Genomic DNA, 72089 nt, shown 5'->3' on the forward strand with positions numbered 1-72089 from the left:
CAGGTCAAATCTATTATTTTTATACATATAAATCAGCCACAATACTTTATTGACATTGAAATTTAATGTAGTGAGGATAGAGATTCACTATATGTAAAGATGAGACTATCATCTTTAAAAACTTTAGTTAATTTAGTGAGGTTGATATACACTTATTTCTGTTGAGTTTAGATAAATTTTTGCTTAAATATTAAATTGGTGAAACTGATGTGAATGCTCTTATGAATGGAACTTTAAAACATCAACTCTCTGAACATGGAACTTCAATTATTTTGTTCTTAATCAATTTGATAGAATTTGGACCATTAGGGTTATTTTAAATTTTCAGCAACATTATGGGGTTAATTGCTCAGTACCTTTAAACTCAAGCGTATCTCAATTCTCAACATTTAGTTGATAGTTTATTTTGAATTATTGGTAAGAAGATTGAAAAAAAAAAAAAAAAACTTCGTTGTTTAATATTGTTGATTGATGGCATCTTTCCATATTTTAACATATTTTGCATAATTTACGGTCACTTTAGTGATATACATGTTATATAAAGTTAAAATCGAGATTCACATGACTCTGTTAAAGCCTATCTAAATTGCAATCATGCTTGTAATGAAATTTCTTCATCTCATATATATATATATATATATATATATATATATATATATATATATATAGGTTTAGTTTACCTTCAGTACTTTTTTAATTAAAATCTCATTTTGTTTTAATGAGAAACTGTCACATTATCAACTAACTAAATAAAATGTAGAGATTAAAATTCATTACCATTGTCATTGTATATTTAAAATAAAAGAATATATTCAATTAAAAAAGTATTGGAGGTAAACCAAAAAGATATCCAAGATAAAAGTAACCTCAATATTAACTCAAAATAAAAATAGACACCAAAAAAAAAAAAAAAAAGCAACCAAGAATATATGTGATTCGCTAAATTTGGTGTAGAGGTGCTTCTACAAAACCCAAATCCCAAATACAACAAATAGCTCACTTTTAGAGCATTCACAGCAGTGGAGCTAAATAGCTATATTGCTATTTTAGCTCCACTCAAACCATAAAATCCCCTACACAGCAGTGGAGGCAAAGCTAAATTTTTTTAGCTTTGCGCTACAGTGCTCATGTATCAATACATGAGCACTGTAGCTGAAAGTTATAAAAAAAAATAATATTTTACTCACGTCTGGATTAAAAAACAATACACGCTCCCCTCTCTCTTTCTCTCCCACAGTCACCGAACAAGCAACTCTCTCTCTCTTTCACAGTTCACTCTCTTTCTCTCTCAACCCTCTCAAAGCAACTCTCTCTCTCTCACAGTTCACTCTCTTTCTCTCTCAACCCTCTCGAAGCTCACCGCCGATCATCCATTTCGAAGCTCACCGCCGATCATCCATTTCGAAGCTCACCGCCGATCAAGCATCTCGAAGCTCACCGCCGATCAAGCATCTCGAAGCTCTCCGCCGATCAAGCATCTCGAAGCTCACCGCCGATCAAGCATCTCGAAGCTCTCCGCCGATCAAGCACCTCAAGCTCACCGCCGATCAAGCCTCAGCCCACGCCGATCCAAGCTCTCAACTCTCTCAAAACTCTCTCAAGCTCACCGCCGCCGGCCCTCTCAGCTCAGACCCACGCCGACCCACGCCGATCAACCCTCTCGGCCTCAGACCCACGCCGACGCCGTCTTCTCTTCACAGTCGCTCTCTGAAGCTCGCCGCCGATCAACCTCAGCCCACGCCGTCGAAGCTCTCAACTCTCTCAAGCTCGCCGCCTCCGACCCATCTCGCCCAGTCCTCCATCTCACCGTCGATCTCCATCGGCACCGCCTTCATCGGATTCAAGAACGCCGCGGATTTCGTGGCGTGGCTATGGCTGGATTTGTGATTTGTGTGGGTTTGTTGGTGTGATTTGTGATTTGTGTGATTTGTGCTGATGGTTTTTTTCTGTGATCTTGGTTGGTTGGCAGTGGTGGTGGATCGGTTTGGGGAGTTTTTTTGTTTTGTGTTTGTATTATTTTATTGTAATAGAAATATTATTTTATTGTAATGTTTATATTATTTTATTGCGTTGAAAGCTAAAATAGATGCACTGCTGCAGCATGTTTTGTAAAGTGTATAGGTAAAATAGATAAAGTAACTTTTTGTATAGCTAAATTGCTAAAATTTTAGATCCACTGCTGTGGATGCTCTTACAATTACAAAGATTAGAGCTAGACTTTACCTGAAACAAAGATATTGTCTCTACCCTACATAGCACCCTAAAAGAGATTTATTGTTGGCAAATTTTCTCATGAACAATGAAATGAGCAAGAAAATGAATGAAGAACAAGGCATAGAGGGACGAATGATTGCTGCCCTTAGACAATATTTGTCTCATTCACAACTTGCTAAGAGTTTGTTGCAAACTTTTCCTTAAGATACAACTAAGCCAAGAATTCTATAATTGCCAATCTTAATTGGAGGATTTTTTTTTTTTTTTTAATTTGCGAAAGTGGTGAAAAATTCACTATTAAAATAAATATGAATTACTACTTATAAACAATGAGGTGTGGCCCTTTAATAGGAAATTCAAAGAGACATCTTGGTTGGTTTTAAACACTAAAACATGTTCACAAAACTTTACTTGCCATTTGAAACGCTTCAAACCCATTATCTGAAAATTCTATAAAAACCATTTGACCAATCAGCCTACCGTCGAGGCAAGAATCGAGAAAACATAAAGGTTAGGAATCGATCCACTTAGGTTTTTACCGATTCGAGACCTTTCCTCTATGACTCTCCTAAGTCTTAAGGAGTCACACAAAATCTTTAATTTTAATTTTAATTTTTTTAATAAACGTTTTAATTTAAAATTCGCTTAACTTTCAAATATTATATATTACAACGTACTTTGTATATAAGATATAACTATATATATAACATTTTTCTCTAACAAAACCAACAAACCAAGTCAAATCCAGAACTGTGATAACCACACAAGAAAGAATAATAGACAAACCCCCAAATGCAAATTGTCAAAGAGATCAAAACACCGAAAGCAGCTACAAAACACCAAGCCGCTGCACCTTTACAAAAGTCGCCACCCTATTGCCTATACTGATCATTGCGGCACGCCTCTCAATTTGTCAAATTCGGCCTCTCCAAGTAACGTAAGAGTACTTATATTCCTGCAAGAATACAAACTCGCGGAAACATATAAAGTGCCGAAATTAAAGAGTTTTGATTTGAGATCTAATATATATATATATTAAAACAATTCAAATGATTGTACTTTACTACCATACCAAAACATTAATCACTTTCTTTTTGGTATATGCGGAGTTTGATCCCATGTACCTTATTTCAACGTCATGATATTTTTTTTCAATAGAAGTTATTAAGTTATTATTAGAACTTATATACCTCCTATCATAAGGTGGTTAAGAGAGAGAAATCATATTCATGATGAAATTTCTTGTCCTTCTCCTTCAAAAGACAATTAAGACCTAAGAGAAATATACTAATAATTGCTTTTTTTCTTCTTCTAATTAAGCCGTGTTTAGATTTGCATGAGCAAAATCTGAATTTTCAGCTTGCTAAACAGGATGCAATTTAAACTAATTTTGAAAGGCTAATTTGTTGATTTTTGAAGTGTCCAAGTCTAGCCCCCGTCTATTGTGCTTCTCCCACTCTACGATGGCATCCATTTAATTTAAATTCTTCCTCTCAGTGATCTATAAAAAATAAAAATAAAAACTCTTCCTCTCAATGATGGGGAAATGGAGGGATTTTTTATATTTATTTTAATGGAAGATAGCATAATCACACCATGAAATCCATGCCATAGAGAGTAGCGAATTAAGGATAGGAAAAAGAGATGGCCAGGAACATCTTTAACATTGAGCTATATGTTACATTCAACCCATTAAAATAAATTTATAACAGGTTAAATTCTACACAATACCTAGGTTACAACAATACTTGCATTTCAAATAGTATTATTATTACTACTTTGTTTGCACTCTAAGATTAGATACAATGAACTCCAACTAGGGTTTTATAAGAAACATGGACCTTGATAAACCATAATTATGATATTATGTTAGAATATGACAAGACATATTTTTGATAATGTGATAAAATGAGTGAGAAATATAACAAAGAAAATAAAAAATGACATAGAGTGAGCATAAGGAATTAACTAGCCTTTTTTTTTCTTTTCTTTTTTTGAGGAACAGGAATTAACTAGTCTTAAGAGGCTTAGATTGACAACAAAAATCTCTTCATGGCTACATTTTTATTGTTAATTTTTATGTTTTAAATTAATTAAAAGATATTTGTGTTATCTATAGTGTGTGTTTCTCAAAAATAAGAAATTAAAATTAAAATTCTATACCAACCTAAGGTTACAATATTTATATCACAGGTTAAATTGTCATTACTTTGCTAATTAATAATCCAAGAAAGATTAGACCTTAATATCTTTATTATAGTGTCGAGTGGGTGATTGCTATTTGTCTGAACTATAGCAAAACACTAGTGAATTTTTATTGAAACTTTATATATTATTTTATGGCTAACTTGATCGCATCTATTAAATTTTAGACCCCTTAAAAATACAACATGTTTAAGCTAATTTATTAGCCAAGTTAGCATTTAGGTTAATTATTTAGATCTAAGTTAAATAATCATTACATGTTACCAACATAGTGGAAAAGTAAATAACGCAAGATGTGATGACCTAAAAAAACTAATGAAATAACCCGTTTCAAGGGAAAAAACTTGGGGGAAACTATCCCAAGTGAGCAATTCACTATATCAAGTTGAGATTTACAATCAAGAATACCAATTTGTAGTAAATTGAACACAATTACCAAACTGGGCTCTGAACTCCATAAACTTCCTTGATCTGGATCAGTTTCCACATGAACCACCTATTCATGCCTTGATCTTGAGTACACTTGATAGTTGAAGGCTTAGCTGCAACTTTACTCCACTAGTACTAGCAATATGAATTTGATTTATGGTAAGCGTTTGTAGAGTTAGAAGGTACAGAACCTCACAGATCTCACGGAAGTAATTCTCAACACTTGAAAACGTGTATTAGGGTTTTCCTTTTATACTTAGGAGTGTTGGACTTAAACTCTAAACTTTTTTACGGGAGTTGGGCTTGATTTAAAAATCTATAGAATCGCAATTTGATTGGTTGAGACTTCTCTTCGGTTGGTTGAGCTTGATAGATTTTCAATTCTTCTTTCTGCAGCTCGTACATTCTTGAAACTTGACTTGTATCAACTTGAATAATGTCTAAAAATCTTCAAAGACACTAAGATCTTATACTTGACATGTTTTTGTTCTTGGTTTTCCAACATACAAAAAAATTAGTTCCTAAACATTTATGAGTAAATATTTAGAACCTAACAACATCATTCCACATTTATACATCTTTTGCAAACAACTATTTAATATGAATTTCGATGTCACGATTCATATATCTAGGGTAAAGTAAATTCAAATGGCAATCATGTTCACGATGAAATTTTTTCCTTCTCTATCCTCAAAAAATTCTGAATTCTCTTAATCTTAGTTGTATTTATTTGGTTTACATAAGGGTATTTTCCAATTCCCAAGTCTTGATTATTAGCATTGTTAGTTGTGTTTTGAGTATTTGGTCAATTTTATTTCTTAAATGCTTTTATTGAAATTCAAGTTTTCATTACACGTACTTGGAGATTGATCCTATATAAGTAAGTCCTAGATCATGTATGGATGAAAATTAGAAAGAATATTGACTGTTATTTTTCAGCATTTAGCTTATAAATAGAACGAAATTGTTCCTTTTAAACCAAGGGAGTTTATACCGCTCAAAATACCGGTCTATACCAGAGTGGTGAATGACCCACGTCACCGTCGTCGTCGCCACCTCCACTTCGTTGGTCTTTGTTATCATGTCTCTGGTCATCTCCTCATCTTCCTCTAGTTTCATTCGTTTCTTCTTCTTCTTATTCTTTGTCGTTTTGTCCTTTGACTGAGACTACAACTAGCTAGCTTGTTTCTTTTCCTTTTATTATGTGTGGTCCTCATAATCTTATTTATTGAAATTTGAAATGTGTAAACAAATTTGAAAGTTCAAGTACACCTTTAATTTTAATTGTACCCTTGTCTGTACATTTTTTTTTTAATATTATTCTCATCTATCTTTTTATTCTTTTAATGAAAATATTATTGTTTAGCAGGTTGATACAATTATCTTAGATATGTGAACTATAAATTTATATATTAAGTGAAATATATGCTTATGGGTTTCAGTTAGCTTATGGATTTCAGTTAGCTTAACTGGTAACGTCTCTAATGGTTGAATAAGAGATTTGAAGTTCAATCCCTGCATACACCAAAAACTGATTGGTGTCTTGGTCTGATGATAAAGGCATCATCAGGAGTGGACGCTATAGGTTGAAACTCTCTCTAAAAAAAAAAGTGAAATATATGCTTATAAATTTTAATTCCTCTTAATAATTTATATGAATTTTGACTACTAAACACACACACACACACAAATATATATATATATATATATATATATATATATATATATATATTACAAAAATTTGCAATAACCCCGAAGCGGTACACTGATATTAACCGGTACCAAATATTTCGTTTCTCCAATCAAAATTAAACGGTCTTTGGTACAATATCAACTCCCTTGTTTTAAACTCTTATCATTCGGTAGATTATGATAAGTTGAAGATTCTTATTACCTTGTATCTAAATGTCTACATTCTTATTTTATTCTGTATGTATTGGGTGAATTTGTTTAGATAGTGAGTTTATCTATCTCTATGAATGCGTATTTGTGTACACTTCTCCCTCTAGGAAAAAAAATCCGGTATCAATTTATTCATTAGGAGCGGAAGTTATAAGTTGAAACTCTCTCTCTAAAAAAAAAGTGAAATATATGCTTATAAATTTTAATTGCTCTTAATAATTTATATGAATTTTGACTACTAAACACACACACACACACACACACACACACACACACACACACATATATATATATATATATATTACAGAAATTTGAAATAACCCTAAAATAGTACACCGATATTAACCGGTACTGAAATATTTCGTTTCTCCAATCAAAATGAAACAGTCTCTGATACGCTATTGACTCATTTATTTTGAACTCTTATCACTCGGTAGATTATAATAAGTTGAAGATTCTTATTACTTTTTATCTAAAAGTCTGCGTTCTTATTTTATTCTGTATGTATTGGGTGAATTTGTTTAGATAGTGAGTTTATCTATCTTTATGAATGCGTATTTGTGTCCACTTCTCACTATAGGGGGAAAAAATCTGGTATCAATTTATTCATTCAATAATTGTCGAACCAAAAAAAATAATTCAGAACTTGTATTCACATGAAAAGACAAAAAAAACCTGATTTGAATGGTACCAATAATTGCTCACGGACTATCTATTTCCAAACAGGATTAATTGGAGCTTAGTGCTAGTTTATCAACGACTGGGCCTAAGCCAATTAAGCAAGTGGCCTTATTCAGTAAAATAAATAAAAATTAAGCACTTGGAGAGGTGAGTGATGAGTCATGACTGAAGTTCGAACCTTGGTAAGGTTGCAGTGATTGATTGAAGTATGTGCTATCTTCGATGATTTGGGGCCCATTTGATAATATTGTTCTAGTAATGTTGTTTGTATTTTTCAGAAGTACGTGTGGGTGAAAAAATGTGTGAAAATATTTGTAATGTTGTTTAAAAACTGAAAACTGTTGTTTAAGTACATTTACCAAACACCCCTTGATCTCCTTCTTTGCTATCTTTGTCTTACTCAAAAACCGAAAACAAATAATCAATAGCTGCCTATCCAAACAATGCAGAAATTGTATTTAGAGCATCCACATCAGTCCCTCTAAAATCTTCTAAAATAGAAATAACAATCAATTTTACACATTTTAAGTACAAAAATACTCACATCAATGGGTGTAAAAATATGCAAAATTATGTAAATCCATCCCCGAGCTCAGTAACCGTGTATATTAACACAGTTACTGTAGCTCGTTTATCATTTTTTTAATTAATTTCCGTTCGCTCCTCTTTTTTCTCTCTCTTTTTCGTGCTCAACAAACCCAATTAACTGCTCATCTTCTTCTTTTTCCTCAGATGCACACAAACACACCCACACACAAACACACAGACATATCATCACAGAGATACACTTGCTCAAAAAAAAAAAACAGAGATACATAAACACAGATAGTGGATCGGAGCTCATGGCTGGTGGATCGTGGATCGGACCTTGTGGATCGGAGCTCGGAGCTGGTGGATCGTGGATCGTAGATCGGAGCTAGTGGATCAGAGCGGATTGAAGCTCGAAGCTGGTGAATCATGGATCGGAGCTCAAATCGGAGCGGATCGGAGCTAGGGAGAATTAATCGAGAGAGAGAGAGAGAGAGAGTTGATCTGAAATGGGTAGAGAGAGAGAGAGAGAGAGAGAGAGAGAGAGAAACAAATCAAAAATGGGAAAGAAAAAAGAGAGCGCGCGTATATATCTCGGGTGGTTAGGAGAAATAATAAAAAAATGTGAGGAAATTGATTATTTAATCAAAAGAGGGGTATAGATGAACTGATGTGGGTGTTTTGTAAAAGTGAATGTGTAAAATATAAAAAGTAGGTTTTTAGTGTAAAAATAGATGTGTAAAATAGAAGAACTGATGTGGTTGCTCTTACTGCTAAGAATAAAAAACACGAGCATAAATTGTGTTTACCGGAAAAAGAAAAAAAAGATTCAGATAGTACCGAATATATTAATATCTAAAAGCTGAAGAGCAGCCACATTCTTGTTAAACTATATCAGCGTAGCATTTTGGTCAATTTCAGTTCATTCAATATACTTTGGTTTATTTGGTTGAATTAGTTGGTTTGGTCTATTCCGGTCTAGTTCTATCCACTTCGGTCTATTTGGTCCACTTTAGTTCATCTGGTCCACTTCGGTGATGCTTTGGGAAACGAGTCTTGTGTAGAAAAATAAACTGCTTAATTGACAATTACTATGTCACATTCTAATGTAAAATTGGTAAGTTCTTGATAAAATTACAATTTTTTTATATTATTAAAGTCTTGTAATTTTTTGTCCTAATATAAGTGATTAATTAATTTACTTATATTTGTTTCCTTTTTAAGTTATTGAAGACGTATAGATGACAAACCATTTGTAAGGAAAACTATAAACATATTCCAACCACACATTATATTATGAGAAATGATATGTTCACAATATTTTCATAATATTTTTACAACAAATCATAATTGGCAGGTTGTTATTGATTGTTATTGTTGAGGCAAAAAAGTAATTTTCGTGTTAGGTTCAAATTTGAACCAATAACAACTAATCACCTGTGATTTATTGTGAAAATGTTGTAAAAATGTTGTGGACGTAACATGTCTCTTAAATTATTTACAAAATATCTCACCTTATGTAATAATTAAATGCAAAATACATTATGTTTCCTTAAAAATAAAACTTACTAATTTAAAACACTTTCAAATAACAAATATAAATAGCTTAATTTATCTAATATATTGTATAAACTATACTTTATTAGAAAATAATCACATTACAAGAAGGGTTTGAGACTATGTCTTATAAATCTTATTGACTTGATTCATTTTTCACTTAAGAAAAATAAATAAATCATTAAATTTTTTGCGCAATTGCACGAGTTTGTGACTAGCACAAATATAACTGCTCATGGACTATTTCCGAAGAGGATTGGAGTAGAATGCTCCTATCTTTGCTTTCTTAAACATATGTGACGTTAATGGGGCAACTTTTGCTCACTCTCAGACAGTGGGTTTTGGGGCTATCATACGTGACCATGTTGGCAGAGTGGAGGCTGCCTTAAGCAAACACTTCGCTGCGCCTCTGGGACTACTAGAATCCGAAGTTAAGGCTATGGAGGAGAGAGTGCTCTTCGATTGGGACGTGGGAATCTGAGACATTGTTGTGGAGAGTGATTCGATGATTGTTATTGATGCTTTGATGGGCTCTTGTGAACCACCAGTTGTTATTGCCAATATCATTGAGAGGACTCGACAAAAGCTGCAAGATTTCAGAAGTGTTCAACCATGTCACATAGAAAGGTAGGATATTCGCCCTGCTCATGTTTTGACTTAGTATATGCCAAAAACATTGATTCTTACGTACCTGAATGGAGAAAAATCTATTTATGATTGAGTCTGTTTTGATTATCTTCTTAATAAAGTTAAGATATTTTTATATATAAAAAATGTGTTTATTTCTTGCTCTGGATGAAAAAATTCTGATCGTACCAATTATTATTATTATTTTTTTTCATGATTGAGAGCCAATATATGTTCACGGACTAAATCCGAAGAGGTTTGGAGCTTAGTGCTCTATTATCAATGAAATGACTGGTGCTGTGACTCATTAAGCACATGGAGGGGGCAGGCGTTCGAATTTGATGAAGTACAAGATATAGAAGGCAATGGTGAGTTTCCTGTGTTGGGTTACTTACATACCCCACATAAAGAAGAAATATTATATATAACAAAAACTAGCATTTTTTCAATGAATGAAAAAGTCAAAGATGATCCAAATTTTTAACCGTAAAAATCATAGCATTTTCAAACCTCCCTTAGCAATATAAATATAAATTTCAGTTGGAAAGAAATTAGGACAATATGACATTAAACTAACCGATCGAGAGTGTCATTAGTAATTTAGTTTTTTAAATTATTACTTTTTGATACATTGATAGTTGATTTAAAAGGGATTTGAATTATGTATGTTTTGATTTGAAACATTAGGATATATTTTGTGTTTTTTATTTGAAGCAAGATATGTTAATTGAACTATAAAACTCTTAACGAATCTTTTAATTATGTATATATAACTAAGCAGAAAAGCTAATGGACTCCCTCACATTCTCTTTTATATTATTATATCTGATAATTCAAAGTCCAATCATATAAAAGGGAAAATTACACTTTACCACCCTAAATTATGCACTAGATTACATTTTGCACTCTAAACTATCTGATTGCACACTTTTGCACCCTAAACTATCACACTTATCACGCTTTGCAACCCGGTGTTATTTTTACTATTATATTTAACAGAATCTTGTTGCATGTGACAAACACATGCTTCTTGCTTAGGTGGAATAAAGTTAAAAAACTGAAGCATCCTTTCTCAAAATAATTAAAACAAAACCCAAAATTTTCAACATCTCCCTCTGTCTCACGTGGGGCCATCCTCTTCCCCAGATTCCACGCAGCTTCATTTGCATTGTCTTTAAAAAAAAAACACACACACACACACACACACACACAAATCTCAGAGTTTTTCTCATATCTTCCTTGGCCATTGACAAAGTTCGTATCTTCTATTACAAGTTAGCAAAATCAAAATACAAGTGATTTTGAGAAACACAAAGTTCAAAATGCCCAGATGTAATTCTTGACTATTTTTTTCTTTTTCTTTTTATCGTTCTCTCCTTAGAACGATTTTGATGATTATTTCTGTTGAATTCATCATATTCTTCTTCTTAAGGTGGAAATGAAATGAGAAACACTATTTTAGTACCCATGATTCCTTTACCATAATTCTCCCCCACCAGGGCCACCACCACCAAATAAATAATATAAAAAACATAATAATAAAAAATAAAATTTGCTATAATGGGAGGGTCTGTCAACTATGCTTGTAACCAAATTCAATAGAGACATGGAGTGGCAACTCAGTTGGCAAACTGGGCTAGTAGAGTTAATGAGTTTCATGTCTGGCTAGAGGAAGTCGCCTCTGACTTCTTCAAACATTTGTAAAACAAGAACTAGTAGTCTAGTTCCTTAATGCAACTACTGCTATTTTAATCAAATTAAAATAAAAAGGTTAAGATATTGTTATGGCATTATGTCCCCATAAGTCCTCTCTCAGGAAAGTTCTACCTATCCATGGCATTCTTTAACATGGTTTTAGACATTTAATTGACTAGCTCAGAGAAGACATATCACATACAGATCACAACACATAAATGCTTTGAATTCCACAAATTGCTAAATTGTATGATATAATACTAGGGCCTTAACGAGTGTAAAAATACCTTGCAAATCATTGTTGTAATGCAAAATATTTTTGAACTCACAGGGTTACAAGTACTAAACCACCATGACGCTATATTCTATGAGTTCTACATGATGATGACACAAAATAAAGTGCTTTGACATTAATAGTTTTACTCATTGTTCACAGATGATAATGACACAAAAAATAATCTCATGGAAGACTGGAAGCAAAATTGAAATTTTAGAACAATAATCTCATAAACTGAATGCAATTTGATTTTGCTAACTTGTAATAGAAGATTTAAACTTTGTCAATGGCAAAGGAAGATAGAGAGAAACTCTGAGATTTTGTGTTCTTTTAGAGAGAGGGAGAGTGCAGATGAACCGGCGGGAAACCAAGCAAATAAGAAAAAATTTAGGTTTTGTTTTAATTGATTTTGAAGAAGGTTATTTTAGTTTTTTAATTTTGTTCCACCTAAGCAAGAAGCATGTGCTTGTCACATGCAACAAGATTCTGTTAAATATAATAGGAAAAATAACATCAGGGTGCAAAGCGTGATAAGTGTGCAGTTGAATAATTTAAGGTGCAAAGTATAATTTAACGCATAGTTTAGGGTGGTAAAATGCAATTTCCCCCATATAAAATGACAAAATGAAAATTAGTTTTAATGGGGAATATACCATATTAGATTCGGATTCAATGCAATGCAGTCGCCACATGATGTAAGATGTAAACATTTATTGAATTTTATATATATGTGTACGATTTTAGACCCCTTAAACATAACCAGATTAACCTAATTATTTAGCAAAGTGATTAAATTAGGTAAATTATGCAGATCTAGGTTAACACATATAAATCATATCATGTAAAGCAGAGGAAAAATAAATAACACAATGATATGATGACCCAGGAAAACCAAACTGGTAAAAAACCTAGGGAGGATTTTATCTAGTTATCCTTAAGGTAAAACTGAATCCACTATGAAAGAATTGAAGTTTACACAATAGCGACTTAGACCACTAACATCCTATTGCTACCTCGAGTAGGAAACTTACTACCACGACCACATGACAACTCCGAGTCCACAGACTACTTCTTTCTTAGATTCCTAGTAAGCACAAGCACTCCCGCTTGTATATCTTTAAGCTCTTGAATCTGCAACTAAATCGATCATCAAGCTCTTGACATAATTTAGATCTTGATAACCCTATGTGTATGTGAAGGCAAACACCTCTAAATCTCACAAGAGATTCACACACACAGCACAAAGAGTCTTAGTAGCAACTCTAAAAACGTGGCTAGGGTTTTCCCTTTTATACCTAGGGCAAAACATAAAACCCTACACGTAAAATGAGCTTAGACTGAGTTGGAAAATTCTGCAGAAAAACAATCTGCACAACTTTTGATCGGTCGAGTCTAATTCTCGATCAATCGAGCCAAGCAGAATTGCACAATAAATTTTACAGCAACTCGATTCCAACTTTACATATAAGACACATACTTTGAGCAGTCTAAACAATACTAAAACCTTTTTTTATCATGGTTTGCCAACATTACAAATTAGTGTTCTAATACATTTAAACCTAAAGGTCTTAGAACCTAACAAACTTCCCCTTTGGCAATCCGTGACAAAACACAAACATAACAAAGTGCTCAAAGTTTACATAAAAACACCCCATTAAAAAAGCATAGCCCAATAGAACAAATTCAACCTAACTACTATCCATCAGTTGCAAGTGTAGACAATAGTACGACTGAATTAACTTGTATATTCCTATAACACTTAACAAACACATAAACGCATGTCTGAAAAATACAAGTAAACAGTATAACTTCTTGATTTCACATAAATATAAACTACAAGACATATAACATGCATAACCTCAGTATATAGATCAAAACACAATGTAGCACAATGTGAAACAAGAAACAGATAAACAAAACAAAGTAACTCCCCCTATCATGGATAACTCAAACACAAACATCATGAGTCAAAAAGGAAAATACAAAGTGAAGCACCTAGATACAATCTAAAAAAACTCCACAACTCCAAAAAAAACACAAAATCTCCCCCTAATAACAAAATCTCCTCTCTACACCATATGCACTCCCCCTTTTTGTGACGAATTTCCAAAAGGCACTCACTCATCATCAAAAGGAGGTGGTAGTCTAATACTATCCAAATCCGCTCACAAAGCACAAAGCTCATCATGCATGTCCACCAAGAGCTAACCATGAGCTGCTTGAACGGTTATGACAATCTCCAACATACATCGAATGTTTGAATCATCCTAAGTAGAAGGCGGAGGAACAACAACAGCAGCAGCAGGATCAATAGGCACCTCAGCAGAAGTATCACTTATAAAGGAGGGAGGAGGAGGAGGTACGACACTTGAAGACTCAACCCTAGGACATTTAGAGCTTGCTCTCAACTGAGTAGCCATCTGCCTAAGAAATGTGGCACCTATAGGAGAGATGATATGAATGGGCTCAGACACCGGAAACTCCTCTAAACCAAGATGTAAAAGAATCCAGTGAATAAAAACGCAGAAGAAAAGAGCATGAGCAGTAGAACTACTCTTATAAACCTCTTTCAAAGAATGAATAAACAGATGAGGAAAATTGATAGGAGCATCAGTAACAAGGGCATACAAAAACACACATCGCTCAATAGGGATGGTGTGCAGATAAGATAGTGAACCTCAGTGAGCTCAGCAGTAGTGATCCGAGGATCAGAACACCACTGGATAGAAGACTTAGTGATGTAAGACATGATGTCGTCTAAGGGAGAAGACTCATCATAAGGGTAGACAGGATGCTGAACAAGAGGCATACCAAGAGCTTCAGCCACTACCAAAAGAGTAATGGTGTACTCTTCACCTCGTATCCAACTCTTAAGCAAAGTGTTGGAATCCTAGACGTGGATAGAGAGGTTCGAGTAGAACTCTCTAATCAAGGTAGTTGGAAGGGGATGAGAAATATCCAACAAAGACAATCAGCCCCGACGCTCAAAGTTATGTCTAATCTCACTATCTAGCTCGTCTAACAAAACTTTCCTCTCAGCCTAAATATTCCTCTTAAGATTAAGCATCTCAAAAGTCGTTTGATGTTTCTCACTCAAGAATCTATCACTCTCAAAGGATGGAGCAGAAGTAGAGGAGGATTTCTTGTTGGCTTTAGTTTTCCTAGGCATGATGCTAAGGAAAGGACAAGACACATAGAAAAAAAACCAAAAAGACCAAGAGCGGACTGCAAGTTAGCACAAAACAAATATAGAAATAACAATTCTATATGATGCATGAACAAAATCAACACATGATGCATGCTCTAATGCAATGAGAATAATTTAATTTAACTTTAAAATCACAAAATTGGCTTGAGTATAGAGTTTATGTAAAAAAAAACACAAAATTTTGAAAAACTACTTGTACAATTTTCAAGAAATTGACCAATTGATCATTACACAAGATAGATAACACATTAAAATGATCAAATTAATCAATCTAACAAGTCAATTTCATCAAATTGAATTCAATTGAACAAAATATCCCCAATTCGTGTAATTTCAAGCCCTTGAATTACAATTTTTTCCCAAAACTCCAAATTGATCAAATTAATTCACATAGAACAATTGTATATCATCCCTCAACAAAAACCCATTGATCAATTGTGAAAGAAAAAGCTTAAAACATCAAAAACCCCAAATTTTCTTAGGTTTGAAAATCCCTACTAAATGCATGATTCAATGCATGAAAAATGAAAATAAAAGAAAAAGGAAGGGTAAAATGGTCTTACCAGCCTTAGAGGACAAAAATCTTGCAAAAGAATCGAAGGAAAACGAAAAAAAATTGCTTTGACCCTTAGACCGATCGAAGAGAGAAAGTGTTTGAAAAGATTTGAAATAGTGATGAACACGTAAAACTCAAATATTTTTAAAAACTCTCGGTGCGATTTTCGACTGATCGAAAGTTAGATTCGATCGATCGAAAATGTCTTTGATTGATCCAACAGCGATCAAGTATCGATCGAAACAGACAAAAGTTAACCAAAATTTTAATCGCAATTTCGATAGGTCGAGAATAGTTTCGATAGATCGAAATTTTGGAACAAAACAATTTTTCGAAAAACAAAGCATTTTTATGTAGAAACTCCTCAAAGAAAAGAATTTTATGAATAAAATGTATGAGTATGAGATGAAATGTTTTTCAAAAATACATGTTTTGAACCCAGTTTTCCCAAAAAGTAAGAATTTCAATCAATTCACCTTAAATTCTCAAACTTCAATACACATTTTGCATTTAAACTCAAGGAAGTTTTAATCTTGGATGGCCAAACCAAATCACACACAATAATATGTATAAAGTTTAGCAAAGAGTAACCTGTGCAGTGTGTGCAACTAGCAAAAGTTTGAGAAACATGTGAGGTGATATGTGAATAGTAATTAAGCACAATTTCTACACAATTCATCACATACATTTAAAAGAGACTATCCCTTAAAGAGTTACATCATATAACTCTCACATCTCCTAGAAAATAAGCTTGCAATCATGTAAGTTTCTTGATTTGCCTCATAATATACGCACCAATTTTAATTGATCAGAAACTTATTAAGAATTAGCCGGGATAATGTACACACCAATTTTAATTGATAGAAATTATTATAGTCCAATAATGTAGACATCAATTTTAGCATTTAAACCGAGGTTATACCTTATGTTTTTTTTGTGCATGTTTTACACTTTCTCGAGCACAAAATCTTACGATATGCACTAAGGTGTTCATGATTGGCTAGTAAACAGTGGTGAGATAGTTATTTATGCCTTTCTCATTGAGATCAAGTCTGACAATCAAAGGCATGTGATTTCAAGATCAAGATCATGTAATCAAAAACTATAAACATCTTCCCACACAACATGCACTACAAAGCTCAAACTAGTAAAGTGCAATAAAATAAACTCATCCTAGCTAAACAAAGTACATAAACAAGTTATGTAGAGATAATATGGCTAACCTTGATTTCAAATCCAAGACAAAAATGCAAAACACATTTTGCTTCCTTCCTTTTTTTTTTTTTTTTTTTGGATGAAAATAACAAAAACAACCTAGAATGAAATGCATGAATGTTATGCAATGCAAATCCTAGAAAAATCAAAGAAAACAACAACAAAAACATCCAAACGAAAAGGTCACAAAGAGTAGAGTAATGAAGCACAAGGACCATGTCACTTAGGTTGAGCCTTTTGCATCCAAAGCTTTTTAGATGCACCTTGAGCATTGGAGTTTTTATTCACATTAGAATGATTTCTAACTCCAGAATTGGAATAAAGGTTTAAAACCTTCACCAACTCACCAATAAGTACCATAAGATCTTGTGCTTGAGGCACAGGTACTTTTGATTTATTTGCTCGCTTAGCAGCTTGTAACTTGAAACAGTTTGGACGAATGTGCCCAAACTTTCCACAAAAATGACAAACCCATGCAGGTCTATCATGCAACTTGCCCTTAGAAGGATTAGAAGTCTTAGGTTTAAACTCTTAAAGATCCACCCTAATCTTCCTAAGGGGTGTAACTTCTACAAGTTTGACAACCTCGCACACAAGGGGCTCAAAAAAAGGAACAAAGTTTATAGAATGTGTTTCAAAAACAGAGATGTTTTCTTCAAAAACAGAGATGTTTTCTACAAAACCTAAGCCAGTTTTGTCTGACTGAGACTTTTGAGCATTCATCATATGATCAAGTTTGGAACTAGTAGACCTATCAGTTTGTTCTTTAGCAACAGATAAATCATGTTCCAAATTCTTAACTTTATCAAGTAAAAGCATGTTCTTAGTCTTCACATTATTCAATAATTCATTAGCATCAAACAATTTCACAAGCAAATTCTTTTTATCAAGCTCAAGCAATGCAATTTTCTTTAAGTCTAGATCAACATTCATAGTATCCTTTGCAGCAACTTTGCAAAGTTTATTGTAGGCTTCATGAAGATCTGCATCCTCAGAGAGTTCCTCATCAAAAGGGTTCTCCTCAAGAGCAACACTTTCATCAACTACAGCAGTAGCAGTGAAAGTAATGAAGTTTCTATCCTCATCACTACTAAACTCATTGTCAGAAACTTCATCATCATTAAGGGTTACATCTATAGCCTTACCTTTAGGCCTCAAGTAAGTAGGACATTCAGATTTCATATGATCATACCCTTGACACCCAAAACATTGTTGTCCCAGAGAATTATTAGAAGGTTGACCAACTTTTTCTTTAGGTTTTTTAGTGTTATTAGCCTTAGTGGGATCATTTATCCTAAAATTTCTAGGTTCAGCAGTGTTCTTACCTCTTGCCTTTCTATTGTTGTTCCTAAGAAAGTTTCTAAAGTTCTTGGCAAGATATGCAATCTCTGTAACAAAGAGCTCATCATCAAATTCACTCACATTAACATCATCAACAGATTTAAGAACCATTGATTTGGATTTGCTAGTTTTAGGTAGGTCCAACTCATAGGAATAAAGGGATCCTACAAGTTCATCAACAAGGATGGAGTCCACATCCTTGCTTTCAGTGATGGCAATCACTTTGGGTCTAAAGTCCTCAGTCAAAGATCTAAAAATCTTCCTAACAATTTTAGGTTGATCATAGATTTCACCCAGATTATATGCAGAATTAACAATACTATTAAGTTTAGCATAGAATTCATCAAAAGATTCATCATCAAACATCCTAATGCTTTCAAATCTAGTACTTAATTGCTGCAACTTATTAATTTTAACTGCCCTTATGCCTTCATGCACAGTCTAGAAGATATTCCAAACAGTATGAGCAACCTCAACATTAGAAATTTTTTTAAATTCCTCCATAGAAACAACATTAAAGATAGCATTCATGGCTTTGTTATTGAAAGTGGCAGCTTCTTTCTGAGAAGTTTGCCACTTATTCATAGGAGTAGTGGGCTTCTCCCATCCATATTCAACGGAGTTCCAGACTCTCTCATCAATGAATTTCAGGATGCTTTCATCTTGACTTTTCAGTAAGCATAATTATTCCTATCAAAGAGAGGAGGAATAACAAGAGAGTATCCGTGTTCCATGACAACTAGGGTCAAGTATCAACTTAGAGATCAAAATATCTACACCAAAAGAGCTACCTTCTCTAATACCACTTGTACGTTTTTAGACCCCTTAAACGCAACCAAATTAACCTAGTTACTTAACCAAGTGATTAATTTAGGTAAATTATGCAGATCTAGGTTAACACATATAAATCATATCATGTAAAGTAGCGGAAATGATATGATGACCTAGGAAAACCAAATGGGTAAAAAACCTAGGGAAGATTTAACCTAGCTATCCTCAAGGTAAAACTAAATCCACTATCAAAGAATTGAAATTTACACAATAGCGACTTAGACCACTAACATCCTATTGCTACCTCGAGTAGGAAACTTACTACCACGACCACGTGACAGCTCCGACTCCACAAACTACTTCTTTTTTGGATTCCCAGTAAGCACAAGCACTTCCACTTGTATATCTTTAAGCTCTTGAATCTACAACTGAATCGATCACCAAGCTCTTGACATACTCTAGATCTTAATAACCCTAAGTGTATGTGAAAGTAAACACCTCTAGATCTTACAAGAGATTCACACACATAGCACAAAGAGTCTCAGCAGCAACTCTAAAAATGTAGGTAGGGTTTTTCCTTTTATACCTAGGGCAAAACATAAAACCCTACACTTAAAACAGGCTTGGGCTGAGTTGGAAAATTTTGTGGAAAAACAATCTGCACAACTTTCAATCAGTCAAGTCTAATTCTTGATCGATCGAGCCAGGCAGAATTGCACAGTAAATTCTGCAGCAACTCAATTCCAACTTTACATATAAGGCACATACTTTGAGCAGTCTAAATAAGACTAAAACCTTTTTTATCATAATTTGCCAACACTAAAAATTAGTGTTCTAATACGTATTAATTCTATGGTGCAATTGGATCTCAATCCTAACCAATCCATTAGTCAGCCACCGACAATTTTCTACACTTCAATCAATCCCAAAAAAATTAAATAAAAAACTTGCACAAACAAAACATGCTAGGATTCCCACGTAAATTTATAAAATTATAAAAGACGCATCATTCAACTAACAGTTTGACACTTTGTGGTATTGGATAGATAATTTATAGATTCTTTAAAAAAAAAAAGATAATTTATAAAATGATACCTGACTGTAATGGGCCTAATGGCTGAAGAAGATAATATTATTTTCAATATATTAATGAATCAATTTATGTGATTGAGTTCAATTGAAGAACATGAATCACGACACCAAAAAAGCTATACTTAACTATTGAAAAATGTGAATACAACTCTTGAATCAATACTTTTTTTATAAGTGCTACTGTGAGTAGATGATATATGTAGAAGTAAAAGTAATGGTCCACCGATCACAATCCATCGTATTATCAAATTGTAATAATATGTATGATCATGAAAGAATTGATTATATATACTGGAAGAGCTCGTGCAAAACAGTCACAAGAAATGGCTCTACTTTTGTTGCTGCAGGAATCATGGCAAGAGCTACATAAACTATCCTTCCAATTGAATCCCCTCCTCTCCCTCCTTATCCTCTTCACTTTTCTTTATGTGTTCAAGCACATTAGAAGTGACAAACCAAATTTACCACCATCCCCACCAAAGCTGCCATTCATTGGAAACCTTCACCAGTTAGGAACATTCCCACATCGTTCTCTTCAAGCTCTCTCAAAGAAGTATGGCCCTGTAATGCACTTAGATTTGGGGCATACTCCAACCCTAGTGGTGTCATCTGTAGCTATGGCCAGAGAAGTAATGAAGACACAAGATATCATTTTCTCAAACCGGCCAAAACCTACATGTGCCAATATCTTCCTCTATGGATGCACAGACGTAGCATTCTCATCCTATGGTGAGTACTGGAGACAAGCTAAGAAAATTTGTGTTCTTGAACTTTTGAGTCTCAAAAGGGTGCAATCTTTCCAGTATGTGAGAGATGAAGAAGTTGCAATATTAATCAATAACATACGTGAGTCATGCCTCCAAGAGGCTTCTCTTAATCTAAGTGACATATTGATTGCAACCACAAACAACATAGTCTCTAGATGTGTACTTGGACAGAAGTTTGAAGGCGATGGTAAGAGCGGGTTTGGGCACCTATCAAGAAGGATAATGGAGCTATTTACAGCATTCTGTTTGGGAGATTTTTTCCCTTCTTTGAAATGGATTGATGTCCTTACGGGGACAGTACCAAGTATGAAAGCCACTTTTCGAGAACTTGATGCTTTCTTTGATGAAGTTATGGAAGAACACAAGACAATAAAAAGTAATGAAGAAAATCCTAGCAATAAAGATTTTGTGGACATTCTCCTCCAACTTCAAAAGAATCCCATGCTCGACTTTGAGCTCACTAATGACAACATCAAAGCAATCCTAGTGGTCTCTCTCTCTCTCTCTCTCTCTCTCTCTCTCTCTCTCTCTCTCTCTCTCTCTCTCTCTCTCTCTCTCTCTCTCTCTCTCTCTCTCTCTCTCTCTCTCTCTCTGAATTACGTGTTACTAATTACTACAAATTTTCTTTCATAGATTTTATAAACTGATATGTCAATTTTTTAAGCATATATATGATTACATTCATTGTCACGTCAATTTATAAAATTTTTGTAGTAAATTTTGTAATAACTTTAACTAGTATTTTTAAAAGTAATTTAGATTTTCATTTATTAGATTATTAAAGTAATACTAATAACATTCATGATCACTTCACTTTGTAAACCTTTTATAACAGAATTAGTAGCACCTTTTAACATTTTCCTTTCTATAATTTCAGGACATGTTCGTGGGAGGGACAGATACTACTTCAACAATTTTGGAATGGTTAATGGCAGAGCTTATCAAAGCTCCGAGTACTATGAAGAGAGCTCAAGAAGAGGTGAGAAGAATTATGGGAAAGAAGTCAAAGATAGATGTGAATGATATTACTCAAATGGATTACTTGAAATGTGTCATCAAAGAAACACTAAGACTTCACCCACCAATTCCTCTTATGGTACCTCGAGAAACATCAACAAGTGTGAAATTTGGAGGTTATGACATTCCACCAAAAACAAGAGTGTTTGTCAATTCATGGGCAGTCCATAGGGATCCTGAGGTATGGGATAGGCCAGAAGAATTTCTCCCAGAGAGATTCATAGACAATCCAATTGACTTCAAAGGCCAAGACTTCGAATTGTTCCCATTTGGATGTGGGAGAAGAGCATGTCCAGGTTACACATTCGGTGTTGCTTCAATTGAATATGTGGTTGCCAATCTCTTATATTGGTTTGACTGGAAGTTGCCCAATCCTAGTGTTATGGGGGAAGACTTGGACATGAGTGAAGTTAGCGCCCTTGTTGTGTCTAAAAAAATTCCTCTTCATCTTGTACCATCACTGAACTCTCCTTGATCTGTCTTTTAAGAGATTCATGGATAAGTTCTAATAATGTAATTTTTCTGTGATCTCTTATTTTGTTTTAGAATAACGGCGCACTGCAGTCTGCACTCACTTTCCTCACTTGCTACAAATACAAAGTCGATCAACTCTTGAACTCATACTCATAGACATCTTTAGTTGTTAGTTACGATAATGGGTTTTAAAGTATAATTTTTTATGTCACATAGCCTACCATGTGTACTGCCATGTCAGCATAAATTTTATATATATATATAGATCAAACAAAATCCCTAAATCTCAAACAAATATCTTTGATTCCACCTCACTAAAACTTGACGACAAATTCAAAGAACATTAGTAGAAAAACAAAATCTAACACAAAAATTCCAACTTGAGCATAAATGCGTAATAACAATCGTCCATAAATGTTTTTAAATCAAATGGGTAATTAAAAAAATCCAATCTTTCCATCAGAGTTTGGAGAAAAAGAAGAAGAAGAAGAATTTTTTTTTGAGAATCAAATCAATGGAGACATAGATGAAGAACAACATTGGAGTTTTTTTCCTTAACAAAAAAAGGGGGTTTCTTTTCCAGCATTTTTGTTGGAACCAAACACAACAGAATCGGTACCTAACTTGGAAAGGCATATATGGAAGGTGAAAACGCAGTGGTGACAAACGTAGAAAGAATATTCACTAAGAATGGAGAAAGGGGAGACCATCAAATAGCCTAAGCCTCAAGTTCAGTCCTCACTGTGACAGACCCAACAAGTAGTCTCACCTCTATGTACTCACAACCATAAACGAAATGACTTCATTGCACGCCTCTTATATTAGGTAGTCCCCACCAAATGATGGACAATAAATTTTGGCACAGTGATTGTGGGTTTTAGGATGCCATTGCAAAAATAGGCTGATAGAGAGAAAGTCAGAGTAATTCCTGGGTTGTTGTTTGATAGATTTTTAGATATCTTTATTTTTGTTTGAAGTATTTTGCTAATGGTGACGGTAGATTGAGAGGTTCCATTCTTTGGCAAGGCGGGGAGATGGGGATTGATTAAGGATGGGAATAGAGAGAGATTTTTATTTTGTATTAGTTTAATCTTTAATGATGTGGGGATCCAAGTGTCAATACAATGACGTGGTTTTTTTTTTAAAAGGTTGTGCTGATGTGGTAATCCATGTAGTAGTTATGCAGCAAAAAAATTTATACTTTATTTTAATCGTTAGTCACGTTAGTATTTTTTATCCATCATTTAACAGCAAGGACTATTTTGACTCAACATCAAAAAGTCAGAGATCAAATTGATACATTTGAAATGTTAAGGACCAAATTGAAATATGACATAAATGTTAGAGACCAAATATGTAATTTGCCCTAATTTCTTAATAGTTTTTTGAAAGAAAAACTAGTAGTTTATCTCGTGAAATTGAATTATGACTTGACTCTACTGCGTCTCATTCCATTTAAAAAGTTAAAAATCTTATGTATTGACTTAATATGTGCTTATTAATTAAAGAAGAAAATGACCCATATTTGAAGAGTGTTAGAATATGATGGTTATAAACAATGTTATAAACAATGCTATGGATGAAAATCAAATGGAATATTGAGTGCTATTGCTTATAAATCAAAAGAATGATTTCTTCCTTATAAACTCTTATCATTCGGTAGATTATAATAGGTTGCAAGTTTCTTACTTTGTATAGTTTTTTTTTTAGAAAAAGATAAGTTTCTTACTTTATTATTTTTATCTATTAGTCTGTGTTCCTATCTTTTACTCTCTATTTCTTGGGTTAATTTGTTTAGGTAGTGAGTTTATTTATCTATATGAATGTGTATGCCCTCTTCCTACTAAAGTAAAAAATATCCGGTATCAGTTTATTCATTTAATAATTGTTGAACCAGAACGATGCAAAATTTGTATTTACCAATATATCCGGTATCAGTTTATATATATATTTATAATGCAGATGGTACCAATAATTGCTCATGGACCATTTCCAAAAAAGTTTGGAGCCGAAAGCTCCTACATATCTTTCCTGTTGTTGCTTTAAAACATGTTTCTTGTCCTTACTCTTGAAAAAAAAAATCTGGCATTAGTTTATTTACTTATTTAATCAATTGTTGTAATTCTAATATATATATAGTACCAATAAATTATAATTGCTCAAGGACCACTTCAAAAAGAGGTTTCGAGCTTAGTGGTCTTTTATCAATATTGACAATAATGGTAATATAATATGAGTTTTATCGACATATGCGCTAAAGACATGTATTAATAAACTATTTTTAAAAAATATTAATGAAAAAAATCACTTTTTTATCATAAAAAGATTTCTAAAATGAATGATTAGTATATGCTTTTATGAAAAAAATAATAATAATTAATTTTTTATGATTTTTTATATTTTCTATGAAAATTATGTCAAAACTTTTTTAAAATAGCTAAGGGTACCCATTAACCGATAGTGAATTTTTCTATTTCTTTTACGAAAGCTTCTACATTCTCTGCATGACATTTTTAATTTTTCCATGGCAAACTTAGATTCCAAAGTTTCTACCCAAATTGCTTAATAAATTGGTTATTTAAACGTCTCTTTGTACTCTTTCAAACCTGGATAGATCTAGAGATGTTGTGTGCCATTTTTCACAATGAATTCAATTTTTAACTCAATCATAACTTATTCAAAAGTTAGTTACAACAATTTAGGAGTATTATTTTTTTTTTATTCTAATTCTAAGACTCCCTTAACCTGTTGATCATATTCCCCTTTAATAAATGTATTTCAATACATATGTTTTTCTAACTTTTTAAATAGAACATAGGTTGAAGACAGTGGAAGTGTGGAACTCATGACATAAACAACCAATTTTTTCCAAAGAAATAAATTTATGAATTTAATTATTTATCACATTATTCTAACTAATGCTGTCTACAATTTCAAGAGTTAAGTTTGGTAGCAAGTAGGGAAAGAGAATGCAGTGCACCCTTTAAGGTTGAAGTTCCCAATACGCTAAATTTCTATAAGAGAACACAGAAAAATTACATTATTATGAGAATAACCATAAATCTATTAATCATAGATCAAGGAGAGTCCAATGATGGTACAAGATGAAGAGGAATTTTCTTAGACACAACGAAGGACTTAGCTTCGCTCATGTCCAAGTCTTCTCCCTTAACATTTGCATTGGACAACCTCCAGTAAAACCAATATAAGAGATTGGCAATCACATATTCAATAGAAGAAACACTGAATGTCGAACCTGGACATGCCCTTCTCCCACCTCCAAATGGGAACAATTCCAAGTCTTAGCCTATGAGATCAATTGGATTGTCGATGAATCTCTCTGGGAGAAATTCTTCTGGCCTATCCCATACCTCAGGATTCCTATGGACTGCCCATGCATTGACATATACTCTTGTTTTTGGTGGAATATCATAACCTCCAAATTTCACACTTTTTGTTATTTCTCGAGGCACCATCAGAGGAATTGGCGGGTGTAGTCTCAACGTTTCTTTGATGACACGTTTCAAGTAATTCATTTGATTGATATCATTCAGATCTATCCTTGTCTTCTTTCCCACCACTCTTCTCGAGCTCTCTTCATAGTACTTGGAGCTTTTAAAAGCTCCGCCATTAACCATTCCAAAGTTGTTGAAGTACGTAGTATCAGTTCCTCCCGCAAACATGTCCTTAAATTATAAAAAGGAAAATGTTAAAGGCGCTACTAATTCTACTATAAAAGGTTTACACAATGAATGCATGAATTACTTTTGGAAACATTATAAATAATAAACCTACAATAGTTGCCACTAAATTTATTGCAAAAATCTTATAAACTAACTTAATAATGAATGTGATCAATGCCACATCCAATGTGTACATTTTTAGACCCCTGTAAAACTAGATTGTTTAACTTAATTAATTAACCAAGTGAATACTTAGGTTTATTATTCAGATCTAGGTTTAAACAAAACAATCATATCATGCAAAGCAGCGGAAATATAACGAACACAATGATATGATAACCCAGGAAAACCAAACCGGTAAAAAACCTGGGGAGGATTTAACCTAGCTATCCTCAAGGTAAAACTGAATCTACTATAAAAGAATCGAAGTTTGAACAATAATGACTTAGACCACTAACATCCTATTGCTACCCACCAATAGAAAACTTACTGACACGACCACGTGCAAGCTCCGAGACTACAGACTCCTTCTTTCTTGAATTCTCCAGTAAGTACAAGCATTCCCACTTGTGTATCTTTAAGCTCTTAATGCAGCAACTAAATGATCATCAAGTTCTTGACATAATCTTAATTCTTGATAACTCTAAGTATATATGAAGGCAAACATCTCTAGATCTCACAAGAGGCTCACATATACAGCAACAACAATAACAACAATAACAACAACAACAAAGACTCTAGAGAGCTTTTGGGTACAAACCCTAGATACAAAAAGATGCACTCTCTTCTCTCTCTTAGAAACCTTTAAAAACGTGCTTAGGGTTTCTTTTATATAGTGGGAGAAGTAGGTCTGAAACTCTAATCCTTAATGGGCTTGGGCTGAGTTGGAAAATTCTGCAGAAAAAGAATCTGCACGACTTTCGATCAGTCGAGTATAATTCTCGATCGATCGAGCCAAGCAGAATTGCACCATAAATTCTACAGCAACTCGATTCTAATTTTACATAAAAGACACATACTTTGAGCAGTCTAAATAAGACTAAAAATATTTTGATCATGGTTTGCCAACATTACAAATTAGAGTTGTAATAGATTTAAACCTAAAGGTCTTAGAACCTAACACAATGTAATATATAATTTGTAATTACTTTTTTCTCATGTTAAAAATTGATATATCCGTTTATAAGGTTTATGTAGTAAAATTTATAGTACCCCACACATTACTAATTACATTTTAGTAATTACTGATAGATCAATTTATAAGGTTTATGGAGTAAAATTTATCATAACCCCATATCATCACACTATAAAAAAAAATTAAAAAATTAAAAAAAAAAAAAGGAAATTTTTAGAGAGAGAGAGAGAGATACCAATAGGATCGCTTTGATGTTGTCATCAGTTTGCTCAAACTCGAGGAGAATATCCATGAAATCCTTCTTATAATTAGGATTTTCATAACTACTTTTCATTGTCTTGTGTTCTTCAATAACCTCATCAAAAAAGGCATCAAGTTCTCGAAAAGTGGTTTTCATACTTGGTGTTAACCCTGTAAGAACATCAATCCATTTCATAGAAGGGAAAAAATCTCCCAAACAGAATGCTGTTAATTGCTCTGTTATCCTTCTTGATAGGTGCCCCAACCTGCTCTTACCATCTTCAAACTTCCGTCCAAGTACACATCTAGACACTATGTTATTTGAAGTCGCAATCAACATGTCACTTAGATTAAGAGAAGCCTTTTGGATGCACAACTCCCGTATGTTATTGATTAATAATGCAACTTCTTCATCTCTTACAAATTGGAAAGATAGCACTCTTTTGAGACTCAAAAGTTCAAGGACACAAATTTTCTTAGCTTGTCTCCAATACTCACCATAGGATGAGAATGCTACGACTGTGCATCCATAGAGGAAGATATTGGGAGCTGTGGTTTTTGCACGATTTGAGAAAATGATATCTTGTGTCTTCATTATTTCTCTGGCCATAGCTACAGATGACACCACTAGGAATATGCCCCAAATCTAATGGTCCGTTTGAATTAAAGGGGAGAAAGGAAGATTAGAGTAGAGTAAATTTAACACAAAATTAACTTATTTTTAGCCAACATTACTCTATTCTCCTTCACTTTCCCTCCTTCCTTCCTCCATTCAAACAAGCCATAAGTGCATTATAGGGCCATACTTCTTTGAGAAAGCTTGAAGAGAAAGATATGGGAATGTGCCTAACTGGTGAAGGTTTCCAATTAATGGTAGCTTCGATGGGGATGGAGGTAAATTGGGTTTGGCACTTGTAACGTACTTGAAAACATAAAGAGAGGTGAAGAGGATAAGAAGGGAGAGGAAGGGATTTAGTTGGAATACTATTTTGTGTAGCTCTAGCAGCAATGATAGTAAAGCCATTTCCTTTTAGTGTTTAGCATCACCTCTTCAAGTATATATAATAGATTTCCAAAAGTTTAGTTATACGAATTTCTGAGGTGTTGTGCTTTAAATTCTTCAATTGAATTCAACTATGTACATGTTTGATTAATAGAGTAAAGATAGTTTTATCTTTTTCAAATATAATTGCGATCCACCGCATTACCAGTAGTTGAATGACGTGTCTTTCATAATTTTATAATATGTGGATGGAAAGCACTTGTAGCTGTGGAGCTAAAAAGCTATATAGCTAATTTAGCTCCACCAAAACACAAAAATAACCATACAACAGTGGAGGTAAAACTATTTTTTTTAGCTTCATTGCAACCGTGCACATTTATCTATGGATGTGCACTGTAGCTTAGAGCTAAAAAAAAAATTATTCCCTACCCGGTTATGTGTGTGGCTGTGATGATTGTGTATAATGGATATATTATTTTATTGTAGTAGATATCTTATTTTATTGTAATATTTATATTATTTTATTGTGTTGAAGGCTAAAATAGATCCTGTGGGGGGTAAAAAGATCCCGATGGGAATGTGGGCCTTTTGGGCCGTGTTAAGGAAGGCCGACCTGCTCCTGGGTTTAGAATTTGTTAGTACTATGGTTCGGTCCATACGCCGAGGGTCCGAGGCTCCAGCCGAGGGTGAACTTACCCTCGGATAGACACCGAAGAACTCGGGATTTCATAGCAGAGATTAGGGGATGACACGGTTAAGGCCAATGGTTAAAAGGGATGAACCCTAGAATGCCCCAGAAGCACCGATGTTGGAGAAATGTCAAAGATAAAGGCTGCTACCTTAACATTAAAGACCCTGCACCTACCACCCTGGCCGCATTGATGGGGAAGTGACACCTGAACAGTGAGAGAGAAACTTCTGGTTACTATTCAAAGGCACTGAGAAAAGAAATATTTAGGCCAAGGGGGAAGTGGGGCAACACGTGTATAAAGTATTCAAAGGAGTAGTATTTAAAAGGGGGGACGGACTTTTTGTAAAAAAAAAAAAAAAAAAGAAGAAGAAAAGGAAAAAGAAAGAAAGAGAAAGATATAATATAAGAACAACTCTCGGCTTACATCCGAGGAAGCAGACTTACAATATTCTTTGTTGATTCTAAGTATTTGCAATCTTTAGTTTGTCATTGAATCCTCACACACTCCTAACCTGGGTTTCAAGCCCACACTCTACAAATTCATATTGTTCAAGGCTCATTGGGCCTGAGCCCATAACTGTCCTTGGGGCTAGGTGCAATTGTGCACTTACAGATCCACTGCTACAGCATGTGTGTAAGTAAAATAGATAAAGTAACTTTTTGTTATGCCAAATAACTAAATTTTTAGCTCTACAGTTGTGGATGCTCACATTGTACTGTTGGTGACAATACAAAGCATTATTTTTCCCTTAAAGCTAGTTTCCATTAAAGTTATATTGATCGGTTTTAATTTTCTTTTCTTTTTGATAATTTCAATTTTTTTTAAAGTTAGTCTTTCAAAATATATATATATATATATATATATATTTTGGACCTTGAATATCTCTGCTGAAAACAATAAGTGTTGTTAGTTAAATAACAAAATCCTTTAAAAAAAAATTACATATTGTCTGAGAGGTACAAAAATCTTGTCCAAACAATAGTTTTTAGTGTTTGAATACTAAAAATTGTAAGCCCCCCAAAAAGAAAACTGTGTTTGACAAAAGTTTTTTATCAAGAGTGTTTGAGTCAAAATTCTTAATTTAGAGTCTTTAAAACATGTATTTTGAAAACTTATCCATACCAGTTTTAGTTTTCAAGTAACATTGTTGAACGGTCTTTTCGTAAATTAGTTGAAAATCATAGAGCCCATTGCAAGACTTAACTCCTTTTTTTTTCTCCCATGGGCCCACCACTTTGTCTTTCTTTCTTCCTTTTTTTTTCTTTTTCTCTCTCCTTAAATAAAATAGTATTCTTTTAATTACTTTAAACAAAAAAACATACATATGCCAAATACACAACTATGTTTTCTTATATTTTAAAATATGTTATTTGAAATATAATACCAAGCAAATTTGCATTATAAGTACTTTAAACACGTATTTTCACAATACTTTTTAAACTACAATTTTTACATAATTTTGAACAACAAAACTTTGAGCACCACTACCAAACAAACCCTTACTCTGAATTTTTTTGTATTTTCTTTGTTTGGCGTGGCGAAAGAAATCGGAGACCTGATGATTTATTTTCTTTGATACCTTTATCAACTAATCCATGTTAATGAATCTCATGTAGAATTTTATGCATTTAGATATTCCCTTTAATGATGATCCTCAACCAAAAAAAAAATTCCCTTTAATGGAAGGGCGCCCTAGCTAGTAATGTGCATGAAGGCCAGCGAGAGTGAGAGAGATTGATATCATGGGACCAGAAAGGCGGTAAGGAATTTAAAAAATGATAAAGAGTTTTTGACAAAATTGGTTACTTTTAGTGTCCTAGACATTACTATATGTGGCCAAAGATGAGAAAATTTGACGGAGTAAGATTTGATTGGTATCATAATCCCTGTTATACTTACCCAAATTTGTCAATGTCAGTGGGACTACGCCTATTATTTAGGTCATAGTAGCAAATTCTACACAAAATGTATTTTATGTTGAGAGAAAAGGAATGGTCATTAACATGGTGGATTGGGATTACATAGAGATTATGATTAAGAGTTTGGAGACTTCATACCATGGCCCGAACCATGGAATCGAGTCCAACCAATTCCTATGTTAACTTATTTTTTTATAGTGGAGAAAATATTTAAAAATGAGTGCCCTCATTTTTAAAAATAGTTATGATATAGGTTGGGCCTATCCTAGACATGGACCCAATAGTACGCCACTAATCAAATGGATTGGGGCGGAGATATGGGAGTTGCTACTAAGTTTAAGTCTAGAAATTGAACATGACCCTCTATGTAATGTAATGGTCTAACAAACCAAACATTGATTCTGGACTTAGGGTACAAGTTTGGGAATGTGATAGACACTTAAACCCGCTTGATCGAATGGGCCAGCTTCCACCCATGTATTTTGTAGCCACATTATTATGAAGACCCCTGGACCCTACTTTAATCATGTAGCAATGAAGATATAATGTTTTCGCCTTCCATTGGAAGAAGACTTTGCATGCTTAGGCTTTGGCCAAGAAAGAAGAAAGAACTCAAAGAATTATAAAATCCTTGTTTTTATCCTGGAATCACTTTGATAGCGTTTCCAATGAGTATTTTCGAGGATGTTTGCTTATGCCTCGAAAAGGGAATGAATGTCTACTTTCTCAAACATCCGAATTATCTTGGAACAAAAAATTTATAAAAGTCCCTCTGGTTTGTTATCTGATCTCCTCATGCACTAAACCTTCAGCAAGTTTTCTGTGTGATGGCTAATTGTAATCATGTGTTTGCAGTAAGCTAGTACATACATCCTGAAATTTTATTTTACTCTGAACTTATTTAATATTAATAACAACAATTGACCAACACCAACCAAGACTTCTTAATAGATTATAATGTAGATTACACAGTAGGTACTATGAGAAGTGGAAATTTCTTATGAACAGTAAATCCATGTACCTCACTCATATCTAGATCAATCCTACTTCTACCACAAGGCAACTCCCAATTGAAATGGTATAAAAGATTAGCAATCACACATTCAACTGCTGCAATCCCAAATGTCATTCCAGGGCAACCGCGTCTTCCGCCACCAAATGGGATGAATTGGAAGTCTTGGCCTTTGAAATCAATTGGGTTCTTCATGAACCTCTCCGGGAGAAACTCTTTTGGTTGGTCTTATAGTTCAGGGTCTGTTTGTATTGCCCATATATTTACATAGACTGTCGTTTTCGGAGGAATATCATAACCTTCCAATTTAACACTAGCTGAAGTTTGGCGGGGACCCAAAAGTGGAATTGGTGCATGTAGTCTCAAAGTTTCTTTGATGATACATTGCAAGTACTGCATTTGAGTGATATCGATCTCATCTACTTTGGATTTCTTTCCCACCACTCTTCTTACCTCTTCTTGTGCTTTCTTCATTATACTTGGATTTTTCACTAGCTCTGCCATTGCCCATTCTAGTATTGTTGCAGTGGTATCAGTTCCTCCCACAAACATGTCCTAAATTATAAAACAATAATACAGCTTTAGTTAGTTGTGTGTGCAATCGGAGAGTGATAACCTGATTGTCCAAAATTATTAATGGGAAATATTAAATAGAAATATTTATCCATTATTCTAACATTTTTCCTAATTTGGATTGAAACTCTCACTTAATAAGGGCAGCCCAACATATGCAATTTTCAATTTAAAATGAGAGTTAGACTGTTAAGAGTAAAAACAAGGTGCAAATTAAGGATCTTTGTTTTGATATCATAACAAATCATGAAATATCACAAAAGTTTAAGCTAGTAAAAAAAATGTAAACTTAATTATTTAGCCTTTATTTTAACTACGAGAGAAGAGAGATACCAATAAGACTCCTTTGAGTTTGTCTTGAGTAAGCTCAATTTCAAGGATACCCTTCTTTTGAAGTTTGAGGAGAATATGCACAAAATCTTCCTTATCATCATTCACATTCAGGATTTTATGCTCCTCAATCACCTGATCAAGTAACGCATCTAATGCTCTTAAAGTTGCTTTCAAACTTGCAATTATGCCTGTTAAATAATCTTTCCATCCCAAGTAAGGAAAGAAATCTCCAAAACTAAAAACTGTAAATTGCATCAACATCCTTCTTGATAACTCTCCAAATGTGCTCTTACCATTTTTTACCTCAGTCCTTCTTCCAAAAACACATCTGGAAGTAATATTGTTTGAAACAGCAAGCAACATGTCAGTTAGATTAATCGGACTCTTACTGAGACATGCATGATGTATCTGATTGACAAATAGTTTGACTTCTTCTTCCCTTATAAACTGAAACGATTGCACTCTTTTCAAGCTTAGAAGTTCCAGAATAGTAACTTTTCTTGCATGTCTCCAGTAATTGCCATAGGGAGCAAATGACATATCTGTATATCCATAAGTAAAGATATTGGCAGCCGTGGTTTTAGGTCGATTTGAGAAAACAACATCATGGGTCTTCAGCATTTCTCTAGCCATCTCTGCTGATGAAATTGCGAGAGTTGGAACATGGCCCAAGTGCAAGAGCATTAGAGGGCCATACTTACTCGAAAGCTTTTCAAGTGAGTGGTGGGGCAGTTTACCGAACTCGTGGAGGTTGCCGATTACTGGCAACTTTGGAGGGGATGGAGGCAAGTTGAGTTTGCCATTGCCATTTGACTGCCGGAGTTTAAGCAATATGAAAGGTAGCAAAAGAGAGATAAGAAAAATAGCAAACAGTATCAACCCTTGTGGCTCTTGCCACCATTGCTGTGACTGTAGTGATAGGAAAGCCATTCCTAGTTTCAGTTCACCACTTGAAAGTAACAAGGATATCTTCAATCTTATAGCAGCCCTAACAGTCACAAACTTCGACATTTTGACAACATGATTCATAAATTTCAAACGGATTAGACATGGACGATCAATAAGTACAAACTTGTAGTAATCCTCTCAAATTTGGGTATGTATTACAATTCATAAATCCAAAAATGAGTATAGCAACAAACACATGGAAAGATTTGAAAATGTTAGAGATATATAAGATATATTAGCCCAATGTAATAAGCCTAAGTCCACTCCTACTTATACTAGTAGTCCAGCTTTTATTCGTCTATATATACTCATGTTAAGATTCATTGTAATACAGGTTATTGTACTACATTCTTACACAATAATAAAGATGTAGCCCTTAAGGGATTTCTCTGTAGACGTAAGCCAACAAGGTTAAACCACATAACCCACGTGTTCTCGATGTTCCTATTTTATGCTTCCCTTTCCGCATCCACTCTAACATATATAATATGGTATAACACATCACGTTACTAATATATTTAACATGGCAAGAGTCAAACTTCATTCTTAGCATCAAACAAACATTTCTACACAACAAAGAAATTTCGCCACGTGCACAACACAGATCCACCACAGTGCCATTGCTTTCCCACAGATCTGGACTCCACGGCTTCACACAACTCACACAAAACCACTGTTGCTATCTTGCAGCCATGTCTCTAATCTCTCAAGCATGTCGTGCCTCCCCTCTTAGATCTGTGCAAAGCAAGCCTTCGCCTGACAAAACCAATCATACAAACGTGCTTGATGGTATACAGCGAGAAAAACTCAAAGGTCCGGCCTCTACTGAATGCCGCACCCCCCACGCACTATCGCCGTTTCAGTGGACTTCTCCACACGTTGCCTTGGATTCCTTAAGAGCAAATCCTCCTCTAGTAACACATGCCACCCTGACAAACTCGTAGCTCACCAATCTGCCAAACCAACAAAGTCTGAGCATCCATCTCACTCGCACATGCCTACACAAACTCCTGGAGTTTTTGCCACACGTCATCATCGTCATGCTCCAATTTGTGAGAGACCGCGCCCCTGGCCCGTTTTTAATGGAGTATTGGGCCAAACCCACGTGAATGGGTGGAGTCATGTTATTGCCTCTCAAAATGGAGGTTCGACTAGTTATATTTTCCCTTTTTAGATTAAGAGTTTTACAATGGAGTCACCACTTATTTAATTATTGGAAAAATAAGAAAATCAAAATTGAAAATTTCCTCATTTTATTAATTTTCAATTGAATTTACATTGATCATAGGAAAATTACATGGCTTTGGTCCTAGATACAATCTAAGATAAAGTACATGACTTTGTTTCCTAGTTACAATCTAAAAATTGAAAATTACATGGATAAGCATTTGATCTATTAACTCTTGATCTAAGTTCGGAGGTTATATTACAAGGTGGGAAGGTGTTAAGCATTTGATCTATTAACCCTTGATCTAAGTTCGGAGGTTATATTACAAGGTGGGAAGGTGTTAGGCACCCACCTTGCCCGGTGAAACCAATTTTCTAGACTATGGTGACCAACATTCATATCACATCATCCAATATGTTATCAATCAATTTGCATATTGAATTTAAAGTGTGTGCATGTGATAAACCCTAATTCAATTTATTAATCATTTTATTTGGATTGAAAAATAAATTCTAGTGAATGTGTATGGACGGTGATATCCTAGATTCAAGAATTGAATAGAATTATTAAACAAACATCTTTTTCAAGTTTTTGATGTGGATTTAAGATTTAAACTAGTGTTATGCATGAACATGTGATGAATAACCAAGAACTTGTGAAGAACACATAAGAACATTTAAGAACATTCAAACATATTCAAGGAAATTTAAATGGTTATTATCATGCTTTAATCTTAAATTTTCATCATCACAACAACAAAACAAGTTAGGGAAAGAGATTATACCTTCATACAAGATCCATATGGTGGAGGAGGAGACTCTTGGTACAGGTCCTAAAGATGGGAGGAAAAGAAGAGTTATGAGAGAAAGGGTGAATCTCACTCAATACCTTGAGTCTCAAGAAGACCAAGATATGACAAGACTACTCAACTTCCTAAAACTCAAAAGAGGAGAAGAGATGGGTTTTTTTTTTTTTTTTTTAAATGAATGAGAGGGGGGTTTATATAGTAGTGGTGGAAAAAATATGAATGGAAGACCATTAATAAGGGTTGACAAAGAATCATGAACCTAAACCTCATTTTAGCCTTGGGAGAAAACTGGAGTATTAAATGGAGAGATTTGTGGAAGTGAGGAGCAAGCCAAAATTCGGTTTTCCCGTAACTGCTGTAACAGCCTGTAGAGCCAATTTCAAAAAATCATATCTGACTCAATTCTGATCGGAATTGTTTCGTTCTTGTGCTCAAATTGAAGCCCCGGATGTCTAGTTCCTGGGAAAATTAACCTCATTCATAGATTCAAAATACTCTAAGAGATATCGATGAAATAGTGAGCAGAGGTCATTTGTTAAAACATGGTTTCAGCACATTAACCTTAATAGGTCCCAAATTAACTCCCAATTAACATTAAATGGCTCCAATCACTCCCATTTTAGATTTAATTGGTTACAAATTTACTCTAATTAAAAGATAATTGCACAAATTACTTATTGAATAATTAATGTTTAACTATCTAATTAATTAGGTGTGTGAACCTTACCATAAAATGTAGTCCTAACCAATCAAATTATGACACATCATTAATCTCAAATTGATTATACATATAACCAATTGAAATTAATTATTCATAATCACATATAGTCAGACTCAATTTGTGACAGTGCATCTCAGTCATTAAAACTTGATTTGATTATAACTCTCAATCGGGTGGTCTGATTAGGGCTTATGACCAATCAATTTAATCGTTACAACATTGAGATTATTTTGGTAAAATGAGATTAAGGATCTAATGACTAGAATCAAGATGCATATTTCCAAGAAAAAATTACCATTTTACCCTCCAAGTGAGATTAAATACGGGTTACAAAATGAGGTGTCAACACAGTCACATGCCGAAAACTACATCAGCCTTATTATGACGTCAGCCCTAGCCATGTCAGCTCGCCACGTCGGCGAGACTCCACGTCATCACTACATCATCTTTGACTTTAACTCTGCTGACCCGGACCGACCATACCCAGACTTCCGGATCTAACCTGTGGACCTTCACTATTGCTAACCGTTGACTTTTGCTTAGTGTTGACCTTAAGTTGACTTTGACTTCTTGTATTGATCATTGACCAAAAGTCAAAATTTTTGAAAATGCCTATCTTACTCAATTTTTCACATAAATTCCGATTTTGGACTCTATTTCTTCATTTAAAGCTCCAAAATTGATCAATTGGCACATTCTTCATCATGGTTTCTTCAAAGGCATTCTTTAAGGGATTTTTTCATGCTTATTCAACCTCAAATCTTCATCAAGTCTCCACCTTGATTTTAAGAGAGGGTATTAGAGATATATTAGATATATTAGTCCAATATAATAGGCCCAAACTCATTCCTACTTGTACTAGTAGTCTAAGATTTAGTCGCTTATATATACTCATGATCCATCTCATTGTAACACAGGGTATTGTTCTACACTCTTACATAATAATAAAGATGTAGTGTTTAAGAGATTCCTCCATAGATGTATGCTAATAAGGCTGAACCACGTAACTCTTGTATTCTCGTTGTTCCGCATCTATTATAACAGATACAATATGATATAACACATCGCATTGCTAATATTTAACAAAAAAATAGTCAGATGCATACTATCATTGTTATGAATTCGAAACACGTGTAAACTTGTAGAAGTTAAAACCTACTTACCAAATTATTAACATCTTATCATTAATATCCCCAGTTTGTTTTATGGATACCTTCTTTTCTAATCTTTATAATTAAGTAGCTTTTGGCCACAAATGTTGTTTTTTGTATTGTTGCAACCCCCCCCCCCCCCCCCCCCGCGCGGGAATCTGTAGCTCTTTAGACTTTGGAGACACAATTATAGAATTGGAGGTACATGGACGCGACTGTCAAGTCTTGATTCTTTAAGCTTGTCAATCACCATCTATGATTAACATAATTAAACATCATGTGAATTGTATGACTGGAATTGTTAAATCACACATGAGAACATATTGTACACAACTTTTGCCACTCATTACATGAGAATTGTGAAAAAAATTGTGTAAGCTTTTGTCGTCTTATCATTGCTTGCAATCATGAGGCCCATCTTCTTAAATAACTTTATCATTTTAGACCCTATACCTGGTAATAAAGTAATAAACATTGTCTATCCTCAAGAAACGACTTGTGACTATCCTAAGTTTTTTTTATACCCAATAAAATCAAACTTTAGTCCACTCTACAATATATTAGAGTCTTTCAAGTAAAAAAAAAAAGTCTAAAAAAATTGCACATTACTATTTTTTATTTCATACAAAATAAAAATAAAAATTTATATATGACCCCTCAAAAATAAATTCATAGCTCCACCACTGTTCATAACTAAGTATAAATAACTAAAATTTCTCTTATCCCTCATGCAATTTCAATATATAACTTAGACCATTCTGAAATTTATTTTTATCCTGAAACTATTCAAGCATCAAAATATCTTCTAAGGTAACTCAAGAAAAAGAGAAATAACAAACAACAAGAACCATAACTTCTTATTGATTATATTTGGAAAGTAATTGGTACTTTGAGAAGTGAAAATTTCTTTAAAATAGTTCAAACCAAGGAAGTCAATATTGTACCGGACGCTGTACCGGTTTGACCACCGGTACGATATATTTCGGATACCGGTCAATACCGGTGTACCGTTTCGGGTTTACCGCTATTTTATATATATATGTATATATACACACAGACAGACACACAAACACACCAAAATCTCTAGAACCATGTTTATAAACATATAATATTTCACTTATATTATAGTAAATATAAAAGTTTATTATAAAACATTACCTCAATTCAGAACAAATTATTCATAGTTTTAGACTTTAGTATCAAATAAAAGAAAAAAAAAACACAATATAAAAAATAGAAAGCTTAGTTGTTTATTGCATACTAAGAAAACAAATAATACTAAGAAGTTAATGTAAATAAGTTACCATTATGCCTTTACAAAAATTCAAAAATTACAAAACTATAAAAAATAAAAAAATAAAAAAAGTTTTTTTATGTACTGGCCGATACGCCCGGTACCGGCCGGTATTGCCCGAAATTGGCCGGTATGGCCGGTACGCGACCGGTACAGCCGGTATTTTTTCCGGTACAATATAGAAGTATACCGGTACCGGTGCACTAGCCGGTACGGTATCGGCCACACTGGTTCAAACTCCATATACCTCAAATTTCTTTTACTTCATCATACACAGTTGAGAAAGATTCCAATAATTGTCTTAACAAAATAAGATTAGGTTGAATTTGTCTTTCGAATAACAAGAATTTAGAAATTTCATTTTGCCTTTTTGATAATTCTTGATGCAATTTCAACATTGTCGGACTTTGAGTTGTACTATTTTACCTCAAAATCAATTGGCAACAAGAAAGATATACTCAAATCTTTTATGACTTTTAATATCACACTCCGTGGACCTATTTTAGAGTAGTTGTAGAGAGTCAAATTGTGGTCTCCTAACAATCCCTCCCTCACAATGACACTCTCATGACTCGAACCCATGCCCTTGGCTCTGATACCATTTGCTAGACTATGAACTGTGTCATTCCACCTCAAAACCAATTGGTAACAAGAAAACACACTCAAATTTTTTATGACCTTCAAAATTACACCACGCAAGCCAATTTTTAGAATGGTTGTAAAGAGTCAAATTATAGTCTTCTAACAAACACATTCTGAAAAGTTGCTTCTACATGTTGGCTTTTGATAGTTTTTTTTTTTTTTTTAATGCAGCTCTTTAGTTATATATTTTAAGTCTTAACTCTTTAGGAGATGATACTATAAATAAATTAATATGTAAAAAGATAAGTTGTATAAAGATCACATGGAATCTTGCAAAGTTTTGCTCATGCATTTAAAGATGTAAAAAATTGTAGACTACCACATCACCTAAATTCTTCGAATTACATGTTTAAGCAAATAAAAAATTCAGACATATTTAGTTTTATACAAAAATAATTCTGTGAACCGTATGGTCTTAATTGTGAGGGTGTTTGCTACATGAGGGTGCATGTGCTTAATTGAGTCCTATACATTATGTGTGTACTAAGTCGATCCTAATCTATAGAAGCAACTCGAAAAAACTCCAATAGCATTTAGTCTATTTTGGAAATATTACATCAATTCTTCTACAACCACATACATTGACACACGTCATGACATTCTCACCTTTAATATCCATAAGAATAAAGAACTCAAATTTTTGACATCCTCCATTTGTTTTTAATAGCCTCATACATCCCCAAGTCTTATTTTATTTTGAAATATTCAAAGCTTTAATAACATTGATTGATATCTGCAAAAAAAGAGAAATAACAAAACAACAACCATGACTTCTTCTTAATAGATTATATTTGTAGAGTACAAAGTTGGTACTAGGAGAAGTGGAGATTTCCTATGAATAGTAATTCCATATGCCTCGGTCATATCTAGGTCCTTCATAACTTCACCACCAGGCAACTTCCAGTTGAAATGGTATAAAAGATTAGCTATCACATATTCAGCTGAAGCAATCCCAAATGTCATTCCTGGGCAACCCCATCTCCCACCACCAAATGGGATGAAATGAAAGTCTTGACCCTTGAAATCAGCTGAACTCTTCAGGAACCTCTCTGGGAGAAACTCTCCTGCTTGGTCCCATGATTTAGGGTCTGTTTGTATTGCCCATGCATTTACATAAACTGTCATTTTTGAGGGAATATCATAACCCCCCAATTTAACATTGGTTGAAGTTTTACAAGGAACTAAAAGTGGAATTGGTGCATGTAGTCTCAAAGTTTCTTTAATGATACATTTCAAGTACTGCAAATGGGCGATATCAGTATCATCTAGTTTTGATTTATTTCCAATCACTCTTCTTACCTCTTCTTGGGCTTTCTTCATTATATTCGGATTTCTCACTAGCTCTGCAATTGTCCATTCTATTGTTGTTGCAGTAGTTTCAGTTCCTCCAGTAAACATGTCCTGCAAATTATAAAAGCATTATCAACTTTGCTATGGAAACTTTTTTCATAACTTGTTGAGACGGAAATTGTAAGCAGTGAAAAATCAATTTTACCAGAAACCATCACTATTTCGCTTTTATTTTTCACTACTGACAACCTGCCACCTCATGATAAGTTGTTAAAATAGTTGTGGAATAAATTGTGTCCCCTCTACATTTTATTCAAACATATAGCTTTAGCCAGGTGTGTGTGATTGGATACTCGGATATAAATGAGAGATAAAAATATACCAGTATGACTGCTTTGAGATTGTCTTGGGTAAGCTCAATTCCAAGCATGCCCTCCTTTTGAAGCTTGAGGAGAATATGCAATAAGTCTTTTTTATCATCATTCTCAATCACGTTCAGGATCTTATGCTCTTCAATCAATTGATCAAGTAATGCATCCACCGCTCTTGATGTTGCTTTCAAACTAGCAATCAAACCTGTTAAATTATCCATCCATCCCAAAGAAGGAAAGAAATCTCCAAAACTAAAAGCAGTGACTTGCATTGCCATCCTTCTTGATAACTCTCCGAATGTGCTCTTACAATCTTTTACCTCAGTCTTTTTCCAAAAACACATCTAGAAGAAATATTGCTTGAAACAGCAAGCAACATGTCAGTTAGATTAACTAGACTTTTACTGAGACGTGCTTCTTGTATCTGATTCACAAGTAGTGTGACTTCTTCTTCCCTCACAAACTGAAACGATTGCACTCTTTTCGGGCTTAGAAGTTGAAGAAGCGTAACTTTTTTCACATGTTTCCAGTAATCACCATAGGGTGCAAATCCCACATTTACACATCCATAAGTAAAGATATTGGCAGCTGTGGTTTTGGGTCTATTTGAGAATACAATATCATGGGTTTTCATTATTTCTCGAGCCATCTCTGCGGATGAAACCACAAGAGTTGGAACATGGCCCAAGTGCAAGAGCATTAGAGGGCCATACTTGATAGCAGTCTAAGAGAGCGGTGAGGCAGTCTACCAAGCTGGTGGAGGTTGCCTATTACAGGCAATTTTGGAGGGGATGGAGGCAAGTTGAGTTTGCCTTTGCCATCTAACTGGCGGAGTTTAAACAATAAGAAAGGTAACAGAAGAGAGAAAAGAAAAAGAGCAAACTGCGTCACTCCATGTAGCTCTTGCCACAATCGCTGTGATAGTAGTGATAAGAAAGCCATTTCTAGTTTCAGTTCACTGCACGAGAGTAACAAGTTATCTTCAATCTTATAGCAGCCCTATACGGTCACAAACTTCGACATTTTGACAACGTGATTCATGATTTTCATTTAGATTAGACATGGACTATTAACAAGTGCTTATACAGTTATACGCTTGTAATAATCTTCCTAGTGGAGACAAAAGTTTACTGTATTTTTACAGGAGTTCTAGAGGAAAACTTGCTAGTTTCTGAATTCCTTCTCACTTCTCATTAGCCGATGTAGGACAAGATATTGTCATGGTGATTTTTTTTTTTTTTTTTAATGGTAATATTTGTAACTGTAAATTAGCATTCTATTTCCTTATTTTTAAGGATGTCTAATCAAATTAAAGTTTTATATTTATTATAGTTTTTTTTTTTTTGGAGTCATAATAATTCTTTAAAAAAAATCAATTTTTCAAATTAATATTTGATAAAGAAAAATGTCAACAGTTGACCTAAGGTCACTGATTTATGAAGTATTTTTAAAAACTTTCTATTAGAAAAGAAAAAAATAATGAATTTTTTTTTTACAAATTTTATGTTATTCATAAAAATTGTATTAAAACTTTAATAATTGCTTTTATTTTTTTTATTTTTTTGAGGGTCTAGTAAATTGCTTTTAGAAATTCTTTATTTATTCATGGTATGAACCACCACAAAGACATGTGTCAGATCATACAACAAAAATATTTAGGTTTTTAAAATAATTAAAAACAAGCTATTTAAGCTAATGTGTTTTGAATTATATAAAAGTGCCCATAGTATAAAGTTGCCTCTCTTGCCTACAATGTCTTGCAAATAAAGAATATTGTGAATTTTTTTTATATTAAAAAAAAAATCAGTGATGTTGAGTTTGTTGTCACGTAATATGAGCACCTGCCAATGGTCTTGTATGGTCACTTGATTGAGGAGATGTGGCCATTTTGATCGTCCACACCTCTTGTCATGATCATATTGAAGATTTTTGTGGACATACCCAATGTACGTACCATTTCAACAAGTCTTATCCAACGCAATTCATGCTCGAGACCTAGCAACATCAAAATATATATATATATATATATACACCAAGAAAATATCAAAGTTTGTCCAAGTCTTTTGTACGAATTCACTTTTTCCCCCTCGGGAAAGCCAAGAAGGGTAACAAATTCACTTTTCTCTGGAAAAATAGCATTAAAAATTAAATACACACATGGGTGACACACAGAAATCTAATTAAATTATTCTTTGCAAGCAGGTAAGTATAGAATGAAACAACCCAGGGGGTTGGCTGAGTTGGTAGAGCTCTCAGTCTCAAAGTGCTTGTACTGGGCTCGACTGGGTGTGCTCCCTAGTTCGAGTCTTGCTACCTGCACTTTGAAAAGAATTTCCTGGGCCAGTGCTTTACCCCTTCGTAGGGCTCTCCCGGCACGAACAGTGATTAGTCTCTGGTTGAAAGCCTTGAGGATACACTGTGGTCAACCAAAAAAAAAAAAAAAAAAAAAAAAAAAAAAAAAAGTATAGAATGAAACATCAATTCATTCACTCAAGGGCCTCATAAAGAGAAATCTTAACATGAGATTAATTTTGTCCAATATATATATACAACTCTCAGATTCTTCTGCAGCATCCTTCGGTTAGGTAAAGATAGAAAATTGTCGGCAATGGCACACAGAAAGACCATTCACTATGAAACCCCAAGCCTAAATAGAAAAATCTCATTGCGTCTGATTTATCATCTCCTAGTTAAATTACTGATTTTCTTAAAAATTAAAACTTTAAATAAATTGTAAATTTAATTATTTAACTATTGTTCTAACACTCTCTCTCATATGTGAGATTAAACTCTCCCTAATAAGTGAAGTCTAACACGTAAGATTTTTAACATTTTAAATGAAAGATAAAGTAAAGTCGAAGATCAAAAACTTAGGATCTCCTCTCATGATACCATGATAATAAATTATCAATTCTCTCAAAAGTTCAAACTTAAGAATTGGTATCATCACACTATCACTTACTGTCTTCAGCATGTGCGGGGGCCATGGGCCAAGCACCTACTCCATCATGGCTAGGTGCCCCAAATTCTCATGAGTTTGAAACAATGCCTCATCCTAAATTATACTTCAAATGCAAGCATAAATCCAGTTTTTATCCATCAAAACTATATTAACGTTACTACTAAAGATTTGCAAATATACCCTGCATAATTCCACCCAAGAAGCAACTGACACTCCAAATATAAGGTCTATTTGGAATCCGTTTATTTTATTGAAATTAAAATTTTTTTGCTGAAAGTACTATAGATAAAGGTAAAAATTAGCTGAAATAGTACAATAGAACCTATGAATAATACTAAAAAGTGCAATGAGACCCATGAATAGTGGCAAAAATAAGTTGAATAATAAAATAAGTTGCCAAAAATAATCTTTGCCAAACAGACACATAATAGGATAACTCCATCTGTGTCCTGTAAAATTATTAGAAGAATTCAACTCATTTGCCATGACATAAACTGATGGATAGTGCCAACTTAATGAGTGAGGCAAATAGGCATCTGCCTAAGGTCTCCAATGAAAAAGGCCTCCAAATTTTTATCAATAGAGATATCCGTGTACTAATGAAAGTATTAATTAAGCCTCAAATATACCTATAAATAAAAAATATTTTTTTAATCAAAGAGACACTACAAAAAACGCGTTTTTGGGCCGCATTTTTTAGCCGCGTTTTCGTAAAACGCAGCTACAGACAGGGATTTTGAACCGCGTTTATTAAAAACGCAGCTCCAGGAATGACAAATAGCCGCGTTTACTAAACGCGGCTATAGACCCGCTTTGAAGCCGCGTTCTTGGGCGTTGAGGCTGCGTTTGGTTGGGTAGGACCTAAAAACGCGGCTATAAGGATTTTTTTATTTTTTTTCATTATTTCTAGAGCTGCGTTTGATTAAACGCAGCTCCAGACATGTTGAAGCTGCGTTTAATTAAACGCAACCTTCAAGCATAACCGGAGCGTTTAATCAAACGCGGCCTAACATTTAGTATAAAAAAAAAAAAAAAAATCCCTAAATCAGATCACTCTCCCTAAATCATCTCCACCCACTCCTCCAACGAAGAAGAAGAAGAAGAGTGCGTAGGTTAAGCGAATCTCCTTTCTTCTCATTGTGCGCACGTTAAGCCCCAGTTTGGAAAAAAAAAATTAGCGAAAATAATAAGGCTTTAGAGATAGAGAGATTTGAGAGATTATTATTGATGATCGATGTCGAAAATGAAGCATCTACTGAGAAAGCTTCACATCGGTGGTGGTGGAATCAATGACCATCACAGACTCGCCTCGTCCGAGTCGACTCGTCCTTCTCCGAGTTTGAGTCCCACTTCGAGTCAAAGCCCGAGCGCTTACGAGTCGTCCTCGATGGGGAGAATCGGCGCCGTTGAGTCTTCTTCTTCGACGGCGGGTGATCGGACGGTTGCCGATGGTGGTGGTGGTGGTGTTGTTGTTGCTGCTGAGGTGGATTTCAATCTGTTGGAGGAGGAGTTTCAGGTACAGTTAGCCCTAGCGATTAGCGCTTCCGATCTCGATTCGCATGAGGATCCCGAGACCACTCAGATCGACACCGCGAAGCTGATTAGTCTCGGTGGCTCCGCTTCTATTTCCGATAATCAAGCCCTCGTTAAGTTTCTCTCGCCCCGATATTGGGTACGGTACCTATCAATTTCGAATCTTTATCGTTCTTTTATTGCAAATTGTGTGTGAATTTGAGCGAATTAGGTTTTGTGGCCAGCATAATTTGACATATATGTCACTGTATCTGAAGGAATCAGAAATGAACTAAAGTGGATGTTTCTTACTGTATTACTTTTAATGTGAGATTAGTTTATCCCCTTTGATAACTGAACATTCTAATGTAGATTTTGTTTTTTTTATGGATCATTTTGAAGGTTTTTTCTTCAGCTATATATTTTTTGTGGTGGTATAACAGGCGATTGCATTGTAACCTTTTCACGTCGTGCTATATACAGGCTAAAGGTTAGTGATTACTGATCTTTTGTTTCTACTGCCATCATTGCATTCTGTGCTTGTGTTTTCTTTCTTTTAACCCCATATGACATGGCTTCAATATGAGAAAAAGGATGAACGCAAAAATGTATAAAATGAACGAGTGCAAAAAAAGGTGTAAAATCATTTAAAATTTGGTTGCTATGTTGATTTGGGTCTTTTATCTTAATAAAGCAAATTTTTAAACCACGATACAATCTAACATCTAGTGCTTATGATGATCACAGGCTTTCTGCTGTTACTTTTGGTCCACTGGATTTATTTTAGGTCTTATTAGGTTATTAGTATTTTATTTAATTCTCTAGAGTCAAGGTTATATTTGTAGTTCAATAATTAAGCTTTGGCCCAAGTTAATTGGGAATAGGGTTTAGTCCTAGTAGTCTATATAAGTGTGCTACTATCCTCCAATGGAGACTAGTCTATGATTGATGAAATAAAATTTCGTTGGAATTTTTCAATGGCTTGGTGCTGACTCCAGGCTTCCCTGCTGACTCCTAGGTTTTATCTTTTTGTTTTTTTATTTCTTTCCTAGTTTTTGACTTTTAGTTTAGCATCACTTTGCTAAGATCTAGGCTCAATCAAGCTAAAATGTAGAATTACCTGGCATGAAATATTTTGTGTTACCTAGTTGAATGGAAACATTGGATTGTAAATTTTTGAAATGCAGTCTTGAATTCTAATAGAGGACCACATGTTTGACACATGGAAAAGGGTGTCTCAAAATAAGTTTGGAAGTTTTGAATAGGCTTTGGGCTAATATTGGTAGTGGGGCCTGGTTGAATGGAAACACTGGATTGTAATTTTTTGAAATGCAATTCTGAATTCTAATAGAGGACCACATGTTTGAGGCATGGAAAAGGGTGTCTCAAAATAAGTTTGGAAGTTTTGAATAGGCTTTTGGCTAATATTGGTAATGGGGCCTTGAGAGGCTTGAGTAATACACGTCCTTTGGAATTGTATTTGGTGTGCTAAGGCTCCGAAAAGAGTTGCTTTCTTTGTGTGGGCGGTAGCTTGGGGAAAGATTCTAAATTGTGACAATCTCATGTAGAGAGGAATCACTTTGGTAGACTGATGTTGCATGCATTGTGGACTTTCGCCTTCTTGGTGTTTGGGGTTCAGTGGGTTATGCCAAGAAGTATTGTTGATCTTTTATCTAGATGGAGGAATTTGTTTGGTAAACACTCATCTTTAGTTTGGAATCTAGTTCCCATATGCCTGTTGTGGACACTTTTGACAAAGAGGAATCATTGTGATTTTGAAGACGAGGAAGCCTTGTTGGTGAAATTGAAATTGCTATTTATTCAATCAATTTTTCACTGGTCTAGTGTTTTGGGTCTTAGTGATGCTCATTCTATTGTAGATTTCACTGATTCCTTCTCTTTTCGATTGTATTTCTCATTTCTCAATAAATTTTTATGCTAACATCCTGTGTAAATGAGATAGTTACTTTGCCTTAATAAAATTTTATTATTAGAAAAAAAAAGATACTGGTCATGAGCAAAAGTAATAACAAGATCAAACTATGGTTTGTTTTGAATTGTAATTGATAATAGATATTGAGTTTCTATTTTCCAATGTGTGTTTTTTCATAGAAGTAAGTTTCATACTTTATTAGCTTTGAAGTCATTTATATGTTCTTTTCTTCTCTTTTCTTCCTTTTTCTGTTATGCATTTCCATATAATTTTTTCCCTATAGCGAGTTACGTGTTTGCCATATATTAATAACAAAATTTATTTTCCACCTCTCTTTAGCTCAAATGACATCTCCTCTCCTCAATATTTTATATGTATGTAGAAAACCTTCTACTTGATGTACTGCTTTGCATATTAATGTATATTGTGTGCATCTCATTTTTCTGTTGATTATTGTTTTTTTTTTCTTTTTCCCTTTTTTTAATTTTCTCTCTTATGGTCTGTATATTTGATGATTAAGGATTAGCTGAGTTAAAATGTTCTTTAGGACTGCAGGCAACAATGTTCAACGATGCAAGCAGTGACTTTGATGTTCTTGTGGCTAGTGATGCCATTGGGATGGGTCTCAATCTGAACATTTCCAGGATCATCTTTTCAACCATGAAGAAATTTGATGGCATTGAGATGCGGGATCTTATGGTACCTGAAATCAAGCAAATTGCAGGTAGCTTAATCCTAGCTGAACTTTAGAATTTTGTTTTGGTAGTAATAGCATGGTTGTAAGGGGATGGTACCCATGTCGGTGTCGGTCATCCAGTCATACAAGGACCTCAAAAGAAACTCTTTGATTACAAAAGTAGGTCTCTCAACTCCGTCAAAAGTCCTATTTCTTTTGCACCGAGGATTCCTCGTAACACATAGAGTTACAGCTTGCCAAACCTTTATGACCCTATGGCATGGAATCCTCCTTGTCAACCTTCCTAATCTCAATCACATATTTTTGCATCACCCAAACTATCCAAAAAAAGCAAAAACAAAAGACCAGATTATTTGTCTCAAATGACTCCCTACTCCTATATATACAACACCAATTAACTTTCAATAAGTGCTTCTTACTGATGATATCACTTGACAATAGTTCTCCCCCACGACACTCCACACAAACAAGGGTCACCTTTCGTGGGACCCTTGCACCCCATATGCTCTTCCATGGAAAAGAGTGGCCTGTGGAATCCCTATTGGTATTTGGTTTCTGAATGAAATGAGATGTCTTTTTGGATCCTTCATGAGTGCTTCAAGATGACTTATTGGATTTGCTTGTAGGGAGAGCTGGCCGGTATGGATCAAAATTTCCTGTTGGTAAAGTCACTTGTATAGATGCAGAGGATCTGCCCTTGCTTCATTCATCACTCGAATCTCCATCGCCCACGCTAGAGGTTATTCTACCATCAATGAAATGGCTATGCATTTGACTTCTCTTAAGCTCTTATTTATTTAGATTATTGTACAATGTTACTTATGGTTTGTGGTTTATCAAATTGTTTCTCATTTTATGTGTATAAATCTGTCAACTATTGTTTGCTATATGCATGGTGTGTTTGATAAAATGCCTAAAAAAGATTGTATTATGTGACACAAATGAGGCAAATTTTGGTTTTATTGGATGATTTGTTGACATAATAATTGTTCTTTTGTTGACTGATTTGAGTTGCATTATAATAATAACTTTGTGCTAGCATATTTTAGTTGCTATGACAACATAGTCCTTAGAAATCAGCTATCTTTAACTTTTTCATTGTCCCCTTCCCATTGCTTGCATGTCATTTGAATTGACATGCTATGGCTTATGAAAGATTTTGAGCACTGTGCTTAGTCCTAAGATTGGCCTTAAGTTGAGGTTTTGTATTTGCTGCCTTGAGCTTCCCTTAAGTCTCAGGGGACTGCTTTTTTACTTCTATACTTTTTTGCTTAATGCATAATAGGTTCTCTCCATGATTGCCTCTTTTGAATGTTTGAGTTTCATAGTTTGTGTTTCACTTGGGAGATTTTTTTTTGTTTTTTTTGTTTAGTACTTATGGTTGTTTGCCTTATACATGTCCATAATATTTTGTCATGGTACAGATATATTCTGTCTTATTTTGAACTGTTAAGTTGGGTAAAACAAAATGGGCATCTGATGGAGGTGGAGGTTGGCTATTATGGTAAAATTGAAACCAAAGGCATGTGAATGAAACTCTGAAGGTAGTAGTGGATTTGGTGCAAACAACCTGTACACTTGCTATGGAATATATGGAAGCTTAGAGAAATAATCAGTCTAGATAGCCTGTTGAAGTGTACATGGCCTCCTTAATGATGTTAGATCGCTTGGTTCTTCTAGGAATATATTTTTCTCTTATGGCTTTCTTTGAACAAGTGAACTAGTAGAGAAGATAGCATGTGAAGCAAAGAACTAGCTGGGTTTGCTAGACAATGATGTATTGGGTGGAGGAGCGTCTCCCATGTATTAAGACTTTACTAAACGGTGATGTACCTGCTCAATGAAAAAAAGGAAAAAAGAAAAAACCCAAATGTGTTTGTAGCATTTTTTAGTGGAATTTCTTGCTTCCTTTTGGCATTTTTACTACAGTGTTACTCCAATGAAATTTAAATCATTTTTTTTTTTCTATTGAAAGTTGTGCTATTACCCAGGCCATTAAAAATCACTACTCATGTTTTAGTTTAAACTAAAACATGAATGACAACTGGCATGTGAGGTGTCTATCCTTCAAGTTCTTTTCTTCATTTTGTTGTCATCTATTTCCTAACTTCATAATGAAAATTAACCACAGAATATTTACTTTCATGAAGATTAATAGAATATTTATTTTTTTATTATTACAGTCTTTTTCTTTTTTTAGTAAAGAATTCTTAGTACATGCTTTTCCTACAATGGACCACTTTGCATATTAAGGCATTTATGGAAGTCATTCACCTGCACTTGACAATAATTACGTGTGAGTCATCCACTATGCCTAATTAGGGAACATGATATTGTTGTTGAAAAGATACACGTGTTCTCTAAACCTTTTGGTCTTCTTTTTTTAACGCATGTGACATTTTTATTTTAATTATACATGAGTACTTGTTATTTGTTTCATTTTAAAAGGATGTTTTTAATGGATTTGTTACTCTATTTGCTTGGCAAGAAAAGCCTGCAAAAGTAAAAGGAAAATAAGAAATTAAGTACTTGGAAGATTCATTAATATCACTTTCATGTGTTAGTGTTACTCATTCATTTGTGCTTCTGGGTTTGTTTCAGTTTCAGTTTCTAGGAATCGGGTTGTTGTTATTTGATGGATTGTTTTTGTGTTTTGGGGGGAGAGATGGTGTGAATATGTAGTTGATGTTTTTTTGGTTGGAATGTATTTGTGGATTGGGTTGTGTGAATTTAAGGTATTGGATTGTTGTTGGAACTTGTTTATTTTGGATGGTTGTGTTGTGTTGGAAACTTGTGATAGCAGGGGAAAAATTCTTCGTTCCGATAACAAATAAAAAACAAACCCAAAAAAGAGGGCGGGAAAAAAAAAAAAAAAGAGAAGATATAGCCGCGTTTTAAAAACGCGGCTATAGTTTCTATGCAAGGTTGGCAAACGAACTGACAGAGGGCTATAGCCGCGTTTTTTATAAACGCGGCTATAGTCTGCAGCCTGTAGCCGCGTTAATAACCGCGGCTCAAGCGGGTCTGTAGCCGCGTTTTCCAAAAACGCGGCTATAGGTCTCTGACTATAGCCGCGTTTTTGAAAAACGCGGCTATAGACCTGATGCCTATAGCCGTGGTTCAAAAACGCGGCTTCAAGTCTAGTCTGTAGCCGCGTTTTTAAAAACGCGGCTACAGACCCCGCGGGTCTGTTGCTGCGCCGCTTAGGCCGCGTTTACAAACGCGGCTCTAGAAAATGCGGCTATAGGATATAGCCGCGTTTTCGGGGTCTATAGCCGCATTTTTGAAACGCGGCTACAGACCCCGTTTTTTGTAGTGAAAAACCCATTAAAGAAAAATACTTTCATTGGATGTGGCAATGACTATTCATTTTTCTTAGTTTTAGTGTAGAACTCATCTAATCTCCCACACAAAAATGTTGAAAGAACTGATTAATCTCCCACTACCACTAGTAAATAAATTCATACTCAAATTTTATTTAGAGATATCAAATATATAATTTTATTAAAATTTTCAATCATAATTTTTTAGTATTTGGTTGCTTCACTCAATAAATAGTGTTTATTTTAGTTGTATAGTCATTGAGTAATACAATAGATTCGTTTTAATTTGTAATTTTGCATCTAAAAAATTGGTTTTAAATGTAAAGAAAAAAAAAACCCCAAAAGTTAAATAAATCTTTTATTAATAAGCCTCACTTAAAGTAGTCGCCTTAGGCCTCGCAATGCCTTAAGCCAGCCTTGAACTCGGAAGTATCAAAACAAAAATAAGGGGGGAAGAAACCAATTACCAAACCTAGAATCACCTTAGGTGCGTTGTAATGTCGTGTGGATGCTAGATACTATTAGGTTCTAAATATTTAGGATTAAATATTTAGATTCTAAATTTATGTATGTTGGCAAACTGAGAACAAAAACATGTCTAGATTAAGAGTTACATATTGTAAAGTTGTGATTTATAATTGTTTTGTGTTGGGTTTAATTCCGTGCCAAATTTTATTATAACTTTGTTCAATCATGTTTGCCCTATGTTTCATGTGGGATTTTATTGTATGGGTTGTGTGTGTGTGTGAGAGTGTGATGGCTCAAACTTAATTGAAGACTAAGTGGATTTCGCAAGAAGCTTCGCGAGAAGCCTTCCTGCGAAGTGAGCCACATGCAGAGCACATGACTGGAATGTGAAAAGTCATGACAGCTAGTTTTCGCCAATAATTCACAGGTAAGGTCTTCCCATAAAATACCTGCGAAACGTTCTATTTTGCTATTTTAGCGTATCTGCTATACCATGTCTTCACCCACACTATATAAACCCACATTACCCACATATTGTGAGGAGTGCTTTTCAGAGTGAAAACCCTAGCATACACACTTGAAAGTTAGAGATTGTTATATCCACAATCATCTGCATAATCCTTTCTAGTTTTCCTCATACTCCTACCTCTCCATATCCATATCCTTGAGAGGTTGATAGCCCAAACACTTACCGCACTCAATCTGAGTGTAAAGTGAGGTTTTGGTGCTACTAGAAAGTATTGGAAGAAGCCAAGTTTGGTGGATGCAATCGGACATATTGCGGGATCCAAAAAGCTAGACAAGACACGGTTCCAAGAAACCTTATTGGAGTAGGAGCTTGGAGGGCTTAGGTGCATTAAGTAGATTAGCCTTGGAGGGTCTCTTGCTATTCGTGTATCTCAATTTATTTTCTAGTGGATCGATTTACCACTTAGAGGGCAACGGAGGGGTTTTTTGCCAAGTTCTTTGGTTTCCTCTTCGATAACACATCGGCGTGTTATCTTGTGTTTGCATTCTTCTTCCCCACTCTTTTAGCTTTCATTTTATTGATGATATATGATAAATATGGCTTAGAGTAGTTTTATGGTTGTTTGCTCGCATTTACTCTATTCTACACTTAATTTAAGTTAGAGTAAAATCAACCGACACTACAAAAAAAGAGTCCACTAGCGAGGATAGAATACCCTCGCAAAAATTCAAATATCGTCGCAAAAGGTTATTAGCGAGGGCATATGGCCCTCGAAGGCCGTCGTATTTGCTTTTGTTGCTAAATGAGATTTTGCAACCATACCTTCGCAAATAGATAATTTACGAGAACAATCCACCGTCGTTACTGAACAAATTCACCCTCACAAATATATTACCAAACGACAAGAAAAGTCGACGACTTATTTTTAGCGAGGGGAAGCAGTCGTCGTTAACAACTATTTGTGAGAACCTTTATACCCTTGCAATTAGTTATTTGCAAATTTCAAACTAACAACATACTTTTTAGCGAAATATATTGGCATCGCTAAAATTTATTTGCGAGGGCTTTTAACCCCTCGCAATTTATTTTTAGCGAAGGAAAGCAGTCATCGTTAATAATTAATTGTGAAGACCTTTATACCCTCGTAATTAGTTATTTGTGAATTTCAAATTAACAACGAAACAAATAATGACGTCACTAAAATTTATTTGCAAAAGATTTTAACCCCTAGCAATTAGTTAGAAATAATAGTGATTTTAAATTGCGAGGGACTTTGTCGTCACTATAAAGTTATTTATGACCAAATTTTTATGTCATCAGTGGTAATATTTTTTATAATTTTGAAATATTTTATTATTTATTTATTTATAATTTATTTTATATCATTTTTGTTTAACTATCATGTTACAATAGTCCAATAATTACTAAAAATTGATACAATAGTCCAATAATTACTAAAAATTGATCCATATAAAAATTCATATAAGTTCAAACTTTAAAATATAAAATATACAAAGAAATCCTTAAATTAAACCTTGTTTAAACTTAAACAACTAGAATTATGACAAGATCTATATTAGTCTTCCTCTGAGTCACCCTCCAAGCTATTTTCGACCTCTATGTTATTGTTTGAGTTGTCCTCTTCATCTCTGCTAGTACCATCCTTAAAATAAAATAAAAATTAATATAAAAAAAAAATTAAACATGAGTTAAAATAAAACAATTAAAGTAAATTTGTAATTATATCAATGCTTCAATAAATAATTACACATACCATATTAAATCTAATCATATAATAATATATCATAAACAATAGTAATAACTTTTTTTTTTAATTTAACATTAACAATTACTTAATTTAATTACTTAAACCACTATCAAAATTAAATATAAACTAAGATAATATAACAATTTCAGATTTATGTGCAACAGCTAACAAAGCCCTTCACACAATCCAAAGCTTAAAGTAAGAATGGATATATATTGGCCCTTGAAGTTAACAAAAGTGAAATTTCAAGTCCTAACCTAACCACTGGTTACAACAGGTTCACCCAATGCAAACCTTGGCCAATACTATTAATTATTGTCAATAGTAATTTTTTCCTAAAACTAAAAGATAGGATAGGCCAAATTATCAAACAAGGATGCTTCTATGATGGTCTTGCAAGAGAAAAAAAAACACCAAGGCACTTCATGAACACTAGGGAGAGACACTTAACAGTGCATGAAGACAAGGGTTCAGAGCTGTGGTTTTACTGGTAGAAACGAAACAAGAAGCAATCAATGTAAACATAAATGGTCCAGGCAAAACATGAGCTTCAATGAAACCATACATGGAAGAAATCACAAAGTTTTGTTTGGTTCATATAAATGTTACTGTTTTGTACCCAGAAAACAAAAACAATTATTAGTACTACACGCGTAATTTTTCCTAAATGATAACCCACATAAATACAATAAGACTCAAACCCCAAATAAAAAGGACAATATGGTTTGCATGTTCCGAGAAATGTGACTATTGTTTTGCACCAAAAAAAAAAAACAAGTACTTAAAGCAATAACGCCAATAAACATTTATGGACTAGTTTAACAATAATAATAACTTAATTGATTACTTGAACCACAATCAAAATTAAATATAAATTAAAATAAAATAACAATTGTGAAAAACGTAAACCACAAAACATATATGATATACAAAATTAAATACAAAACCTATACGCAACTGTCAAAACAGTAGATAGTATCATAATCCTATTATCATTTATCAAAACTAAATATAAAATAATATAATATTATAATAGCTACAAGCTGTAAACCATAGCAAACCAATAGAAAGTTGTAGAAGATCCAAGAGGCAAAAGCACAAGTTTGAGATTGTACAGTGGTATGCCCATCGACTGCACCTTTTGTGCAAACTTTTCCTCAAGCTTCTCCACAACTTTTGCTAGTTGGAATCCATTTCCTCTCTAAGACGTGCCTCCAAATCTTCTTTTTCTTTTGTAAAATCTTCTCTGCAACGTTTGCTACAACCTTTACCAAATGAAGTCAAGCCGTACACATCCTTTGCCTTAATACCTATTCCCATGCCAAGAATACGACCATGACTTGGTTCACCAACCACTTCACAAAAGATCTTATAATCATCTGTCTTAGTACTTTAAAAAACAGCTTTGGCCTTTATGGCATCCATTTTTTCCTACACATAGATAAAAACCACGTGGGTAATCAAAACAACAAAAAAACTAAAGTTGATAACAAAATTAAAATTTTGGTATAAGTTTCATACATATAATGCCTTAGCATGATCAGTTGCCCATTCTTTGCCATCCTTCTTTGTGAGAAATTTCTTAAAGCAATCAATGAGGCTAGGCTCAGAGCCCTTGTCAAGATACTACAATATTTAAAAGAAAAAAAAAAAAGCATTGGTAAAGTTATTAAACTATGTAAACAAACAATAAAATGTAAAACTATTTGATAATAATATAATATACTATTTCATATCTGTACTTAGCCATTGGTAAAAACCTGTAGTGGAGAAAATTTTAGACTTATTTCTGTTATCCTTATTTGTCGAACTTATCTCCTGCACACATAATTCATATACTAGAACATTAGTTTCCATGAAAATATTAACAAATAACGGTTAGAGAGAGAGTGAGAGAATTTACAGCATGTATTTCATTTATACTCACCCCCCAATCTCCCACCATCCATTTATCCACCGCCTCTTTCCAAAACGGTTTAGGAATGAAGGAAGGATCGTTCTTGTAACGATCTTCTTTCTTTTTGTACTTAAAGAAAACAAGTACTTAAAGCAACCACCACCTTGTTCTTACAAGAAGAGAATAAGCCAACTTCAGCAAGAACTCAAATTATTGTTAATATGTTTCTTCTCCTTGGATTTATTTTTTCCAAGTTGAATTCAAAATTTAATTCTTTAACACTAAATCACCTTACAGTATACTCGTTTTTATAATTATTTGTAGCCACTTCCCATCTCTGGTGATTATAGGTGTTAGCTAGGATGCACGGATAATCCATTTTTGCTCACATACTTGTATCCGATACGTATTGTACCGGTATCATACCAGATACCTCTAAGATACATACCCAATCATTTTTTAAAAAATTAACAATACATCTAGGACACACCCGTGATATGACTTGGATATTGTTCTAAACTAAACCCCGATAGTGAGAGATAGCCCAAACTTGTAAGAATTTTTATTTATATGTTTTATGTATTGGCTTCAATGTTGAACACTTACCTAGTTATCTATTATTTACTCTTTTGATCTTGGTTTGTATTCTAAATTTCATCTAATGGCCATGGATTCACTTTATTATCCATTATTACTATTAAATTGATATATGTCTAACAATATAAAAAATAAATGCTTAAAAATATATTTAAAAATATTTAAAAAATTATTAATACACATATCTCATCCCTAATGTATCGTATCCTAAGTTTTTTTTTTGAAGTTTTATTCCCATAATGGTACCCATACTCGTATCCGTATCCGTGCATCATAGGGTGTTAGTCACCCTTTTGGGGTCTAAAGTCTCAACAGGTATCCTGTAATTTATATATAAATCTCAAATTTTCAATAAAAAAAAAATTGTGACAGAGCATAGCAGATGGAAACAATCTGAAAAAAATCTTCAAGATTAACATGCATTTATCTCACTCAATTTCAAACTAAAGAAGCAATGTTTCAACAACACATACAATACCTTCGTGTGACCCATCTGAATGACAAGATTGGTATACCCTCTTTTCAACAACTCTTGCTTAACTTCCCAACTATCCACTGCTCTTACAAGAGCGTCAAATAAAGTCGTTCCCACGGTTACAAAAACCATTTTCCTTGCCTTTTCACCGTTCTCAATGTCTCCCATTTTATGATGACTTGTTTCTTTCTTCACAATTCAAACCACGAAAATGCCTATAACAAAACCCAACTGAGAATTATGCAAATAAACTATAAAGGGTAAATTTTGGAATTTAGATTCTGAAGAAAATTATATACCTTATTTAGCTGAATCTATATTCCATTGGATTACAGAGCTGTGATTTTAAGGTTTCTCTTTGGTTCAGAGAAGAAAAAGAAGGAAAAAGCACCATTTTTGCATTCTATGTTTTCTCTAGTGAAACGCTTGGGACAATGGACTTTTTAGTTTTGCAGGATTTGGGCTTTGATTTGGGCCTGTTCCACTTAAAGGAGAATTCATTTTTAAAAGCCCAAAAGAATTTATTAAATATCCATTTTTAATGAGAAATAAAATCCAATATTGATTTTTTAGGGAAAATAAATTCAAAGTTGCTATATACAATTCTGGTTGCTACAAAATTAAAAAATTATGTCAACAAGAAAAATATATAGATAAGAGAGTTTTCAATGACGTTTAGGTTGAATAATATATCAAACTCTTCCATAAATGAGCTTGACTGCTCATCACTAGAGGCCTGACCATATTCAAAACCTAATTTTGATTGTCCCTTTAAAATGTGTGCAACAAAAATTAAACAAGACACTTGCCCAATCTTGAGGACATATGCCCTATGATCTCATACATGTTGTGAGCACCAGATCTTGCTTAAATAATGGTATTTGAGTCCCTAATTAATTTTTATGTGGTCTTTGTCACAATCCTACCAATTGGGCTCTGAGCTTTGCCTAATTTGCCTTCTCTTGGCTTTAATGTACCTCCCTCACCGTGTTTTCCCTTCCCCCTGTGTTTCCTAGTATACTCCTTCTATATCTCCTTTCTCATAATGTTTTCCCAACCCTAATCCTTTACCCACTTCTTCCTCTTACAGTCTCTTGTTAGTAAGGTAATCATCATTATTTTCCCCACTTCATGCATACTCCAACGTTCATTAGAATCCTAAGGGATCCTCACGTCTTTAGAGGATTCCCTTGGTACTTGTTCAAAACGTCAAAGAGTCCTTGATGGTGAACTTCCCTAATGACACTACAAGCCCTCGGGTCACCGACCTTGCCATGTTCATGCCCTATGCTCACTTCCCTTATTGCCCGTCAATATTTAGGTCAACCACCTAAAACCCCCTCGGGGTGGTGTCCCTTTGCCTCAACTCGACCTCAGGGTTGGGCTTACTATGATAAGGTTTGGGGTCAACTTCCCCTACGCATGCCATAGCGAATTGTTCCAATGGGCCTTAGGTCTTATTCTGGGTTCTAATTAAATGGGCCTGCACAAGCCTTCTGGGCTCAAACCCCTACACATGCATTTAGAATAATACATGTGTTTAGATATAAATGGTTTTGATTTTATAGGGGGAAAATGTCCTTACTTTAAATTCTTTTTAAAAAACCCATGACTAGCGAGGGTTAATGTTGAGATAAAATAAAAATCTCAATGTGTGAGGGCTGCCTTGGTCACTCTTATGTGTGATACATGGGATGCCTACTAGTATCTTGTTGTTAAAAGAGATTTTTCAAAAATCAAGGGGAAAAAAATCGATTTTAAACAAAATTTTAAAGGATTTATATTGAATTTTTTGGTCAAGGTGGTCAAAGTTTTTCCCTAGGGGATAGGTGTAGCGGCGCAAAGGCGACTCAACATAATTTGGTGCTTAAGATGAAAATTCAATTGAAGCATTTTATATGTAAATATTAATTAAATAAAATTATTTAATACTAATCAAATCAAGGTTAATTTGACACAATATAATTATATACTTAATTTGAAGAATATTACGAACTTAACTAATGTTAATTTCATATAGAGAATTTAATATCATAGTTGAACCATAAATTTTAATAAAAAGAAATAAAAATATATGTCAATTAAAAAAGATACTTTATTTTCGATATATGACAATGTATAGTTAAGTAAAATCGTAATCTAATTTTTAATTTTATTACTTGTTTTTGAGAGAGAGAGAGAGAGAGAGAGGGAGAGAGATTAATCTATAATTGGTGATTTAACACATTTGTAACATTTTTTTTGAAACATTTTAGGGTTTCAATTGGGTTAGGTTGCTATTGGTCTTGTATTTCAAAAGCCTTGATCAAAATGAAAAGGAAAAATGCATTAATGGTACTAAAAGATATTCACAATATAATATGAAAATGATTATGATCGATAAATTTCAACAACCTAATTATGAATGTTTAAATTTTTTTTTTTTTTTTTTGTGATAGGTAACATGTCAATTTGTAATCCTATAGTAAATTTGTTTTATCTTTATTATCACTAATAATAATAAAAAAGGCAAACAACCATTATATATATACACACACACACACACACACACACCTACACATATATACATACATACATATACACATACACACATATATAATTTTATAAAATTTTGAGCCTTTTATAATAGGGGACAATGCCTTTTTTCTTATGAGTAAAATTTTGAGCCTTTTGTGGTGGGGGCCTTAGGCCAGCCCTGCAAGGGCACAGGTCTAGAATTTGACAGTTTTGAAAATGACACCAAATTCAAAATCCAACCATTGGATGGGAAGAGCACGGTAAAGAATGAGTATTGGTGAAATTAGGGTGTGATTGGATGGTTTGATTGTGAGAGCAGATCAATCAAAGTATGGGTACACGACATGTAACTTTCATGCGCCAATTTAGATTCCAATTCTTACCGTTGGATTTGCATAGCATGGTAAAATATTGGTGTTGATGAAATTTAAGCTCAATTGAACAACCAGATCGAGCTCAAATTAAACCATTTTTACATTTAAGCAAACTCATCATTTGTTTTAATATTTTTTAGTTGAACTATATTGTTATTTTATAGTATTTGATTATACCTCACTATGGAAAATTTTCATATTGTTCTTTTAAAATATGACATATAATCTTTTTTATTATCTAATTTTGGGGAGCTATTCAATTTATGAATTATATCTAATTTATTTCATTAATTAACCTATGTATTTCATATACATACTCCTATTTGTTCTTGTTTATTATAAAAAATTATACTAATTGTTTAAACTTTAAACCTTATAAACTTCAAAACACATGTTGCTACATATATTCTAAAATTTAAATTAACAAAAAAAAATTTCTTATAACACACAATTTCTTATAAAACTTTAAACCTTAGCCCCACATGTCCATCAATTCCCTCTAACACCAATACCCATTTTTTCCCTCTAAATTTTGTTCACTTTTCCCTCCAACACTCCCAACTTCCTCGGAGCACAATTCCCCTTTCCCTCTAAATTTTTTCACTTTTCCCTCTAACACTCCCAACTCACGCCAACTGACAACACGAACTGTGCGGCAAGACACCAAAAAAAAAAAAATATATATATATATATATATATATATATACAAAAGAGAAAAGCGACTAAAGATCAAGACAATTGAAAAAAATAATACCTAAGTGAGACCTGGGAGAGTGAGAGGCTGGCAGCGGCAGCAGAGCAATAGCAGAAGCAGAAATTGGAACCCCACAGGTCTTTCAAAATTATTTTTTATAAAAGTAACTATCCTGATAAATATGAATTTATTTAAAAGTAGTGCTAAATTTCTGTGTCAGTGTTTTGAAATTTCTGTGCGGAGGCATATTTGAAATTTCTATGTCAGAGTTTACCTGATAATTGCCTTGATGATATGGAGTTTATGGTTGATATGTTTGATAAAACTTGCATTAATCGCCTAAGAATGGTATATTCCACCCGCTTTGAGCTGATTTCATATACAGAGGCTGTTGAACTTCTAGAAGAGGCTGTGAAAAGTGGCAGGAAGTTTGAGAATAAAGTTGAATAGGGGATTGATTCAAGAATAGTTAAGTTGCAGAAAGAAGAATTCAGATTCTATGAAGCTCAACTAATCAAAAGAAAGATTCAACCAATCAAAAGTCATATTCTATAGATTTTAAATCTAGTCCAAAGCCCGTGAAAATGTGTAGGGTTTCAATCCAACACTATTAGATATAAAAGGTAAATCCTAATTACATTCAAAAAGTTCTTGGAAGTCTTGTGAATTACTCATGTGAGATTTGTGAGGTTTTAGTAACCTTCTAACTCAACAAGCATCTACCGGTACGAGATCTACAATCAAGAACCGATAGAAACAAGTTGCTCCATAAAGTTTTACTATTAATGGTGATCTGAAACCTTTGAGTGGGATCCCAAAGTCATAAACGTGGGTTTTTGTGTTTAGCAAATTCAAATAGAAGAGTCCGTAGAGTCAGAGTTGCATGTGGCCGTGTGAGTAAGCTCCACAAGAAGTAACTTTAGATTTTAGGAAGAAAATCTATTGTCATAATGAATTTTTTTACCTTGAGGATAACTAAGTTAAATTCTCCCCAAGTTTTTTACCTTAAAACTGTTGGTTTCATTGGTTTTCTTAGATCATCATATTGCTTGCCTTCTTTACTTTTTCACATTAAATAATATGATTGCATGAGTTTAACCTAAACATGAATTATTAACCTAAGTAACTACTCTTGATCTAAACAAACAAACAGATACAATATAGGGCTGCTCTTGATGTTCAAATACAATATAGGTCTGCTCTTGATGTTCATAGGTTGTAGTTGTACTACCAAAATCAATCACCTTGATGGCACTCTTTTAAGGTTTGACCCATCCATTGGTGATAGAGAAGAATTCTGTATATAGCACGATATTTAAAGATTTTAACTAAGAAGCAAATCAATTCCCAACAAACAATACAGCACAGTACAGAAAAGAAAATGCGGCATTGTATGCTGAAAAGGTATCTTCTGGCAAAGCAGGGTTCTAAATCCTACACGTAGTGCAAAAATTCTGAGACAGAGAGAGGGAAGCACTAAAATGAGAACAATAATTATCTAGAGGGAACTTTTAACATAACCTTATGATACTAGAGGGATATTCTCTAGCTTCAAGTCAGTATGAATCAAACGCTGCAAAAGAAATCAACAGGAAGATCATCAGAGAACAGAGCCAAAAGGTAAATACAATATAATACCTGGCAATTCAACAAGGGCGAGTAATATTGTCCGGTACACACTGTAGTCCACCCAAGGTACACACATGCCCTTGTGGCGTGCCAAATATTACCCACCAATTCATTTTATACCAAAATTGTCTTAAAAATACTATTTCAATTCACATATGAGTTTGGATATCAGGCATTTATATTTAGGTAAAAAGACAATATTATTCATGTTATTTAGAAATCGCGTCTTACACAATTTCGGCAATTTATATCAATTTGAATATCATACCTGAGATTTGGATATTTTTAAGTAAAAAGTTCAATAGTATTCTTGTTATACAAAAATCATGTTTATAAACACTATTTTGTTATACTAATCAATTTAAATATCATACATCTAAATCTTTAAAGTTTAGATATCTTCAAAGCAAAAATTCAATAGTATTCAAGTTATATAGAAATGGTGTCTTAGAATTATTATTTCGATTATATTAATCAAATTGAATATCAAACATCAAAACCTTCAAGGTTTGAATATTTCTAAGGAAAAAAATTCAATAATATTCATGTTATATGTGGGGGGTAAAAGGACCCAAGCAGGGATTTGAGCCTTTGGGCTCTAACTAGTAGGGCCGACCTATTCCTAAATTAAAAGCCTGTTGAAATTACGAATCGACCCATGCGCCGAGGGTCCGAGGACACATCCGAGAGTGAGTTTCTCCTCGGACAGACCCAAGAGAACTCGGAGATTCACTACGAAGGTCAAGGCAGAATTCCGGAAAGACTGTTGGTTAAGAGGGGGAAACCCTGAACCTTTTAGATACACCGATATTAGAAAAATATCATGAGCAAAGGCTGCCACCTCCACATTAAAGACTCTGTACCTACCTCCCTGGCCGCATTAATGGAGAAGTGACCCCTGAACAGTAGAACTGAAACTTTTGGTTACTATTCAAAGGCACTAAGAGAAAAAATATCTAGAGGGGAGGGAATTTGAGCAACACGTGGATAAAGCATCAAGAAAAGAAGTATTTAAAGGGGGTGAAGGCCAAAGAAAAAAGGGATTAGTCAGAAACGAAGAAAGAAATTAAGAATTGTAACCTTTAAGAGAGAAAGAAAATTAATACAGAAGTGGTCCTCGGCTCACCTCCGAGGAGATCCATTTGCAATTATCATCTATTATTTACAAGTATTTTCATACCTTAGCCCGTCATCAAGTTCTCAGTACCTCTAACTTAAATTTCAAGCCCACACTCTACAAATTTCATTGTTTAAGGCTCATTGGGCCTGAGCCCATAATTATCTTTGGGTCCAGGTGCAATTTTGCACTTACATTATACATAAATCGTGTCTTACGAAGACTATTTCGATTATACTAATCAGTTTGGATATTAAATATCCAAACCTTAAGATTTGGATATTTCTAAATAAAAAATTTAGATAGTATTCATTTAACACCGAAATGGTGTCTTAGAAATACTAAAGTAGTTCATATATGAGTTTGAAATATCAAACATCCACCTTTATAGCAAAAATATAATCCTATTTACATTTGTAGAAATATACATGATTTTAATTTTACATATCATTTTAGATATTAGACTTGAAGTTTGGATATTTCTAAGGAAAAAATCAATACTATTTATGATTTATCGAAATTGTATCTTAAAAACACTATTTTGATTCTACTAAACAATTTGGATATCAAACATTAAGTGTGTACTTAGTCAATCTAATCAATAGAAACAACTCGAAAAAGCTCCAATTGCATTTAGTCTGTTCAGGGAATTTACATCAATTCTTTTGCGACCACATTTTTTGCCACACACCATGACATTCTCACCAATAATATCAATTAAGTATGAAGAACTAAAATCATTCCCATCCTTCATTTGTTTCTAATAACCTTGTACATCGATCCCGAAGTTTTATTTTGTTCTAAAATATTCAAGCAGTAACAACATTGATGTCTCCTAAAACAAAACAAGAAAAGTAGAAATAACAAAACGACAACTTTGACTGCTTACTACTTAATTTGGAAAGTACAAAGTTGGTACTAGGAGAAGTGGAAATTTCCTATGAACAGTCATTCCATTAACCTCGCTCATATCTAGGTCCTTCATAACTTCACCACCAGGCAACTCCCAATTGAAATGGTATAAAAGATTAGCAATCACATATTCAGCCGCTGCACTCCCAAATGCCATTCCTGGGCAACCCCTTCTCCCACTACCAAATGGGATGAATTGGAAGTCATGACCTTTAAAATCAACTGGGTTCTTATTGAACCTCTCCGGTAGAAACTCTTCTGGCTGGTCCCATAGTTTTGGGTCCCTTTGTATTGCCCATGCATTTACATAAACTGTCACCTTCGAAGGAATGTCATAAGCTCCCAATTTAACATTGGTCGAAGTTTCACGAGAAGCCAAAAGTGGAGCCGGTGCATGTAGTCTCAAGGTTTCTTTAATGATACATTTCAAGTACTGCAAATGGGTTATATCAGTCTCATCTAGTTTTGATTTCCTTCCCACTACTCTTCTTACCTCTTCTTGGGCTTTCTTCATCATAATTGGATTTTTTATGAGTTCTGCCATTGCCCATTCTAGTGTTGCAGTAGTTGCAGTTCCTGCCACAAACATGTCCTGCAAATAATAAAAATAAAAATTATCAACTTTGTAATTGACACTTTTTTTTTTTTAATTAGTTGAGATGAAAAATTGTGAGCAGTGAATAATCATTTTTACATAAAGCTGAACGTATTTTTTACTATTCACAAACTACCACTTCAGCAATATGCAAAATGTTAAAATAGTTATGCAACTAGCAGTATCCCTAGACTTATTCAAACATTACAAATCTAGAAGGCTAAGTGTGATAGGGTACTCTTGTGTGCAATAAGAGAGAGAGATATATACCAGTATGACTGCTTTGAGATTCTCCTTGGTAAGCTCAATTTCAAGCATATCCTCCTTTTGAAGTTTGAGGAGACCATGCATGAAGTCTTTCTTATCTTCATCCACGTTCAGCATCTTATACTCTTCAATCAATTGATCAAATAATGCATCCATCGCTCTTAAAGATGCTTTCAAACTTGCAACCAAGCCTGTTAAATTATCCATCCATCCCAAAGAAGGAAAGAAATCTCCAAAACTAAAAGCCGTAAACTGCATCATCATCTTTCTTGATAACTCTCCAAATGTACTCTTACCATCTTTTTCCTCAAACTTACTTCCAAGAACACATCTTGAAGTAATATTGTTGGAAATAGCAAGCAACATGTCACTCAGATTAATTGGACCTTTACTGAGACATGCATGTATCCGATTGACAAGTAGTGTTACTTCTTCTTCCCTTACAAACTGAAACGATTGCACTTTTTTCAGGCTTAGAAGCTGAAGAATAACAATTTTTTTCGTATGTCTCCAGTAATCACCATAGGGTGCAAATCCCACATCTGTATATCCATAAGAAAAGATGTTGGCAGCTGTGGTTTTTGGTCTATTTGAGAAAGCAATATCATGGGTTTTCATCATTTCTCTAGCCATCTCTGCAGATGACACCACAAGAGTTGGAACATGGCCCAAGTGCAAGAGCATTAGAGGGCCATACTTACTTGATAGCATTCGAAGAGAACGGTGAGGCAGTGTACCAAGCTGGTGGAGGTTGCCTATTATTGGCAACTTTGGAGGTGATGGAGGCAAGTTGAGTTTGCCTTTGTCACCTAATTTTCGGAGTTTTAGAAATAAGAAAGGTAAGAGAAGAGTATGAAGAAAAAGAGCCAACTTTGTCACTCCATGAAGCTCTTGCCACCATTGCTGTGACAGTAATGATAGGAAAGCCATTCCTGGTTTCAGTTCACTGCATGAATGTATGTTATCTTCAATCTTTTTATGGTAGTCTGTCAGTCTCAAACTTTGACCATTTGACATCATGAATTTCAAATGGATAAGAAATGGACAATCATCAGTGTGCATTTTGTAGTAAACTAGTAATCCTGCTCCTAGTGAAGACAAAAGTTTACCGTTTTTGTAAGGTACAGGAAGAAAACTTGCTTTTGAATTCCAGTTCACGTCTTATTAGCTGATGGAGGATGAGATATTGTCATAGTTAGAAGTCTTTTTCTTTTTTTTTTTTAAGGTAATTTTTGGAACTGTAATTTAGGGTTATATTTACTTATTTTATAAGGTTTCCTTATCAAATGAGAGTCTTATGTATTGTTAGAATATTGTTAAGAGTACATCAGGCCTTGTCTACCTATATAAGGTGGAACAGTTTTATTTATTATATACAGTTTAATACACAATCTTTCAAACTTTAAAATGATATTTGCAAAAATAAATTAATGAAAAAATATAAATTAATGAAAAAATATTTCTAAAAATAAAATCTAAAACTTGTCAATTAGTTTTTCAAGATCAGCTTGTTGATCAGCTTGTTGACATGTTCACTAAGCCTCTCCTAAGATACTTTCGTGTTTTGACTTCTAAATTTAAGTCAACATCACATCATTAAGTTTAGAAGACTGTTTGAATACTGTTAGAGTATAAGCTCAATGGACTTAGCCTATAATTATATTTATAAGTAACTTGTACATCATATATACCTTATGTACTTATATAACACAAACCCTTTTATTTTATTATACCGTTTTATATAGGATCTTTCAGACTTTAACATAAGATATATTGTAATTTATTATAATATTTTAAAAAGAGAATTAATTTTCTAGAGCTTTTATTTCGTGCTAACTCCTTATAAATTGCTATAAAACAAAAGTCAATTTTTTTATTATTAAGAAACCATGTCACTCTATTCAATATGCTCGCAGAGGTTCTCATTTCAAAGTTCTTATGCTCGCAGAGGTTCTCATTCCGAAGTTCTTGTATCCCTTAGGAATTAAAGTGTCTTACGCAACTTCCCTTCAGCTAGCAATGCATCATTTGTATTTTTTCCTTGTTACAATCCTTTGTGAGCATCAACCAACCCAAACAAGTGCGTCACATCATACAAAGACAAAACTCGTGCTAATCGATAACCCTTTACAAGGACACAAATACAACACCAAGCTGGAAAAATTTAGGGGGGTTTGGCATAATAGTTTCAACATATTTTTACATATTTTAAACAATATTACACACATTTTTACATATTTTTTCACTCACACGTATATCAAAAACACTCAAACAATATAACTTAAACTACTCCCTTAAACACCCCTTATTCGGGAGGACCACATCACCCTTACCTAATAGTCCACCCACACACTAAAGTCGCCATGTGTCATAATTAGCTTAATCACATTCCAATCAAAATGATCATTTGGTTTACTTACAATCTGATATAGTAATTAATTAATGTAATTAAAGGTTTCAATCATCTCATAGTTAAATTTTGAATTCTCTTTCTAAGTTGTGATGTATAGGTTTATAAGACTAGTAGTACATGTAGCACTTCTATAAGGTGTAACAAATTAAGATTGAGATCAGGTAAAATAAAAATAGATAGTTGAAATTGAAAGTTAAATAGATAGTTGAGATTGAAAGTTGAAAAATCGCTCGCTATCTCAATCATGAAATAAAATAAAGTAAAAAATTGTGAGAAAAGAGGAGTTATTTTTTAGTACAATTGCATACTCTCAATCCAACAAAGTATACTCAATGGTTTTAAGGATGTGTTGGTTTGAAGGTGAAATAGGTGCATGAAAAACTTTGGAAAGAAAATGAGAAGGAAAACTTTTTGGAGTATATTTGGTTGAGTGGGGAGGATGGAAAATCAATGATAGAACTCAGATGTTTTCTCTCCGAATCCGCTAACAAGTTCTCTCCAAAATGAAGAGAAAACTGAGATGGGAAAGCTTATGAAATAAGCTTCTAAAAATACCCTTAGAATTCACCTCCAAGTCTACAACTTGTTGGCTTCTCCTTCTTTTTTCTTTTGATTTTTTCTTTATGTTACTAACGTATGTTGGCTTTCTCTTCTTTTTTTCTTTTTCTTCTTTTTTTTTTCCTTCTTTTTATGTTACTAACGTGTGTTGGCTTCCTCTTTTTTTTTCTTTTAGGTACTAACGTGTTGGGTTTTTTTTTTTTTGGCTTGCTTTTGTCTGTTGGCTTCTTTTCTTCCTTCTTTTTTTTTTTTTTTTTTCTCTCTCTATACGTGTAGCTTTCTTCTTCTTTTTTTTAGTGCTCATATGTTTATTTTCTCATTAATTTTGGTTAGTTTTTGTTTTTTTTTTTTTTTTTTTTTAGAAAACAGTTATGGGTTAATTTTTTTTTTTTTTATTGTAGTGTCTATCTATACACAATTCTTTTAAGTAAAATGCGTTACTTTTTATTTTATTTAATAAAGACATGATGGCAAGGCCAGCTCAATAGGTGATGCTTAGTCAACCAAATAAAAAAAGACTCCACTTGTAAAAAAAAATTATATATATAATATATTTATCTATATATTTTAATTTTAAAAAATTTAAGCACTTTTATTGGTCAATAAAATTTATTAAAAAGACTCCATTATATCCTAAAATGCTGAAGATTAAAAAGGAAAAAAACAAAAATAATCAAACTTCAGCTTAAAATTTAGACAGATTTATTAATTCATTCTTGAAATATGCTAAAATCAGAATTTATACCAGACAAATTCATTAATAATACAACGTAATTGTCTTAAAATATACTAAAATAAAGATTATAAATTTCAAAAACAAAAGAAAAATCTCTCATCTCTCTACCTCTCCATCTATATTCTTACTTTTCTTTTTTTTCATCTTCATCTTGATTCTTAATTTTTTTTCATAAACTCAGTCTATCTTGCAATCTGCTATTTATTTAGCTTAAATTATATATTTTTTTAGTTTACTTCACTGCACAATTGATTGATGGGACACGCTTTTAGTTATAGGATAGGCTGAAAAAATATCTATACAAAATATTAATTCAAAATTAGGACCCTTTTCTGCCCTTCTTAATTGTATCCTTGCTATGATAGGACACGTTTTTGCTCTTACACGTAGACCGGAGTAAAGGCTCAACATCTCACATCTACACTGCATAGCAATATATATTACATCTCAATATTATTATTTGATTCATATTTAAATATAAAAATGCCACTTGAAATTTTCACCTAAGTCTCCAAAGTTGTTGCCCCAAGCAAAATAATAAATTTATACAAATTTTATTTTTAACTAAACAAAAAATATATTCATCCCTCTACCTTTTTACCCCCCAACCAAACCAAACAAAACAAATAAAAAAAAAACTAAAATCTTTTCTATCTTTCCCTAACCCATCCATGAAAGATTGAGATGACAGAGAATAAAAAAGACATAAAAAGATAATGCGGGCGGGCAGGTTCGGAGAGGGAGAGAGAGAACAAAAAATAATAATAAAAGCAGGTTAATTTGTTAAATTTTTTAGATTTAAAGTGGTAGTGTGCCGGAGCTTTACGGATAAGTAGTGTGTTGCTCAAATGATAAAATCAAGTTCAAATAAATGTGTAAACTTTTGAGACCATGTAATTAGAGAAAAAAAATAAACCATCATTTCAAAGAGTTGTTAACATTTTGAGTGATATGCCTGGTATTACATTTGGAATCTTGTTAGCTGGATCGAGAATACATACATGAAAAGAAGAAAAAATCAAATTGAAAAAAAAAAAAATGGCCAACAGGCAGGAAAAGAGCCGATGTGCACAATGACAAGTGAGCTTTTCTCCGGTGTGTATATACAACTTAACAATTCTTCTGCATCCTTCAGTTGAGTGAGATATTTAGAAGCCATTTGTGAAGCAGAAGGCCCTGTAATGGCGCATTCAGATGGACCATTTCACTAAACTAGTCCTGCTGGATCATCATCTCCTCAGATGATCCCTAGAAAAGAAGGGATGTCTAAGGGCATCCCGAGCTTTCAACCTATCTAACGGATCATATCTAAGCAATCCCTGCAATAGATGAATGAGATCCCCAGCTGAATGATCAACATGCTCCATTATCAGGTTCTGCAAGAATCAGAGATATATTAGCTTAATTAGTGTCCAACATGACATTGACAAAGATAAAACAAACAATATATGGATAGTATTCTCCATCAATACCAACCTGAAGACGAGGGAGCTTTGTTACAGCTTTAATACTCTCTCTTGAGGTAGCACCATCTGGCCAATCCAATCTACCTCTCCTAATATACTTCTCCGCATGTCGGCTAAAAAGACCAACAGCAAATCAGAACATCTTTGAATATACTTCCGAAAACAATAATCACTATGTTGCTAATCACACCATCACTTACTCTACTCTCTTCAACATGTGCTGGGGCAATGGGCCAAGCACCCTCTCCATCATTGCCAGGTGCTCCAAATTCTCATGAGTTTGAAACAATGCCTCACCCTGTGTCATACATCAAATAGAATCAAAAAACCAATTTTAATCTTTCACAACCATACTGACATTACTACAAAAGATAAGCAAATATACCGTGCATAATTCCACCAAGATGCAGCCAACACTCCATACATCACAGGGATAACTCCATCCAAGTCCTGTAAAATTATTGGAAGAATTTAACTCATCTGCCATGACCTAGAATTAACAAAACAAAATTAGGGGGGAAGAAACCATACCTAGAATCACCTCAGGTGCACGGTAATGTCGTGTGGATACAATATAGGTCTGCTCTTGACGTTCATAGGTTGTACTACCAAAATCAATCACCTTAATGGCACTTGACTTTGGCACTCTTTTAAAGTATGAACCATCCTTTGGTGATCGAGAAGAATTCTGCATGTAGCACAACATTTAAAGGGTTTAACCAAGAAGCATATCAATACGCAACAAACAATAGAGCACAGTATCAGAAAAGAGCATGGCACAATGCATACAACAAATACCGAAAGGCATATTCTGGCAAAGCAGCATATGCCTTATCCTACACCTGGTGCAAAAAGTCTTTAAAAGAGAGCAAAATGAGAACAGATAGTACCTTATAGTCCTTGTAATCAGGAACTTTAACATAATCCGATGATACTAAAAGAATATTCTCTGGCTTCAAGTCAGTATGAATCAATCGCAACTCATGCATAACTGCAAAAGCAATTGACAGGAACATCATCAGAGACAGAGGAAAAAGATAAATAAAACTTGACTTGCCAATTCAACGAAATGACGATAAACATAAAGGATGTTACTGCCACCTTTTAACATATTTTAATGAATGAAAACTGTATAAATATAGAGGTGATAATCTATATTACAGAGTTTAAT

At 33.8% G+C, this 72089-nt stretch overlaps 3 protein-coding genes and 3 pseudogenes across 6 annotated transcripts in view; 1 reads left to right on the forward strand and 5 right to left on the reverse strand.

The window, feature by feature from the left end:
* The first annotated feature begins 20604 nt into the window (after window positions 1-20604).
* LOC142632077 (phenylacetaldehyde oxime monooxygenase CYP71AN24-like) lies at window positions 20605-22732 on the forward strand. Its single transcript, XM_075806500.1, has 2 exons — window positions 20605-21554; window positions 21943-22732. Exons 1-2 carry the CDS (start codon window positions 20622-20624, stop codon window positions 22555-22557), a joined length of 1548 nt encoding a protein of 515 aa, XP_075662615.1. The 5' UTR covers window positions 20605-20621; the 3' UTR covers window positions 22558-22732.
* Window positions 22733-25633: 2901 nt separating this feature from the next.
* LOC142630370 (phenylacetaldehyde oxime monooxygenase CYP71AN24-like) lies at window positions 25634-28638 on the reverse strand (annotated as a pseudogene).
* Window positions 28639-32192: 3554 nt separating this feature from the next.
* Window positions 32193-34157, reverse strand: LOC142632989 (cytochrome P450 71A1-like; annotated as a pseudogene).
* Window positions 34158-40655: 6498 nt separating this feature from the next.
* On the reverse strand, window positions 40656-42481 carry LOC142632990 (cytochrome P450 71A1-like; annotated as a pseudogene).
* Window positions 42482-64598: 22117 nt separating this feature from the next.
* Window positions 64599-66712, reverse strand: LOC142631997 (phenylacetaldehyde oxime monooxygenase CYP71AN24-like). Its single transcript, XM_075806416.1, has 2 exons — window positions 65749-66712; window positions 64599-65475 (listed from the first exon to the last, which is right to left on the reverse strand). The coding sequence occupies exons 1-2, from the start codon at window positions 66673-66675 to the stop codon at window positions 64864-64866; spliced, it is 1539 nt and encodes a 512-aa protein (XP_075662531.1). The 5' UTR covers window positions 66676-66712; the 3' UTR covers window positions 64599-64863.
* Window positions 66713-70349: 3637 nt separating this feature from the next.
* Window positions 70350-72089, reverse strand: part of LOC142630713 (serine/threonine-protein kinase AFC2) — a 4176-nt gene continuing 2436 nt past the window's right edge. For all 4 annotated transcript variants that reach the window (XM_075804743.1, XM_075804745.1, XM_075804746.1 and 1 more), the window contains 6 exons: window positions 71809-71909; window positions 71450-71606; window positions 71304-71368; window positions 71119-71216; window positions 70929-71031; window positions 70350-70828 (listed from right to left, as the gene is read on the reverse strand). In XM_075804743.1, the coding sequence (XP_075660858.1) occupies window positions 70682-70828; window positions 70929-71031; window positions 71119-71216; window positions 71304-71368; window positions 71450-71606; window positions 71809-71909 (671 nt within the window). In that variant the 3' untranslated portion in view covers window positions 70350-70681. The remainder of the gene's footprint in view (window positions 70829-70928; window positions 71032-71118; window positions 71217-71303; window positions 71369-71449; window positions 71607-71808; window positions 71910-72089) is intronic.

Source organism: Castanea sativa, chromosome 4, assembly GCF_040712315.1.
Source record: "Castanea sativa cultivar Marrone di Chiusa Pesio chromosome 4, ASM4071231v1".
Lineage (NCBI taxonomy): Eukaryota > Viridiplantae > Streptophyta > Magnoliopsida > Fagales > Fagaceae > Castanea > Castanea sativa.

Excerpts from the sequence above, each read along its gene's own strand:
- LOC142632077 (XM_075806500.1), top strand. The coding sequence starts at position 20,622 with ATGGCTCTACTTTTGTTGCTGCAGGAATCATGGCAAGAGCTACATAAA. Across the intron at positions 21,555-21,942 it reads ACATCAAAGCAATCCTAGTG|GACATGTTCGTGGGAGGGAC; the intron begins GTCTCTCTCTCT and ends CTATAATTTCAG.
- LOC142631997 (XM_075806416.1), bottom strand. The coding sequence starts at position 66,675 with ATGGCTTTCCTATCATTACTGTCACAGCAATGGTGGCAAGAGCTTCAT. Across the intron at positions 65,476-65,748 it reads ATCTCAAAGCAGTCATACTG|GACATGTTTGTGGCAGGAAC; the intron begins GTATATATCTCT and ends TATTATTTGCAG.